The sequence below is a fragment of the Denticeps clupeoides genome, chromosome 15 (genome assembly GCF_900700375.1).
Source record: "Denticeps clupeoides chromosome 15, fDenClu1.1, whole genome shotgun sequence".
Lineage (NCBI taxonomy): Eukaryota > Metazoa > Chordata > Actinopteri > Clupeiformes > Denticipitidae > Denticeps > Denticeps clupeoides.
In genome coordinates this window covers 8923246-8995334 of record NC_041721.1, presented here as the reverse complement: position 1 = coordinate 8995334, position 72089 = coordinate 8923246, and the positions used below count along the sequence as shown (strand labels likewise).

The 72089-nt window shown below is 42.3% G+C and overlaps 1 protein-coding gene and 1 pseudogene across 1 annotated transcript; both read left to right on the top strand.

Annotated features, from left to right (window-relative positions):
• The first annotated feature begins 19770 nt into the window (after nt 1-19770).
• Nucleotides 19771-67643, top strand: LOC114764687 (plexin-B2-like). The gene is made up of 36 exons (XM_028954508.1): nt 19771-19878; nt 34325-35448; nt 36125-36322; nt 36396-36521; nt 36996-37096; nt 37597-37723; nt 38780-38933; nt 39131-39242; nt 39414-39525; nt 40002-40103; nt 40594-40686; nt 41584-41671; nt 43423-43586; nt 43888-44036; nt 45022-45157; nt 46201-46337; nt 46575-46760; nt 46884-46992; nt 47706-47915; nt 49171-49350; nt 50061-50197; nt 50303-50403; nt 52020-52249; nt 53835-54016; nt 54290-54356; nt 57305-57451; nt 58697-58853; nt 59621-59721; nt 59880-59964; nt 61412-61563; nt 61875-62035; nt 63646-63793; nt 63973-64037; nt 64540-64615; nt 64965-65039; nt 65131-67643. The coding sequence occupies exons 1-36, from the start codon at nt 19818-19820 to the stop codon at nt 65233-65235; spliced, it is 5658 nt and encodes a 1885-aa protein (XP_028810341.1). The 5' UTR covers nt 19771-19817; the 3' UTR covers nt 65236-67643.
• Nucleotides 60951-61129, top strand: LOC114765428 (uncharacterized; annotated as a pseudogene).
• Nucleotides 67644-72089: the final 4446 nt, after the last annotated feature.

Here is a 72089-nt window from a genome sequence, read left to right as displayed (position 1 = left end):
AAGGCATGAGTTCACTACCGGCCAGAACCTGACAGGAAAACCACCGGAGGTCACTTCCGGCCTCTCCACCTCTGCTAGGTAAGACCGTTTTCTTCTGGGTACATTTGGAATAACAGTGGGAGTTGTTACCGTTGCACGGTGCCAGAGAATAGCGCCGTGTTCTCATTGGTCAATAAGCTAAAAGTGTATGTGTGTACGGTCGACTCCGCCCAGCAGCTTGTACAAATGTTGAAGCTCTTATTCCGGCCAGAATGGTTGCTGGGTGTTTCAGCACATCATTCTGGTTGTCTCCTCGGTGACCAGGCCTATCATCCTCCCATTTTGCTCTCACACGCATTGCTCAGAAGATTCTCAACCAAGTTATATCTGTTTATAACCGTCCTTCCTGTTGAGGTGAGCTGCTCTGTATTCTATGAAAGCTGAACATAAGCAGCTCCAAACTGAGGTTCAGGAATGTTTTTCTACTCTCCGCCTTTTTGTTTGCTTTTCTCCTCTTTTGACACCTTGACCCTGTGCATGGGGAAAAACTCCATTAGTCCAGCGGCATTCCTGTTGGGTTGAGGCTTAGAGAAAATGCAGCAGGAGGTTCACTTCTCCCGAGGTGAAGACCTCTTAACTCGTAATTGTGTAAGTGTTCCAGTGTGGTTAGAAATTGTGATGACCTGCTTTTGCTTTGCTGTGGTCTGGCGGTTCAATGGAATCTTCCTTCTCAGGGTCGGGGAAAGTTTCTGACACTTTTATCCTACGGACTCAAAAACAATAATACTAGAAAGGACCACATAACAGCATCAATAAAAAAAATCCTCATGGCTGCAAAAATGGCCCCAGGAGCTAGCAGGAGCACTTGGGGAAGATCAGTTTACTCACCTCCTACTCGAGTGAGCACTGCACAGTTGGGATGCTCATTTAACCTTTTACTTTGTTAAGATGACAATCAGTCTCTGGAGGATGTATATGAAGTGGAATGAGCAGTCCGATTCAAAAATATCACTCTGGTTACGAGGCTTTAGCGGTGTTCTTTTTGAAGAGATTATAATCTAAGACTGTAATCTTCGTGCATTTTATTAACCAGTCAAGGGCTGCATGGTTCTACGATGAGCGCAGAACACAGATGGACTCTTCAAACTGATTGCCGCACTTTCGTTCAATTTTGTTCTCGTCTCTGCTCTTGGTTGAGTTTGAAGCTGGTCCAGCCCAGTGATTAATTATATCTAAAGGATTGGTGGTCACTGGTGGCTGATGCCGGGAGAAGTAATTGCATTGCAGGTGTTGGTGAAGCGATATGAAGAGCATAATGAGAGCTTTCTGTGATATCGGTGCCCTTCAGACAAGGCAGTCATCTCCTAATCAGGCATCCAGACAGTACACACACACACACATACCACACAAAACTTGCACTGCAGAGTTAAGAGCCATTGTTCATTTTCAGCCTCACATTCTTTACTCAAAAGCCAGGAAGCTATCAGACGAAAACTGTGACCCATTTTCAAGGAGATCCTTTTAGTTTTGTAACTGCAGATAGAAAATGTGCATTAATTAGAGCCATGAATATGCACGTTGAATCGGCTTGTGTCTTAGTCCCCTTTCATACACACAATACATTCCCACTCAGTTTAATGGATGCTGTTTGATCTGGCATGGGATACTACTAAGCATACCTGCCATGTAACTAAGATAGAGGATATTCTTAGACTGTGGTGTAACTGAGCACTGGGTGCTGGAACAGATGTAGGAGGAGGTCCACTTCATATGTTCATCAACTGAAGATAACATAGCGCCAGGCCATGGAAGAATTCTATGAATTATAAACCGGCCTCTATGGGGGAAGCCAGGAAATGAGCGTGATTCCTACCATCCAATACTGCCAGGGTACTCGTAATTCCAGTGACCAGTTAGCTGGCAGCTGAAAACATCCCACAAAAACGCAGCCAAGGAGTTTTAAAGAAGGGAAGGCGTGAATGAAGGCAGTAGATGTTTTACTGCATGCTGGAAAAAGGGACACATTAGAAGCCTAATTGTCTCAGCTGAGCAAAGCCAGGGGAAGTTGTTGAGATGTAAGAGGAAGCTGGTGTCAGCAAGACTGCCTGCATGTTAAAGACTTTGGCAGTGCACAGAATTTTTATTTATTTTTGTTAAGTCTTCATCGGCGTCAGTTTAATTCCGTTTGCTTCACCAAATTTACACATACGCTGCCAAAAGGCGATGCATGCTGTGTGGAATATATGAAATGAGACTGATCATACGGTGCCAGATGCACATCTGTGTCTGGCTGGCTGAGAACATCATCCTCAGACCAGCTGCTACTGGTGGTGTTGAACCACTGCCGGCCCGGAGGAGTTTCCCGAGAGACTGGCAAGGGATGGGTGAATAAATAAGCAGCGTCTGCAAATGGCAGCTCTTTGCCGATTGGGTGCAGGCTGTCACAAATGTGTTCTCAGACATGGTTTGATAGAAATTCTTTGGCCCAACGTGGACTAAAATTACACAAGCGCTTTCCGGAACTCAACATTAGTCGACATTTTAATCTGTACGGTGTACTCCGTACCACCAGGGGTCAGTGTCGAGGCCACAAACCAAATAAATGAATGAATACCTGTATCTTAAAATAGTCATCTGTTGAACGCATATCTTGCAACACTGAGTACATGCACAAAAACTGACGCAAAGAATGCAGGATACGGAACGCGGTTGTATGTACATATTGAACAACAAGGGTCTTACTGCCTGAAGAGCCTCTCCAGTCTGTTCCAGTTTGTTGTAAAACCACTAATATTGTAGGGTGGCCATTAGGATGGAAACCCTTCTTGCTCTGTAGACCTATTGAGATGGCTTTGGGGTTTGGAGGATGTGGTTCTTCAAGAAACAGTTGGCCTGTTCTATTGGAAAAAATGTTTGAGATCTTTGGAGACCTTCCCCCTCCCCATATGGGCTTTCACATCTGTGGCCGCTGCTGGGGAGGAACATTTTACACCCAGTGCTTAATGGAAGAGGGCAGGACTGAAAATGAGCTCATCAGAGAGAACTTTTCAGGAGAAGGCTGATGAGCGTCAGAACACCAAATTCCAAAAAGTGTTTCTTGAAAGTATGTTCTTGTTGTAGAGCCCACCTCGTTGGTCTCCGAATATTTGCTTGAGCTTTTTGCACACAGTGTTTTACTGGAGACCCTCAGGGTTTTGACAGCATGTCCCGGAGGTTCAGACGGAGTACGTGTCCCCTGCCAACTCTCTACAGCTGTGGCGGCTGCACATAAAGGATTGCTTACACCCACTGTGCTTGAGCGGAAGATATAGAGTGAGGGAAAGCCAGTAAAGAGCAGAGAATACATCCCTTTTGTTCCATCCCTGCTGTCTTCGCATTCAGGGTCTTACCAGGGAGGGGGCAGTTTTAAGATCCATTGAATTTGTGCTGTCACTTCGCACGCAAACAAATAGAACCTTTTTGCTATTGAGGGAGACATTCAGAGCATCGACACACAGAGACACTACACTCGGGCTAAATGAGTGGGTCTCAAAGATGATCTTATGGAGACATTTCGATTCACTCTGGGAATAATAAGAAATCTCTATTATAGAGCTGTGTGAATAGGAGGCTGCAGTTGACAGCTCGGGGTAATGACATCTCCATGTCTCCTTTGCCTAGACAGGTTCATTATGTTATGTCTTCTGCCCTGAAATGATTTTTGGCATACGTTGTGGCGATGAAGACAAATTTGGTCCTGGCATTTCTATCGTCTTGTGTGATTGACTGATAACACGGCAATATGATATTTGTGTGTGTGTGTTTGGGGTGTGTGATTGGGGTGTGTAGCTCCTGTGATGAGTTACAGACCCCGGTCTGGACACATTTTGTTATTTCCTTTATCAAGTTACTTTCTGCCAGTACTGGATTAATGCGTGAGGGGGGTACACCTGAACTTCCACAAGAGCTTGTTAGCATTAAAAACAAGTTAAAGGATCTTTCATGTTCTACTCATGTTCTACATGAACCAGTTCAACGAATCCTTCATTCCATATGATCAAACCATTTTTAAACATGTGCACACACTAAAAATATCTGCCATGAAGTGCCAGAAAGAGAATGGATTCTGCACTTGTGCTGGGGGGGTTTGGGTAACCGGTAGAAATTGTGCACTAACCAGTCTCGCGGTACAGAAGCATCTGCTAAAGCTGGTTTTTAATTTAATCATTCTAATCTTTTTAATGCACTCGGAACAAATAAAGGCCTGTTTATTTTAAAAGTATCAAATGAATGTGAGCTAGTTTCGTAATAATTTTTTGGGTTTTAAAACCAGTTGAGATGTTCAATATCAAAGCTATAATCTGCCTGTTACACATGCAAGTGTATTTTATTTGACTTTTTTTTTTTTTTAAAAGCTCTTTCCCACCCAATTTTTAACATTTATTTTATATATATTGTATTCTGTTTTGCACATTCTTTACAAAGTAATGTTTTTAATTATATTTTGTATGCACCCCATTCTGAAATTGTGAACCATACCGTAATACACTACTCAATCCTCTTCAACAAATGTATACTGCGTCTAGACTTAATCAAAGAGCCCGTCTACCCTAACCAATCTAGATCAATGCTGTACTTCTCAGATGCAGAGTAAAGGTTAGAAAAGTTTACTGTAGCACGTGGAGGGCAGGGTTAATAGTTGAAGAATAGGACGTCTCATTAGGACGGCTCAGTGGAAAATGCTCACCCCCGTGTCCTCCTTCAGCTCTGCGAGTGGTGGGGTGGGCTTTTGTGTGGTCCGGCTGGAGACTGTTGCCTGGCAAGGAATCTTGAACTGAACCAGATGGGGAACCTTCACCCTTTTTTTTTTTTTCTGCATCTGTTTTCAATCATAGTTTTCTTCACTGTTTGCGCCACCCTGTGCATTTCCCCCATTCCTTTCTTTTTTTTTTTTTTTTTTTTTTTTTCATCATCCAGGCTTTTTTCTTTCTGTTTTCTCTGTTTGAAGTAGGGCTGCAACTATCGAATATTTTTGGAATAGAGTATTCTGTCGATTTTCACCGATTAATCGAGTAATCGGATAACTCATAATTTTTGCATTTTTAAACAACTCTATTAATAGTTGTTATTCAACAAGCAATTGGCTGTTATTCCTCACAATTTTTTTTATTTTATTTATTTATTTATTTTAATTCAAACTCAATACTTTTATTAGATCAAAGCTTAAAACCTTTGGGTTACTGGCTCCAGAACTAAGCCCATTTAATCAATCTTTCTGTGAAACATTCATGATGTACATGAGTGAGTTATCATGCCTTGTCACTATCGACTCATAACACAAATAATATATGTTCTAAGAAGCGCTAATGTTAGTTAGCAATCATAAAAAATACGATGCCTTGTACAAGCACCAAGTCCGCTTGGAGATGATTTCGGTTAAGGTGCTGTAGTATTGACGAAGTACTTTTATGGTAAGCCAGGTCCGTTTTACAGTGTATACACTGCACTAGCATAAAATGGTCCCACACTTCAGACATTTTATGCCTTTTTATGCACACCGGTATCTTCATTTTCTGCCAATAAGTCGCGCCTCCTTAAATCTTTGAAATGCGCGTCAGTTAAAACAGTCCGTGTAGAACAATGATACCGGAGCTGCGCAGCTCCACACTGCATAGCTCCGCGAGAGCGATACGATAATAAATGGACTTTGGTGACTAATTAAACAAAGCCTCGAGGCAAAGAATTTTCCTTGAATATTTTTTGCAATCGAAACATTCGAGTTATTCGAATAATCGTTTCAGCCCTAGTTTGAAGTTATGTCAGAGCCTGGTAGACTCCAGATTAGTGGACACATTCCTCCCAGATAATCTGTATCACTTAACTCTCATAGCTTGCCTCAGACACTCGTTTCTGGTCGGGCCCGTTGCCACGCTCCCGTTTTAGACCCATTCCTTGCTGATATGGGCTATCAGCGAACACAGTCACATGTGCCCCAACTGAGCTGACCCCAGAACAGTCAGTCAGCAAAAAGTCTTGTTACCGTTGCCTTCCCTAACAAACCCTTCTTGCACTCTACCCACAAACCCCTTTACAATCCTGGCACTGGTAGCGGAATAATTTTTTTATTTTTATTTTTTCTCCCTCCTGTTGACTTTCTCTCTCTTTTTTTCCTCTGTCCCCCAGTCATGTCTCTCGTGATTGTAGTAAGTTGAGAAACACACGTACACATACTCTCATGTGTCAAATGTGTTACTGACAGGCCGTAAAAAAACAAACAAAAAAAAAAAACGATAAAGGAATGGTGTGTCTGGCAATGTGTTGGCCGATGGTTGAAAACAATAAATAAATTCATCTCTTGAGAGGCCAGAGGCGTTGGGTATCTGACGGAAAACAGAATCGGCTTGTTTGGATAAGCCAGAGGAACCGGAGATGACGGCGTGGGAGTTTTTTTTTTTTTTTCTCCCTTCTCTTCCCTCCCCTCTTCCCCTCTTCTTTTCTCTATGCTATCTGGACAGGAAATGGGGAAGCGGTTGATCTGAGGTCCCTCCAGAGTTGCTCGGCGTCGGTGAACAACCTTCCCACTCCCTCGTGACAGTGCGCTAGATTAAAGAAACGGGGCGGTAATTGAAAGTAAGCAACTAAAATCAGAGGAAGGGAGAATGATAGAGAGGCAGGAATAGCACGATAGACTGCATTGAAGATGATAAAGTGATTTTTGTTCTGTTCGATCCATTTTTTTTTTTTTTTTTTTTCCTCCCGCCCTTAACATTTTATCTTCCTCTGCCCCATCCTTCATTTCTACTCTCTGAAGTTCTTTCATGTTCTGTACATGAAAGCATCGCTGAAATTAATTGGGTTCCAGTTTAACTCCTGCGGCCGAGGCCACGCGTTAGAGCCGTGACTGACGGTGCTCCGTTCTGGTGTGCTCTGGAAAGTGACGCTTTTTTTTTCCCGGAGTCACGCTGTGACGTGCCTGTCAAATCAAGAGTTGTTTTTTGGGCAAAAGAGCTGGAAAAATGCTCTACAGCTTCCTCAATTTTAATAAAAGGTGGGGTTCCTTTGTTTTTGTAGATGTTTTTACCCCCCTGTTGTGTGAGTGTGTGAGTGTGTGAGTGAGGTGAGGTGAGGTGAGGTGAGGGAGCGAGCGAGAGTCAGAGATTTGAGTTTGGGGCACTACAACGACTCAAAAGCAGGATCTGTGCCTGCGGTACAGAAAGGGTGTAGGAACAGAGAGAAAGGCTGTAACGTCCCTCTTTTCCCACTAGTGATCATTGTCACGCTCTGTGTCATGCAGTGCCACTGGACATCAGAGACCGTATAGTCAGTAGTTCATGGGTCCCAACGCAAAGAGGTGGTGGGAGATGGTATAAAAGTTACTTTATTCGCATTTGCTGCATGCCGTAACATGTCAAAGCGGCGAGTGTTCTTTCTTCCCCTTTCAAAACATAGACACAGAAAGCGAGGATGGAGGTAAAGCTGACCTCATCAGTCTCTGAGTGTCCAGAAATCTACAACGTAACGTCATCATCTTTAGAGTTTAGAGAACCGCAACAACCGCCGCTCGTGTTGAGCGGCACTTTTTCTGAGAGGTAACGCAAACCTTGCGGTGAGTGCAGTGCATGCCGCATTCGGCCTGAAAGCTGCTTACCACAAAGATTACAGATCTACAATTTACTGTCTGAACATTGTTTAATCTGCGGCATGCCCCTTTGGGCGGACAAAGCGCCTACTTTTGCCTACATCCCCCCCAAAACCCAAGGGGGTCCAGTCTCTCTGACTGTCTCCAGCCAACCTAGCATGTATGCGCATGCCTCAGTAACTCTGACCTTAACTGATGGAGTATGGACTTGATTTCAATATAATTTTTTAACACCATCCACCCGTGCAGCTACACCTTGAGTGTACAAACTAGTGCTGCACAATTAATCTAATCGCAATGTCAGTCTGTGCGATTACATGAACGCAAAAAGCTGCGATTTAAATGATTAGTACATGGATTGGATCGGCGACATATTTGATCCATTCTCTCAAAGTTTGCGAGCTGACTGAAGTCTCACTTCAGGCGGATATGACATGTTTAGTCACATGACATATGGTTAGACGCCGCATGACGCGCCGCATCGTACATCAACGTCGCCGCCATATTGCGATAGGCTCTGCTGTGGCATGACGCATATACATGTCTATGGAGAGACGTTGATAAAAATGCCTCACTCTTGTGCTGCTTGGGGCCGTACAAACCGCTGTACGCTCCAGACCAGATCCCGGGCGATTACATTTCATAGGTAAGGCTGGACTATTGTTTTGAATATATTTGGCCAATATAAAAATTGTCATTCGACAGTAATGTAAAGAGTTTTTTGTGATTTTATTTAATTTTGTAGAATATTGTATTTTGAAAGCACTGGGCATTTCAGGTTATAGGTAGTTTGTACGTTTCACTTTGAAATTAAACATTTCACTATTAGTAATTTGTATGCGACTTTTCATTGATATACAAGCAGGTGTCCTTTATCATATCGCAATCACATATTGCAATATTGATCTCAATAATCGCAATATGTCTTTTTCCCCAAATCGTGCAGGGTTGTATCTGGACTTTCTTTTTTTTGGTGTTGGTCCGCTCTGTCAGTGATTTGTTTATCAGTAATTACCTCACACACACACACATTTTTGGTTAATCATTACAATTTAAGGGGATTTTTTTTTTTTTGGACTGGCGGCCTTCTGGTATCGTGTTCTGCAGTTTGTTTGTCTATATTGTGATTGGGTTTATTCTAGCATATCTATTTATTATTTTGGCATAAATATTTAATTATGCCATATTGTAATGCAAAGTTTGTGATCGTTATATCAGAGGCGGTTCCTATTAGCCCAATTATTTATTAAAACCTTTTTTAATCATATGCTGCTTTTTGCATTTTCTTTAGAAGTATCTGTGAGACTATTGCGATTTTAATCTCAAGTTGTACTCCAAAACTCCAGACCTGCCAGTGAAAAGCTTAGAAGGGGAAATATTTGCGGTCGGGTGCTGTTGATTGGCTGCTCAGCACCACCTGCTTCCCGGCGTGTCGCCACAGACGTTTGGGCACAGCTCCGTGCTGGAGGGAGATGAACATCGGGCCGCAATGGGAACTTGGACTCTGTGTCTGGGACTTGTTGACTTGGCAGGGTGGCGTAATCCCCCCCCCCCCCCCCCCCCCCCCCCCCCCCCCCCCCCCCCCCCCCCCCCCCCCCCCCCTTCCTACCCTGACTGTATCAGGCTCCCGCTTTCCTTTTTAGGGCATTTTTGCAGCGCATTTCTTATCAATACGTCAGTCAGTGAAATGCAGGCTAAAGAAGAAAGGCCATCAATTCACCAAGGCACCCCGAGGTCAGGGGGTCAGGGGTTAACTTCATTACCTATGAAGCCCAGCAAATTTTTTGCTTTCTTAATTCGGTTAGGAAAGCCACCCCCACTGAGAACGTTTTCTCCCTCAGCATGGGATTGATTATAATCTTTCTTCCTAAATGCTGCCCAGTCTCTAAATATCCCAATGCTTTCCCAGGGCCTCCAGCTCATATGCTGTTGATTCTGTTTATTCGGCAGCCGGAGCCCAGTAAGTTACTGGGCAAGTCCAGGCCCATTTAAGGGCTGAGGTTTCTGCGCGCTGGCAGCGAGCTGACCGCCTAAACAGCGGCGCGCTCGGGTTTCAGTCAACCGACTCCGAGCCGTATCCAGCCTGTGATGTGGAAGCTGGTCCAGCAACAAGTCCGTACGCCCATCGTCAGACATTTCACTTCCTCCCTCTATTTCGGCCATTTAATAACAAAAACCTGCGGCGTCTCCCCCATATTTTCCCTGTTTTATTGTTATTGGCCAAATTTGCGGCATGAATTTTTCGGTCCACCAGGTGAACGTTCCGTGTCTTCTTGGAGAATTCATGGCCGCTTGCTCAGAGACAAGGCTGGCTGCCGTCAGTTAAACAAACCCCGACACTTAAGACGGCCCGCTCCAAATCCTGCCAGCCGCCGTTTATGAGAAACGGCCAGTGAAATTGTTTTATACGCTGCCCCACCCCTCTCGCCACGCCGACTTCTCCCCAACGCGAAGATGGAATTGCTTTCTCGTCCGTTTAAGCATTTCCTCGCTGCTGTCTGGAAAATGTTTTGGTGATTACCTCTGAGCGAGAACCCCGGCACCCTCCCCACCCCCACGCCCCAATACTTTTCTTGGGAGGGAAAACAGAATTTGCATATGTGACCCTCCCCTGGGAACAGAACCTGCTGTGGCAGAGGGGCATGTTCGTGGTCTCGAAGGGTGCCCACTGCCTCCCAGTGAGGATGGGCGTGGCGCTCATGTACTGTTTGTATTGGATATATAAAACGTTCCCAATCCCACGTGCTGCTGTTTTTCTTCATGGGAGTTTGTTCTTGGTTGGTTTCTCACATGAAAAGGGAAGAAAGGGAAACACAAACCTGATTCAGGCCACTGGAGGCGCGCAGCGGAGCTTTGCTGGACCCTCGGTAGGGGGAAGGCTTTTATTCAGTTATTTATGATTTTTTTTTTTTATTTAGTTAGTTATTTATTTTGTTCCAGATGTAGGCCTTTAAATCCTGATACCCACAAATCCCCTGAGTCACGATGAAAGTCCTTTCACCTCGACCTGCCAAGCCACACTAGACTGACCTGAATGGCGCTCTCACCAGCAACCCACAGAGCACATGGTTTGTGTGCAACATTAAAAACTCCCTTCTGCACTTCCCACATTTCACACCGTTGTCACCAATACAAAATTCAGAATTTTTGTGTATGTGTATATACTTTGATAGCCCTCTTAGTCCTGAGACAAGTCTCTGATAAAGTTTCCTATAGAAAGGTGTCGTAACCCACTGCATTACAGGAGCGAGACTGGTCGCAGTGAAACCTTACATTTACATTGACAGCGTTTACCAGACGCCCTTATCCAGAGCGCCTTACAATCAGTAGTTACAGGGACAGTCCCCCCCTGGAGACACTCAGGATTCTTGCTCAGGGACACAATGGTAGTAAGTGGGATTTGAACCTGTGAGTTTGTGGTCTTCTGTGAGCTTCATGGCAGTGCCCTTTTTAAGCCAGGTAGTGTGTACAGCCGCTCTGTAAATCTGGATTGATGCTGGTTTTGAGTTTAGTTGGCATCCAAATTCTCCAGATCTCCATCTGATGTTGATCCACGGAGGCACCACCATTCAACTTTAAATCCTATAAGGATCTGTTCCCCGCTCCACTTCTCCATCCCTCCTCTCCGTGACTACTGCTGTGAGGCCGTAGCCCCAGGCCTCACATGAAGCCGGAAGCCCCTCCAGCTGATTCCCACAGAGAGCCACTGGGGCAGGAAACAGGTCTTGACCGTTTCCCCACTACGTCTACAGTGAAGCAGCAATGAATCGGACCGATTCAGTTTACTTGAGTTTCGAACTGCATAAAGCAGTTTCAGAGATGTGCGACCTGATCCAAACCCAGTCTTTAAGATTGAGATGTCAAAGTTGAGATGAGGAAAGGGGGTTAGTTTCCCTGGAATGTGAAGAATCCCCTGGTTTGTTCGCTAATGAAGCATAACTGTTCTCAGATGTCTTGTGAGCGATGGAGTGACTGCCGCTGAGGGACTTTTAACAACCCGTCCCTGCCCAGTCTGTTCCCTTTTTTCGATTTTGCCCAATTGCCTTTCACACTGTTCTGTAAATGGGGAGGATTCAACCTGCGTCATACCGTTTTAGTTCACTGAAAGCAAAGGAAAACATTTTGCCAAATAGGAAAATGTGTAAAGAGCAAATTGGTAAATTATTACACCAGGTTTATAGTTGTGTTTCTGTGGGGTCTTACTAGATGTTCCTAGAAGATATTTATCACAATTTTAGCAAGAGTAAGAAGTAGTAAGTATTTAAAAGGTCTTTCGGCAGATAATCAGTAAAGGTTTTTTAACTGGACGCCGTGGGCTGCACAGCATTGGTAAATATAATCCTGTTTTGTGTTACTGGAGATTGTCATTTCAGCTGGGGTTGCTGTAATGCGTTGGAATGTCCATTTAAGAGAATTTTATTAGGGCTCCTAGAGTGACTACTACACTCAAGTGATCATATTCGCTTCCACTTTTCTTAAAGGACCTTTTCAGTAGTGTATACAGTACCTGTTCAAAAACTCAGTCATATTTCCATCTTTGATGTAAGAGGTCAACCAGAAGAAGCACTATACATATACATGCAACATAGTGGGACAAGGACGTTCCTCTGATTTAAGTAACCTACTCTCAAGCTCTACCTGTGCATGGAAATGCTCTGACTGTGTTTCGACTTAAGTCTCTCTCCTGTATCTGCCTCAGGCTCAGTTTTGTCCCTTCTCCAGACATCTCGTCTGCTTCATGGTTTCATAGGTGAACCATGAAGATGATTGAGAGTGCGCTTACTGGCCGACCTTTGGACTTCAAATTCACTTTCAACTCCTACACAGTGCTACCACGGCCTCTTTGTGTTTGTGAGTGTGGGGAGGGTGGCGTTTTGAAGCTGCTGCCAGCTCTGTGTGTGTCGGGCTGTTTGGCCGTGATGGGGTTTTGTCTGGTTCAAACCGGATGAGAATTCAGGAAAGCAGCCATGTCTGAGACTCCAAAGTATCGTTTTTAAAGCGCCGCGGTCCGGAGCAAATCTATTCCATAATGCACACTACAGAAAATGGTACCTTGGGAAATTTGGGTGGGCGGGGCATTGCCTTTGCCAAACCTGACTAACTGGATTTTTAACTGGACACCCCAACTTAACTGTTCACCTCGAACTTCATCTGTACGTCTGAGCTAAATGAAGATGAAAAATAGTTGTCTTGGGGCTGTGTGTGTCGTGCTGAAGCACTCCGGTTTAATGAGTATGTCAATGAAAAACATTAGGGGTGTAAAAGCCTGCATGCATCAGTGCACAGAAACAGAGAAGGCTTCAGTTGTGTGTGTGTGTGAGAGTGATTGCACGCAAGTATGTGCCTTTGAGTGATTTTAGGGGAGGTCTCAGAGAAGAGAAAGGGGGGTGCGAGAGTGGGATTCAGTAACATGACTGTAGACATCTGGTTCTCATTGGCGGGAGGCAAAAAAAAAAGGGAACTGTTCTGGGAACTGGCAATGGATGGACGCAGAGAGAGAGCGAGACAGATGCACACGCAGACTATAAAGTTTAAAGTTTCAATCCACTAACACACTTTCTTACCCCCTCCCCATTAGTCATTCCCACCCTGGGACCTGGACTTGTCTGTGGCATGTGTCTCATGGTACCGTGTGCAGATGCACATAAGTATTAATCCAGACATGCTGGATTTTAACTGTCCTGAAAGCATAAATAAACATGGGAACACACACAGACGCATGGGCCTAATGGTCTAGAGGAGAAATTGTTAGTTCATCACATTACATCCACGAGTAGTCGCAGGAATGGATCTGGTGCAGCAAAGGCTTGTTATAAATGCAATTCCAGAGGTGTGAGTGCACACACGTCTCTCTCTCTCTCTCTCTCTCTCACACACACACACACACACACACACACACACACACACACAGACCAGCTCTCAGACAGGGAAGGAGTGGTGGAGCTGATAAATTCCATGAATGTTATTTCCGCGGTGGGCGTCTGTGCTTAATGTTGTGTGTGTGTTCTTCTGCATACCTCTCTCACACTCTCATACAGTGTGTGTGTTTGATTGACACGTGCTGTAATGAAGCCCGACACCTCAGTGGAAAGCAGTCAGTGATCCGTCTCATGGCCAAGGCTTCCCTTTGTGCTCCTGCGCATCGCTGTGCACCACAGGGACCCCCATCCAATAATCAGCATTTTTACGCCTCTAATCGCGTCTAAGCATTGGCGGTTTTAAAGCGTCGTAAACAATCAGGCAACGCAACCGCATCCAGCGTAATAGTGACAGTGTTTTAGAGGGGGGGGGGGGGGAGAATACGTGCTCCACAGGAGATTTAGTCTTCCAGTAAAGGCTCTGGAGAAAGCCTGATCTGGCAGCACAACTCTCTTCCATCCTCCATGGAACCTTCCCAGCCTTCTCGTGCTGCACGCCTCCACTTGTCTGCTTTAGCACCCGCTGTATTGCCTTTAATTGATTGGAGTTTATGAGGATAATGCTGCTTAATGGTGTTTGCACGAACCAGTCTGGGAATTGGCAGTGCGTAATTAGCTTGTTTTTCTTATGCTGGCACTACTGGGCACTATACAGTCAGTTCTATGGGGCTCATATCATAGACTGAACCACACAGAAAGGGTTTAAACAAACAAATAAATAAATAAATCTAATTCTGAGTGACCATCAATATGTAGTATAAATTAGGATTTTAAAATAGCTTGAGGTTTTTGTTCGTGAAAAATCTAATTTTCACATGCTTGTGTCCATATGAGTAACATCAAGTTGCCTGATAATTCCAATATGTTTTTATGTAGCGAGAATCACATATCCATCTTTATAGAACACGTTATAAAACATTTCACTATTCCAAAGACTACTTTTTTTGGTCAGTATTGTAAATTTGTCCACCAGATAGTTTTGCCATGTTTTCGTTAGTCTATAGGACGTGATGGACGTTTTGATGACGCAAGTTACTTTATTCCCCATAACTAGAGGTCAGAACTATGAACAAGTGTGACATGTACTTGTTGTGCTTTACTACTGGGTCATTCAATATATAGTTATGACAAAAGCCATACAAGCTGTTTGAAAACTTGCCATGTGCAGCACGGGACACAGAAAACTTGTCTCACTTGTTTACTTTACTTTGTTTAGCAGACGCTTTTATCCAAAGCGACATACAAGAGGAAGACACCCGCAGTTCTCGTTCGATTTCTATAGAATATTGAGTTTACAAACTAAGAGCCCTGATAAGGCTCAAACTTGTTTAAACCAACTTCCACAATAAACTCCACAAGCATTCAGAAAAAAACTAATGCACCAAATATTTCAATGTAAAATGTGTCAAAACTGTGCAACACTTCAATAAAATAATGTTTATGCAATACCAATATATGCAACTAAAATGCCCAAGGTGGTGTGATGCACGGGACGTGATGAAGGGGACAATAATGTCATTGGACTAAAAGCTACACGAGTGCTGTAAAGTTTAACACATGTTGGCCTGAGCTGTGAGCCTGAGGCCTCTGATGGAAATCCAACTGCCGCCTTTGATCATTATCTTACTTTACTCATTTGAAGTACAAACATCATATGCAGCGTTCGGTCCCCATGTTGTGACTTGCTGGCTTTGTCTCTCCCTCCTTTGTTAATGCTCTTGGGCCTAGACTGGGGTGTGACTGCCATGTAGGCAGGGCATTTTGTGTGTAGTGGTTAGTCTGGTGGATTAATTTGTCGACAGACCTGCAGAGTAGTAAGGGATGGACAGTGGGGTAATATAGTTATGTCCTCCATATTTAAAAAAAAAAAAAAATAATAATAGAAGAAAAAAAACTAGGGAGTTCTCCTGATCAAGTTGCTGACTTGAGTCACTTATTCATTACCCCACGTTCACGTTTTGTGTTTAATTTGGACAAGTTTTTATCACTTTGGTACCATGGGGTTTGACTGTGATGAATGAAGCAGAGAACACACTATCTATCTGAATCTATGCTGAAATTTCAAATTCACTGCACTGAATGTCAGAGAGACAAAATGTTCATGCAAATGAAGGGCTTTATTAAAAAAATAAAATAAAGATAGTAGGCCGTAAAACAGAGCGATCGATTGGTGGATCAGAATCATTTCCCTCATTCCCTCCACTGGGTCAGGGTCATGGCCATCAGCCTCTTGGTGGTATTTTCTGCACCGGCTCCATGTGAGAGAGGCGCTAATTATTGACAGGCAGGAAGCAGAGGCGTTCTCAGCAGGGCAGCGAGGCGTCGTAACCCGAGTCCCGGAGTTCGGCCTCAACTGGAGCCCCTTTGTGCTTCTCCTCATTCCGCTGAAGCCGGAGAGACGCGGATCAGGCAGATTACAGGAGGCTTGTGTTGCACGTGAGAGAGTGTGCGAGAGAACGTGAGAAAGGAGAAAGCAGGGCGAGCGCTGGCTGAGGAGAGAGTGCTACACACACACACACACACACACACACACACACACACACCGTGGAACACGGAGAGGGAAAGAATGTGAAACATCTCACCCCATTCAGAGGCCTATCACCGGCTTTTTTTATGTTGTTTTTGTATAAAGGCCGTGTCTCATGTTCACTCTTTGAAGAGGAAGGACGGTGAAAATGAGCTCTAAAAAAACCCACTTATACACACACGCACCTTCTGGATTTCTGAATTCTGGGTAGATTGATGCCATCCTTGACCAAAGCTGAGATGCTAAAGGAAATGATGAGATAAAAATGTCTCTGTTGAAAATATATAGGTTTTTTTTTATGTATGCTGGAGTCGTGCAGTGTAATGCCGCAATGTTTACGTGCTCCTTTAGAACCACGCCTGCTTTGCAGGCTTTGGTAAATAGAATATTTAGCTTTTTTACAGTCTGCCACCGCTGTCTGCCCCGCCCCATGAGGAAACGGGCATTTCAGACGTTGATGCATGGTCCATGCCACTCAGCCGTCACAGGGTGATTTAGGAGCGCGGCTCATTGTTATGAATTTGTCGGGGGGATGAAGACGCAGGCGTGGGCGGTAAACGCAGTCCTGAGTGATATCGAGCAGCGGGGGAGAACAGCCGGACCGCTAATGTACCCCACCCTGACCTGCTCCCTGCCGGAGGGAGAAATGCTACGCAGGCATGCCTTGTTGCTATGTTAATGGCACGAATATTATCTTGAAATTTGAAGTATGTATGTATTTATTTCTTCATTTGCATATGAGGACCAGAAAATGTTACGATAAAAAAAAAAAATTATCCATAGAAGATTTTGGAGTCTACTGCTTCTTCCAAATGGTGGTGGAGATCTTTTGTAAGACTTCGCTCCAAAATCTCGCCTTGCCACGCCTTTGAGATTGGCAGGCAGGTAAGAGGGTGAAACAGAGGAACCGGCCTGAATACTAAATACTGGATTTCCACCCCCTCCTCCATCTTTCCCTCCGATTCCCTTCCTTCACCGCATCCTCCACAGACGTGTTTGTGCAGCACCTCAGTGTTATTGGAGGAAGAACGTCAGGTTTGGAGTTGTGCTCCAATCCCAAACCATGAGTTTTGCCTTCAAAGAGAGTGCCGGTCCTGGCTATCTGGCACTTTAAAAAAGTCACAGTCGCGGTTGATAACCGAACAGCCTCCATAGTTCACCGCCACCTCCTCAGGGAAAGAAGCGCAGGAACAGATGGGGAAGAGAGTGATGGAGGGCAAAGGCACAGATGAAGAGCGAACGTCGGGCGCCTGCCCCAGGCTGGGAGGGCCGCTGCGGTTTAACCCGCGCTTCATTAGCATGAACTTCTGTTGTTTTTGGGGTTTGCTGGAGGCCCCGGAGCCGACTGATCAATTTGCATGACATTAGCAGAGCTGCCCAGGAGGACGCCTTACCCATAAGCCCCCTCTCTCTCTCACACAGATCCCGGTGCATCTTCAGTGCTAACCAATCGAGCGACTCTGACTTGACGGTCTGCTGTGTGATGTTGTGCCTCAAAGCACGGGACTTACACATGAACGTGTGAGCAGTTGTGTGCTTTGTGTATGTGTGTGTTTTGGTTGTGCGAGAGAGTCTAATAGAAAGCTGCTTATTTAATGTTTATGCATTTATTTCTTAAGGAAATTAAGGAATTAATTTGGGTAATAGTAGCCTATTGGGTAAAACCACCTGCCTATGATCCAGAAAGACCACAAAGCCACAGGTTCAAAACCCCACTTACTTCCATTGTGTCCCTTAACAAGATACTGTCCCTGTCACTACTGATTGTAAGTCGCTCTGGGTAAGGGCATCTGATAAATGCTGTAATTGTAGTTTTACATTGCTAACGAATTTCCACAAACATTCCCCAAAAACTGTTCAAAATCTGATAATAAACCAGATTTCTGATTTACTCAAAGCAAATCGCTTAATTAATAACTAATGCTGCTTGACTACTACAAAATGTGATGCCAAAATGTGCCAAGATGGACAGTTTAGGAGTCTGGCTAGATGGTTCTTTACTAATATCACTCTTTAAAATATTATTGGTGCAGGCTATGGCCTATTGATTGTGTTATGTTTTTAAGCTACCGAAGCTTAATTCAGATGGATAGTTTTTACTTCATTTCTGTAGAATAAATGGCAATGGAACTACTGAGCATTTATTGAATGTTAACAGTTAATTCCCTGCAATTGGTGGCACCAAAAAACAGAAAAATTACCCTTTACATTTTACGATAAATATACACACATAGCATAGAATAACGGTTTATTTGCCATGAGTCTGCACGACTGGGGGAATTTGAGGAGCGTGAGCCCTGTTCTCCTGGGAGCTTCCTAGGGTGGTCAGAATTCAATTACACTGGCTCAACGGGGGGAGGCTGCTGCTGGTGTGAGTTGATACATTTTTCTTTGTCACGAGTGGCCATCGGCGTGTGATTGATGTCTGATCGCTTCTATGGTAATGGTCCCCAGTGCAGCCGGGCTCTCCTCTGATCTATAACCTGCTGTCGGAGCCATTCGGGGGAGAGCCGGGTCAAGAGTGGCTGAGGTAGATGAGCATTGGATGAAATGATTCATGTTTCTGAAGGTGGATTGTTATCGACCCAAGCCTCTTTGTCGATTTCTGTTCCTGAACTAGAACAGCCGGTTTTAACTGATCGGCTTCTTATCGCTCTGCGCACAGAACTGCACGAGACCGTGACTGAGGCTTCTGGCTGGTGCCATTTTGGAAAAATTTCTAATAGCACAGAGCTTAGTCAGAATCATGATGTGTATGTGTTTATTTGGTTTGTGTAGACTTTTCATTTGAACTTCAATAAGTAAGTTTCGAAGAAGTGCACGATTACTCTTTATTTACCAAGCAGACTCAGCTTTTTTTTCAGATTTCATGTCCACTGGTTTACCAATCTTGAATTAAAACACTGATAATCTATCTGCATGTTTTGTTTGGTTAGATCACGTTTGATGCTACTCCCGGGCATGTGACTTATTGTAGGGGAGGTGGTGGCCTAGCGGTTAAGGATTTGAATCCCGAACCGCCAAGGTGCCACTGAGCAAAGTTCCCACACACTGGTCCCCAGACGCCCATCATGGCTCAACAAGGGTGATGGTTAAAAGCAGAGGACACATTTCAGTGCGCTTAACAATGACAATGACTTCACTTTCACTTATTGACAGTGGGGGGGTTTAAATAGTCGAAGAACGCCAGGGCTTTTATTAAAGGAAAAAAAATCAGCAATGTTTGACTACTCTGTGTCAGAAATAATTACATACCAACAAAACGGACACTGTACCCACTCACCGAGATACTGAAAAACCAGCCAGCAGTGCTTTTCTTATTTTTATTCACTTATTTTTGTAAATCTCGAAGACATGCACTCCCCCAACACTCCCGTGCTGCATCATGTATCATCACAATCTGGATTGAGATCTGAAGAACATCCCTGATGGACTTTCCTCAGGCTTTCTACAAATGTTCTCTTGGACTCACTTATAAAAACTAATTTGGTGATCTACTTTCAGAGTCAAAAGTACTGCCAATTCTGATGAATATAAAAGAATGTAAAATGATTTCAGAGTTTCTCTGTCCTCACCGTTGTGTGATCAGCAGTTGCTCCAGGGATCATCTTGACAAAAGCGTTATCTTAGTCTGCTTGTCTGCAGCAGACTTTTCTAAATGAGTGTGATTAAATATTTAACAATTTCACAGAATAAAATAATTTCTTTCTCCCTTCTAGAACCAGAGCCTCAGGTCAGACGCAGGTCGCCTCTTCCTGTTGAAGCGGTGTACCGCATGCCTCGTTTCACAGCTCACATGGGGTCATGGGGTACAACATCTGAGGTCACAGGTCACAGTGAGTATGACATTTCAAACACGATGTAACCGTTCAGAAATTCCTGTTCTGGTTTGCTTCTGCTGATTGAGAAGAAGTGTTGAACAGCAGTTTGAGTAACATCGATGGAAGCAGCAATGTCTGCTCTGCAGACGTGGAAAAGGGATTTGTATGGGGAGGGGTTTCACAGATGGAAGGGTGGTGGTGGTGGGGTTGGGGGGGAGACCTTCCCTTGTCTGAGATGCTATCAGCACCATGAGATGGAATCTGATCTTGGCAGGGCTGAGCAGAAGGAGGTGGTTGGGGCAAGAATGTGAATATTAGAGAGCGAGAGAGAGAGGAGGAGGGGGGAAAATGACGCGAGGGGAGACCTGGTATAGTGTTCCCCGCTGGGGGAGCCACCCTGAGCGGAGCGAGGACAGATGCTCCAGCACACAGAGGCGTGGTATGTCTGACACCCTTCTGTCTGCATCAGCAGCACATGCTAGCCAGTCCAGCTCTGGTTCACATCAGGGCCGCTTTTTTTCTTTTTGAAGGAGCCAGAGATATCATAATTGAGTAATGGCGTGGCATCCATCTCAGCCCTGAGCCCGGATTGGCCGCTGGTGTAAACACGACTCCCCGTCCGCCTGACACGGGTCATTCTGATTGAGCACTCGGGGTTTATGGGGTCAAGGGGGTCATGAGAATGGGCTCATAGAACACATCTAATATACACATCTGGGGCAAACAAACGCGCTGTCTGTGGAGGTTACGGTTAATCCAAAACAGGACACGCATTGTGAAACTTGACTTAATTACTTTTTGTAGCTGAAGTTTTGTTATACAAACGTATAATGTAACAAAATGCCATGCTAGACCGAAATCTCCTGATGGGGTTCCGGAACCACACACCTCCCCAACCTCATTAAGTCACAAATGCAACCAGACACATGTAAACCAGGAAGTTGTTATTAGACAACTACTACAACAATTTTGCACAAGATCACCCTCCCGATTATGAATTAGAGCACTGATAATCTATGATAAACTTTTTTGTGTGGCCGTGCTCCCAAGACTTTGTGATATCCCTTTGTTATGAGCCGGACTATGGGCTCTGGCCCATGACAAAAGAAAGGACAAAAACGTAAACCTACTAAGACAAAACGGAGAATATTATTAACAAATAAATAATAAAAAAAAAGAAACTAATTAATACGAACAACGACAAACAAAACGAAAAAACAGAGAAAAACAAACATCGAAGTAGGCATCCTAGGGGAAGCACAGGGGAAACCGGAAGTGATGCAAAAGGGAAATGGTAATGTCCTTTTATCCTGGCTGTCCCACAACTCAATTTGCCATCACCAGGCACCTGCAAACGCAACACAAACATAGAACAGAAACACACAAAAATGCCAGGACGTAACACCGTGACACCCCCATCTACCCGACGTATCTTATGCAAATCCAGCCAAAAAAATCATGTCTTATATATGTATATATCTCAATGAATAAGTTTTTTCATAATGTTGGACCGTAATGTCCTAAACTTTTTACTTCATTACAAATGTGTGAGGGATTTGTGTGATGGACGATGTGGCAATAATGCCGTCTCTACGTGTGTGTTTTACATGCACCTCTTGGGCGAATAGCTGTTAGTCACATGGTGGTCAGCGGAAGACGTAACTGATATTTTGACCTTGTGTCTGTTTTGGCGTTGCTCAGATAACGGTACGTCTGAACAACGGAGCCGTCGTCGTCTCTCGGTCTCTTCTCAGATGTGAAACAATTAACTGTCACCTCGCCTTGAGTGGCCCAGCTGGTGCTGTGTGATGTGTGTTGTCATGGCGATGACTCCGCAGTGATGGGCCATTGATTTTCCAGAGCTCGTTTTTTTTTTTTTCTCTCTCTCTCTCTTTCCCTCTCTTTCCCATCTTTCTTTCGCTCTCTGACATATTCTTACTTGGTCTGTCGTCTGCTCCCCACTGGCGCACTGTTCTTCGTCCCAAACATTTTTTTTTGTCCCTTTCACCTTCCCGTTTCTGTTACTTTCCTGTTTCTAGCAGCGGAAAGAACATCGAGAGACTATTTTGCTGAACCATACTGATAACGAACAAAGTGGAATGTGTGTGCAATCTTGTTTGTGTGTGTGTGAGTCCTCAGAAATGTGGGGTGTATTCCAATGCTAGAGGCCAGATTTGAGCTCACAACCTTGCAGGTGTGAGCTCACAACACTATCTGCCATGTCACCATGCGGCCCCACTTTTGGTGCTACTTATTCAAATTAATGAAAACATTTCAGTACAGTGAACATTTTAAATGGTTTTAGTTGCTTCACTTTAGCCTGTACTTGTACTATTAGCGTGCTAGTTCCGAACAAGCACTTGTGTGTGTGTGTGTGTGTGTGTGTGTGTGTGTGTGTGTTGTGTGTGTGTGTGTGTGTATGTGTGTGTGTGTGTGTGTTTGGGCGCACGTGCCTATGAGTGTGGCCCTGCATTGCTTGTCTGTGTGTGTGTTATCTGTCTACAGGACACTCTGCACACAGCACTGGTGTGGGGGTGATGGTGGGGGTGATAGTGGAGGTCTAGAGGAGGCGCAGGGAGCAGATTGGTGCGCTGGAGTGGAGAAATTGAGGTTTTATCAGGCAGCCCCAGAGCTGACTGCAGGACTGGGAAGGACCAGACCAGTACGGGAACAGACGGAGCGGACAGTCTGCCGATCCCAGACAGCGATGAGCTTAAGTCCAGTAAAGCCGTTCCATAGAATTAAAGAAATCACCATAAAAATGGCACCTTCCTGGGAAATGGCAATTTTACTTGAGGTCTTGTTGCTTCTGCTTCACATTTTGTTCTCAGGGGAAAATACAAATAGTCCAAAATACAACTTTCAGTCTTTTAAATATTTGTTGTGTCATTGTGCGGTTTATCATATATGCATTTTTTGCTTAGGTTGTCTTCATGGGAGACTGGGTTTTACATCCTTTTGTCCATCATATAGTTCATTGCGATTTCAATCTGATTTGCTGGGAAGAAGAGGTGGAGAAATTTTACTGTAGTATGCCATGAAACCAGTTGTCTAGCTGTGCTCCAGTGTGTCCAGCGTGGTCCTGCCTTTACCCGGCACCATTGTTTTATTGAACATTATTGTGAAGTGGATGGCAATACCTTGCATAGTGTGTCTGTGATTGAGTGTGTGTTGGTGTGTCTATCCTAACCATGCAAACTTGGATCGACTCAGACCCAAAGACATGCAGTCGCACACTATTTAATGAGGTACAGTGCAGCAGCAGCAGCAGCAGAGTCCACATGGTGCTGATCCTGCTGCGGGGGGTCATTACTTTGCTGGGACACCCCCATTGTATCAGACAGTCATTAGCTGAGAATCATGTGGGATTTTCACGACCGCTGGAATAAAAAAAATCTGCTCAACACACACACAGTGAAGCCCCCCTGCTGATCTGAGATCTCATGGGTATATATTGGCAATTTGATGAGAAAGTCCAGTCACTGTTTTTTAGTATGATTTAGTCTCCCAGAACGCTGTCCATTCATAGTAATGTGAGGGCTATAGGCGGCCGCCCCTGTTTATTTCAACTCCTCCCGGCAGAGAAAGGCTTTTCATCCCTCAATTTCCTGTGAGTAAAAGCATCCTGTAAACATTGCCATTGTGACGTTATCAGCTTATCGCGGCACGGGCCTAGCCGCCACCTCCCTCGCTCCCCGCTGCTGGGTTTATTCTGGGTGCCGTTGGGTTATTTGATTTAGTGAAATCTAAAACCCTGGGAATATGAGCCTACGCAGTGGTGTTTGGTCTCTGAATAAGACTGAATGGAATCAGGGTCACTGCGCCTGCCCACCCCCCACCTTCCGATGATATCAGCCACTTTCTCACTCATTTATGTGCACATTCAGCCCTCAAATAAAATGGGTGTATATTGTGACATTACAGGTACAGTACATGAGTGAAATTCTTTTATGCAAAGCATGCAATGTATTAGAGCTAGAGTGGGGTGAGAAGACTGACTTTTTAATGTGAACTATGATTCTTACTTTAGTTTAGGAACCTTTTGATCCATGCATGTCCATCGTTGTCTATCTGTCTGATGGAGCCATACATGCTCAAATAAGCAATTTCACTCATCTGACTAGGGAGATATCTCTCTCTCTCTCTCTCTCTCTCTCTCTCTCTCTCTCTCTCTCTCTCTCTCTCTCTCTGGTGAAATACAACATGGGCCTGACTTATAGACATTGTGGTGGGGGCAAGGGTTTCAATCAGTATCTGCATGACATAATGCAGAAATATACCTGCTGTGAGCTACGTATGCATATCTGTACACAGTTGTTAACGTTTGTGCTGATTCCTTACCATTAGGGGTCAGTGTCGAGACTGCAAACCAAATGAATGAATGAATACCTGTATCTTAAAAAGTGCAGACCTTGCAACACTGCCCCTATGAGTATATTTCTGCCTTAAGTATTCACTCCCTCTTTACCTAAAATCCACGTCACTGGGGGTGCTGCTATACTCCGGCTAAATCCATGAGGCGCCGCGCAGCTCAGGTGCACGGACTTTGTCAGAAAACAGCGACCGATTTCCGAGAGGCAATCAGAGATTAGGGTGCAGCGAGTGCAGCTTTAATAACGTTCCCCTAGGCCCGGCTTCATTTCCATAAGCTGCGTGCTGCACAGGGGTTACACGCCCTGTGTGTGTGTGTGTGTGTGTGTGTGTGAGCGATTGTCTGTTCGGTTTCTCCTTCCCTGTATGATGTAAGTCCAGTGTCATCGTTCTTTTGTGGGTGTGTTGATGGCCCCTCTGGAGAGCCTCGTTTTTCAATGCAGCGATTGTAGTTTGGAAGTGGGAGTGTGTGTGTGTGTGTGTGTGTGTGTGTGTGTGTGTGTGTGTGTGTGTGTGTGTGTGTGATAAAATGGTACCCTCCAGTGTTTGCCATACTAAGGTTCGTTAGGGACGAGTGTGCATGGCAGGGATGCGATTGTCTCCGATTTGTCTGCAGACACCACATGGAGTTTTAGATATTACCTTCTAAGGAGTGTTTGATTCAATGGCTGTACTCTTCATCTTCATTACCATCCATCATCTGACACAACACACACATACTCTACTCATTAAGTCCAAGTACGAGCAGCAGGCATATTTCCATGAAATTCAAACCCGCAATTTGGTTATTAAAAGTATAATGTGATTATCTTTTAAAGGGCTGTTTATGCCTCTCTTTCTGTGGCATTAATGTATTTTTGGGCAGTTGTGTCCTAATTACAAAACATAACCATCGCTGATCCATTGAGCTCCAGATGTTGTCTGGATAAATGGTTTAAAACATAAAAAAACAACCAAAAAAAAAAAAAAACAAAGGCTGGTTGCAGAGATTAAAATGGAATCCTGCAGACACCATGTTTCCTTTTTTTTTTTTTTTTTTTAAATAGGTGAAACTTCCGCACAATGTTCACGGCCTGTGGATGACATTTCTGCCAGCCATGTCTTAATAACAAGGATAGTGACATTTAACTTGCTGCATCTGATGTGGACTTCATCCCGATTGATCCTGATCTCAGGGCGAAACTCCGCCCACAGTGCTGTAGACCACTGTACAGGGGATTTGGTTGTCATTTCTGTAAATTCTGCACAATATTTATCACTGGATCCACTCTATCATGACATTTAAACTGGTTCTTTTGGTGTTATTGACAAGCACAATTGTTTTTAGGATAATTGAGGGAATTGACTAATGTAATGGTAAAGTAAATTGGACTGAAGCAGATTTGGAACAAAATAATGTAAACTGTGATATTTGGTTTTCAACATCAATATTTAAAGCTGTGTAGTACAAACTGTTTGAACAAAAAGGTTACATTTTGCTGAAGTTTTTCTGATTATGATGTAGTCATTTTATAAATATTTATGGATAATGTGACCTAATGATAAACTGCACAAACTGTATGTTCATACCTTCATAGGATTCGTTTCATAAAGGCAAGTACACATCATGTTCAGACTAATAGACATGAATGTTTATCAAGAAAAGTCATATTTCATCAAGAGATGACTGCACACCAGCCTTTAAAAAGGTCATTAAAATATCACCTCTAGAATACAAAATCCCCATAATGCAATTCTTCAGCGCCATTTTATAGAACAGAATGACCAGGGCTGTGCATTTTTTTCTTGGTTAGAAGATGAATGCCAGGGTTCAATAGGTAACAGTAATCCAGGCTTGGTCCAGTGTTGCGTATTACCAGGATTTACCCATTAAAGTCCCTCGCTTCTGAATGGGTCATGCCGTGAGCATTCGTGGATTTAGGAGGTGACCAGAAAGCATGATCCTGTAATTATGCCATTAAAAAATTAATAAAGATGGCGATTTGAGCTGGATTCCATTTTCTGGTAGGACTTATTGTTTTAAGTTGGCCGCTGCTGGGTTTAAGGATGGTGGCGTGTGAGCAGTTGTTGGACTCTGGCCAAAGATGCAATGGAAGTGAAAACAGAGGGTCACTTTACCCTTGAAGTATTTGCTAATCCCCCATAATCCTGGTGTTTTCAAGGTGGAGAACGGATGAATGAAAGTCACAGACAGGACATTTCCACCCCAGACAGGGCCAAATTGGGAAATACTTGAGTTTTTATGTTTTTATTTATTTTGCTACTATATTCAATATTCAGTGTGATAGATTTTGCACTATGAGATAAAAGAAGAGTAACATTTAACATTAATCGATAAATGCAGTTAATCAAGCTATATTGAAATGAGTAGAATCCCTTCTTGCTGGTCTACCACTATGTACCATCAGACCTCTGCAACTCATACAAAATGCAGCAGCACGACTGATCTTCAACCTTCCCAAATCCTCCCACACCACCTCTGCTACGTTCCCTCCACTGGCTCCCAGTAGCTGCACGCATCAGGTTCAAAATACTGATGCTGGCCTACAAAGCCAAACATGGAGCAGCACCATCCTACCTCACAGCCCTTATTACACCTCACACTGCACCTCGTATACTCCGAGCCTCCAGTACTGCTCACCTGGTCCCTCCATCTCTGAAGGAAAAAGGGAAACACTCATCTAGACTCTTCTCCGTCTTGGCCCCTCAGTGGTGGAATGAACTTCCCCTCGAGGTCAGAACAGCTCAGTCACTGAGCACCTTCAAACGACAGCTCAAGACCTTCCTCTTTAAAGAATATTTAGATTAAATTGTAATTTTCTTGTTGTCGAACTTGTGCACAGAATCTACAACAGAGTGAATAAAATAGATGTATTCATTGTTGGGGTCCCAGTGAACCGGAATTGCCAAATGCCGTAAATGTAAATGAAAATGTAGAATCTTGTTTCAGTTCTGGTTGGGGGAGTGAATAGATGGCATTGCTCCTCGCCTTCACCCTGTACCCCTGAAACTGAGGTGAAAAAAAAAAAATCTTTTTCTTTCTTTTTTTTTTTTTTTTTAATTTATCACATAGTGAATGACATTGAATATCTGCTCCACCCTACCTGTATTGCTTTGGGACGTCAGTATAGTAAATTAAATTGCAAATAATAATTGCTTTTAGGTATAATGCGCCATGGCTACACAAGTGGCCATGTTTTTGTTTTCTGACATAAAATACATCATCATAAATGTCAGCGTATTTTAAATCAGCCCATCGATTCATTTATATGTGTCCCCCTGCTAGCTCGTAGGTGACACTGGTGGAGACTCCTGTGTCACCCTCAGCGTTTAGTTTCTGTGCACTTTTTATATATTCAATTCACAGGGACAGTTTTGCATTTTAAAGCCATATGAACGAGTCAACACAAAGCCACTTTAACGTGAGTGTGTGTGTGTGTGTGTGTGTGTATGTGTATGTCTAGGAGATTAATAAGGTGTGCATTGGACCCCAGCTATCAGGGATGTGGCTAATTAGACCCCAGTGCAATTTATTAAAACAGTGAGCAGGGGCTGATACAGAGGGCTGTGTGTTTTTTAACTGAGACCAATTAAGGAATTTATCAAGTGAAAAAGATCCTTTATCTGTTCGTTAATCTTCTCGACCGACCAGGGCAGGATTGGTGGGGTGCGGGACTTTTCCATAGAGGTAGGGAGCACAGCAGGGAGGCGAGCGCTGTTCCGTCTCTCGGAACTTCATAGATCTGCCCCCTAGCCACACACACACACACCCTTGTCGTGTTCATTAGACAACCTATCCTCTCCATTACTCGTCTTTCCCCCCTTTTCTCTCTCCAACCTTCTCACTGCTCCCTTTTTCGGCCCCTTAGCTATATTTTAATGCACTCATTTTCTCTCTGCCCTTCATAAAATCTTTACACTCTACTCCTGGCACAAACGCACAGCTTTACTTCCGACTCTCTCTTACACACACACGCACACACACACAGACATCCTCTGTAGCTGTGGGATGAGATTCCATGAGAGTCCAGTCACTATCGCCACACGACACCAGTGTTTTTTTTTTTTTTTTTTTTTTTCTCACAAATATTATCATAATCATGTTCACAAAATTCTCACCCAGGAACGCGCGTCACTGGGCACTGACTATTTAAAACAACGTCTGTTAATGAGATAATGTGGAACGATTACTGTTCATTACATTCCCATTTCTATTCCGCAAGAGGAAAGTGGCTTTATGAAATATGAATTGGGTTGTGCAGATTTGGTTTTACAATTAGTTGATAATTAGCTGACATTGCCACAGCAATAATGGAATAAAACTGTCACCTTTTCTGTGCATGCCGACAGGTAGAGGAGGAGGAACTGAGAATGCGTTTGTCTAGATGTGGTTTCTGAGCCGCAGAGGGATGTAGGGAAGTTGTTTCATAAGTGCATGTTCTGGGTCATCTGATTTTGTGTGTGTGTGTGTGTGTGTGTGTGTGTGTGTGTTAGGTTTGCTGCCCTGCAGTGCACGTGCTGTAAACTGGTCACACACAGTTCCGGAAGAGGCGTTACGTTGGGAATTTGCATAACAGCCAGTAATCACTCACAACCGTGGGTGCCCACGCCTTTACGTTCACACTAACACACAAATGCGAATACCTCCCCAAAACAAGTGCACATATTAATATTTGTGACGTACATGGGCCACTTTAATTGTGCCACTGCACATCACATCATCAAAAAAAACAATTCAAATTGATTTTTTTTTTTTTTTTTTAAGCTTCCCAAAAAACATGAACGGAAACCTCAGTGTTTCCTGGGTTTGATCCCTGCTGAGCAGATGTTGCACGTGCTGCGCACACACACATGTAGTCTGGTTGTGAAATAAGCTGAGATCAGAGCGTGACTTGGGCCTGCCGCCCAGTTTGATGTTTTAAATAAGAACATCACTGCTTGGACCTGTCTGGCTTTATATTCCAGTTTGGATAAACGCTCAGTTTTGATTGGCTTGTCAGTGTCTGTTAAAACTGCAGTGCACGGCCCAGAATGAATGTGCTATACTTTAATCAGCTAATCGTTTAGGGTTGAAAAAGCACTTAAGCTGAGACTAAAATTGCAATTCAGATGTCAAAGTCTCATGTCTTGGTTCCAGAAGGCAGATTTGTGATTTACACAACAAAAACACACACCAAACGCATCATGCATCTCGTCACTATGTAACATGAAGCACACGTTTGCGAGTGTTGTCTACTAGATCACCCATCGGTGTTCTGGAATTAAAGCGCACGTTGGGTTTGGTAACATCCTGAAATACCTGTGAACGAGGAGGTGAGTGAAACACAGCACAGCAGACGGCGACCTCTGCTTTTAAAAACCATCACCCTTAGCGAGCAGTGGGCAGCCGTGACAGGCGCCTGGGGAGCAGTGTGTGGAGACGGTGGCACCTTGCCGGTTCAGGTGCCACCGTGGCACCTTGGCGGTTCAGGCTATATGTAGATGCAACCTACTGGACAACGGGTTCCTTCCCTGTCCAAGCTTTGAATAGAACCCATGTTTGTTGTGGTGGCACCAAGGCATGCTTTGCCTGTGGGGATGGACTAAAAGACCCTTCCACTTTAAACCAATCACTTTTCCGTTCCCACCAAACATTGTTCATTTATCACTGTGGTAATAAGAGAGGAAACATTGCCTATGTTGATATAAACTACATGTTTATAGGTATGTTACATTTTGGCAAACTGTTGCATAGGCAGCGATAATCCAGACTGAAGTTCATGTCTTTTTCCTGTCTCTTTCCTTTCCCTTCCCTCCCCCCCCTCCCCCCCTGTCAGCTCACACCTCAGACTGGAAGGTTATGAATCAAAGAAACTAAATTCTTCTGCAGAAATAAATGTGAAAGCATAACTTTTAAACAGAGCTTGGAAGCCGACCTTCAGATCCATCCTTGCTTCTGGGCTTTTGGCTCATTTGCCTGGTCTGAGGTCTTCACTCTACAGGTAAATGGGATAATTGGGAAAGCAGCAGCAGAAACCTTGAACATATGTGGATATGGTTATGATATTGAATCCGGTGGGGTCTTTGCAGGCTGACCCCCCCTCCCCGAACTGTTAATTGGCTGGTTGTGGCCTGGTGGGTAACACACTCCTATGAACCAGAATACCCAGATTCAAACCCCACTTACTACCATTGTGACCCTCAGCAAGACACTTAAACCTGAGTGTCTCCGGGGGATGGGACTGTCCATGTAACTACTGATTGTAAGTCGCTCTGGATAACATGGTGTGTTTTTTTTTTTTTCATAAATCACAAGATTATGTTGCGTATTTGTGTGGATGCTGTTTCAGACTGTAGTGTCTTCATTTTCTTGTGTGTGTGTGTCAGTGCTCGAGTTTCTGCTCTGGAATGGGATTGTCACAGCCATGTAGCATGTGCCCCCACATCAAATAGAGAGTGGGAGAAATTTCTCTCTCGCTCTTTCTTCAAGTCTCTCCCTTTTGCCATCTCCTGCTTTCACTACCTGTCTATCTCGCTCTCACCCCCAATCTTGGCATCTAATTCTCTCCGTTGTGATGGGTTTATTTAGTGCTTTGTAGCCCCTGGCTCACAGGTCTCATGACTGTCATCAATTCAGGCTCATTGACACAAAGTGAAGTTGTCATCAAAATTGATACGTTCGTCCTCTCCTGCTTTCCCTACCTGTCTTGAAAGGGAACGTAAAGGAATTGAGTGACAAAAAGAGATTGGTGTAGCGGGAAAGCGCTGAATTGTGAGAAATTGATAGAAATCAGAGTGCAGGTAGAGCTGGGATTGCTCTGTTCAGAGCTGATTGCTGTTTGTCATCATTTTCTTCTGTCCTCACGAGGCACGGAGAGACCGGACAGAACCAGATCCGTTTCAGGAACAGGGATCGTTTCGACCTTTGTCCACCTCTGTTGATTTGGGACCAGCTGAAACACATTCTGAAACACACTCTCACACACACACACACACACACACACACACCCACACACTAACAATAAACTGTACTTCAACTATCTGTACTTCAACCATCATCCAAAGATAAAAATATGAATAGAATGTAACATAATGCATTGACTTATGGTCACTGTGTCACATCTTTTCTATTCTTTTTGTCACTCGGAAGTCAAAAATTGCCCTTGCACGCAGTAAGTGTTCCAGGAAAGGCCGGCGCAGATCTCCCCTCCAATCTCCGCCTTAATTAACCCTGCCACTGGCCCGTCAATCAATCTCACCCCTCCAGCCGCTCAGCGGGGTCGACATCATCATTAACAGGCCGAGTCGGCGAAGGAGCAAAGCACTCTGGGAGGTCTGAACTCACCTCCTCTCTTCTCTAACTAAACACTCTCCCTGATTAATCTTTAATGAGGCGCTGTGAAGGAGTGAGTGACAGCTTTATTTAACCACTTATTCTACATAAGAAGGACATGTCTCCAATATGCCCGTCAATTTTATATGCTCTCTATAGTTTAGTGCAACGTATGTTCCAATTATGGTCCTATAATTTCTATGGTTAAAGTGAAAGAAGAAATCATTTTAAAAAAAAAATATATAAGAATATACAGAATGTTCAGCATGTTCACAGAAACGGTATGTTGAAGATGCTCTGGACCAATCAGAATGTGATTTTTCAACAGTTTTGTTATATATACACCACACACACCACACACACACACACACACACACACACACACACACACACACATATTTATTCAAGCAATGAATCACACAAAATGATAACTTCAATTGACCAGGAGTTTGTTTTTTCGTAATTTTTCGCGCAACCTCAACCTGACCAGACCAGACCTGACTAAAATGATAGAAAGTGAGGCCAAGGTTTACAGCGTTTATCATTTTCTTCATCCTATACGACTCCAGTCTGGAAGACCGTAGGAAACCATAACGGACTGAGTCAGCAGCCAGTCTCAATTTAGTTGGTAAATTTTGTGAGCTATAATATATTCTTGCTTTCATAATAAAAATTGCATCATTTTGTATTCATGTAATCATGTGCAGCTGTAGTTTGTTTAAATGTATAATGTACATGTTCATTTTTAAATGTTATTTCATGTGTATTGGCTCGCTTACGGCGTGATATAGGTCAAAATTTCGCCACAATATTTTCACGTTTTCTTAACCTCTGTGTAACAGTGTAATATAAGTACTTTTGGATTGCCGATGGAGCCACAACATGCATGTCACCTGATCTGAATCGCCTGGTGACAGCCGCTTTTGCAACATCAACATCTCTCACGGCCTCTAGCTCATGTTGGTAAATGTTGACTGTGGTGACTTCTGCTTGCCGACGATGATTTTGTACCGGAGCTGTGGTGGGCGGAGGGAGAGGTTCGGGGAAGAAAATGCTGCTGTTTTGTACATGATCGCCTTAGGCCTGCAACAGCCATCCATCCATCCCATCCTTCCTTCCTTCCTGTCTCCCTCTCTCTCTCACCCTTTTGCGTTGCTCTCCAGAGGGCGCGTTCTTCTGACTGCTGGAGCTCTGTAAGCGGTCAGGGTGCATAAAACATTGAGTCACATGACCGAATTCCTCCAAAAGGACCTCCTGTCTGTTAAAATCCATCCCTGTGTGTATGCCTGGAGAGGGTGTCGTTAGACAAACAGAGAGCATGCCTCAGTGTCACATGCCCTCTGTGGCGTCATTATCAGCACAAGTAGGCATTTTTGAGTCTATACTTAGAGCCCGTCTAATTACGGGTGCTATTAGTCATCAGTAAATGGGGGAAGTGTGCTAGGAGTGTTAATCTGTGTGTAGCGCAGTAGACGTTTTCTCTGTGGGTCAAATACACACATTGTTTCCGATGTACTCCAGAGAGATGTTTAGAGAGAACAGTTTTGAGGGGTTTTTTTTAATGTAATGTAAATGTACACATTACTGGATTTTAGTGTGTGTGGGGCTAGGGAGCTATTTACAAATGCTGTGAGTATGCACTGTGTAATCCCCTCTGAAGGGGATCGGCGGAGCTACAGGACTGGGCCAGATTGTAAAGGCCTTCATGGCTGGTTTGCGCCGGGGCCCTTGAGTCCAGTCATTAGGACCAATAAGAGCCTTTAGTATCCCAACTAAACCCCTCATGAATTCTTTATGGCGAGGCAGCGTGGAACGGCGTGTAAATGACTGCTCTCGTCTCACCGTAGGGAACGGGCTGTAGAGGGGGGATTCACGTCTGTCACTTGTTTTTTATTCACTGGGCTTTTGTTTCTAAGGAGGCATTTGATTTTTTTCACTTTGGTTTTACGTAGTTTAAAGAACATTATCTTTAATGGAACATTATCTTTAATGGGAGGAGCCAGACTCACACACACACACCTTTTTTTTTCTCGTTATTCCAGGTGATTTTAAACCCGCACATCACACACAAACCAAACTTCATTAAAGTTATGTAGTGTTTATGTTATCACCACTCACCAGCGAATTTAAATCTCCACCCATGACGATTTGACTGTTTTTGAAAGTTTTTTTTTTTTTGAGAATTTGGCTTTGACAGGATAATCACTGTGACCACAACGCCGGTTTCTGGGTTCATAACTGACTTTGCCTCCAAGCTGTTTGCTGAAAGGAGCCTGTAGCTCATTTAATGAGGACATTGAGATTTTTTTTTTTTTTTTTTAACTCGTGCGAGGAGCACCTTTGTTGTCATGGCAAAGTGCCATTGGCCCCCAAAGTCCTTTGATGGTTGCTTCACTGTGGCCCTCCACGCACCAAAAAACTCCTAAAGAATCGTGACTGGGATGGATTAAAGGAGAAGAATGGAGGTGAAGGCTTTGAAGGCACCTTTTTCTTTTTATCGCCCCTGTCAAACTTCGGAGAACATCTGAAGGAGATTTTTGGGGAGAAATGCAGAGATTGTTTTTTACCTCCGCTTTTGCTTTTAAAGCAAGAAAGCATGCGGTGAGCTTGAATAACAATGAAAGTAGGGGGGAGAGAACGAGGTCACGATTCTGCAAGATTCTGTACAACTTTGAGGAAGTTTATGGATTTTGTTTAAATAAAAAATGACAGGCTTGCTCAGTCTTTATTTTGTATTCCAAACTGTTGAAATAATTGATGATTATTCCCTTTTTTTAGAAATGGCGTCTTGGTTGGTGCTAGGGCTGCTGCTGTATTCCTGCGCCTGCGAATCAGTTGCTGAGAACCGCAGGACCTTCAGCTCCAAGACTGCCATCAACAACGTGGTCCAGGACCCCGAGACTGGTCGTCTGTATGTGGGCGCGGTCAATTTCATCTACCAGCTTGACCAAGCCTTAAATCAGGAGAGCTCCTTGGAGACTGGGCCCAGAAAAGACAACCCTCAGTGCACCCCTCCCATTACTCCTTCCTGTCCGGACCCCAAGAGCATGGACAATCACAACAAGCTGCTCCTGGTCCACTCCACTAATGGGAGCCTGGTGGTCTGCGGGAGCCTCTTCAGAGGCATATGTTTTCTGGTCAACCTCACCAACATAAACCAGGTCCTCTTCTACAGTGACAGCAAAGGTGAGAAGACCTACGTGGCCAGCACTGAGGAGAGCATGTCTGTGGTGGGCATCATGTCCACCTACACCTATGAGAGAGACAATCGGACGTTTGTCGTCTTTTTGGTGGCCAAGGGCTGCAACTCTTTTGATGGCTCCAAACTCATTAGCACCCGCGTGCTGCAGGACTACAAGGACTGGGTCGTGTTTGAGAACGTGGTGGAGACGTCCACCGTGCAGGCGGGGCCTTTCATGCAGCGATACTTGCACAATTTTCGCTATGTCTTCAAGGACAGTAGCTTCGTCTACTTCCTGTTTTCACGCACTACGGGGATGGGCGACAAGGTCAACTTCACCTTTGTGGCTCGCATGTGCGAGAAGGACAGTCACTATTATTCCTACACGGAACTGCAGCTCAACTGCAGTGCCAGCAACAAGTACAACAAGATCCAGGCAGCGTATGTCGAAGCTGTGGGCCAGGAACTGGCCCAGAACATGAGTGCCTCAGGCCAGTATGGCCTCGTCATGCCTTCAGAAAAAGTTGTGTTTGCTGTTTTCAGCTCTGATGATGACAGTTCGTCCTCGGCGCTCTGTCTCTACCCTCTCCGCCTCATTGACAGCAAACTGAAAAAAGTCATCAGTGCCTGCTACAACAACAAGGGCAAAAGCACGAGTGGAGAAGTGGCAGTCTACACTCCGTACACTGGCAGGGAGGACAACCCATGTACTAAAAATGAGGTTTGTCGCCAGTTTTTTTTTTTTTTTTTTTTTTTTTTTGTTGTTCTTACTCTTTCACTTCAACATGACATTTGCACCATTTTTTTTCAGACTATATTTACATTACACACACATTGCATAAAAATTAAGAAAACCATATCTGGAATTTTTGGCATCAGCTCTGCTGTTGAAAGAACTTTCCTCAGTTTTAAATGACACACAACACAAAAAACAACCAACTTCCTACTCGCCATCATGCACCGCACTAAACATCAAACAAACGTCACAGTCGAAATGAAATATTTATATTGATCTTTATATTATATCCATTCAGGCTTAACATGAATTAATTGCACAGTATTTCTTTTAGTTTACATTTTAGTCTTAATTCTGGGACTAATTGAATCATTATAAGGATAATCTGTCACTAGATAAAACTTTAATTTTAGCTTTCAAATGGGTGTGTTAGCTTTTGTAGTGATTTATTGATTATTCACTTGACAGCCTCGTATTAGAGTACTTAGGGTGGAAAGTTTAATTGAAAGTTTCTGCCTGGTCAAATTGAGCACTGAATGTGATTTTTTTCCTGCTTTGTTACTTTGCTCGAATTTGGAGTGGTGTTGCAGACATTGTAGGATCAGAAAAAAATCCATGACAAATCAACAAAAAAGTTCATCTGTTACTGTGTGCTTCACAGTATAACCAGAAAGACATGGCGGAGAACTTTAAATGCGGCGATGAGTTCCTGCCCTCCCCACTCGCTGGTAAAGCAGAGTTTGGGCTCAGTACCAAAGAGGTGTACACCAGGACCGGCCTCCTCACCGCCATCGCCGTCTCTGTGGAGAACCAGCACACCGTAGCGTTCCTGGGCACCAAAGGTGGCGAGGTCTTTAAGGTGAGGCTGTCATTGCAGGACGGGTTGACAGCAACACTTAACTCACTTTGAACTTTCCACTTTGGCCTTGCAGGTGCATATGACTGGCAGTCCTTATCACTATGGCAAGGTTTCCGGGGACAACGCAGGGGAGCGGATTAATAAAAACCTTCTCTTTGACAAGGACCAGAGTCACCTCTATATCACCTCAAAGAACACGGTAAGGACAACAAGGACACTGATTATCTTATAGATCCTGCTTCCAGTTCACACAACAACACCAGTGAATCCAGTAAATGCCTAAATGGTCTAGATGCAATAACAATAATCAAGCATGTAACAAGAAAAGGCCGCATGCTAATTATATGTATCTTTGTGAAGGAGAGAGAACTATCCACCAGACCATTTTTGGTGGTTATTTATTTCTTACACTCAGAACATGAACATGAAGTGTTTTTATAAACAAAGATTCCAATTGGAGGTGCCTGTAGTGCTTATTCTTCTTCTGGATGTTTTAAGTCCACAACCAAATCAGACGTAAAGAGAGATGTAATTTAAGCATTTTAATTGGCAAACTGTGTCTTTCACATTCAAACTACGCCCCTGAATTTTCTCAATTATGCGGCAGAAATTATGAAAAGATGCATCCTGCATTTGTCAGTATTTATCCTTGGCTAACCCCTGTGTGTGGTAGATTACAAAGGTACCGGTGCAGATGTGCCACTTAAAGACCGATTGCCAGTCTTGCATGTCACTGAGAGACCCCTACTGTGGCTGGTGTGTGCTGGAGGGCAAGTGAGTGGTTTTTCTTTTATGTGTTCATCCATTCAAAATGCAAATTGATTAAACCTAAGTGAACATTTTAGAAACGTCCAGGAACTATACAGCTTTAACAAAGAACATGTAATGTTGCACAAAAAGAAGTAATTTAGCTGGTCTACAGGCCTGTCACTGTAGGGATTTTTAGATCTTTTTAACTGAGGATGCCAGATATGTCCTCAGGGGAAGCAGCCAAACAAGATAGCCCTCATCTTAGGAAAGCAGACCACCTTAGGCCCATCAGGCCGTCTGTCTATCCATCTGTTCCTTCTAGTTGGACTGGATGTGCAGTGTAACCAAGTAGTATTGCAAAGTTAGTATTTAGGTTGGACTTGGCTCAGTTAAGGATTGAGATGAATTATTACTGGAGGTTATCCAGTCACCTAAGGTCATTTTAATTAATCAAAAGGAGTGTCTATTCAAAGATTTATTAAACCTCCAGGACCACTGGCTGATGGGAATGCTTTCTCATCCAGGTGCTCCCGGAAGTCAGAATGTAAGAGAGGTGAGGAGACAAATGTCTGGCTGTGGAGTCCAAAGCAGCAGTGTGTGACCATCCATGCTTTCCAGCCACCCAACCTCAGCTGCAAAATGACAGGGGAGGTAATCTCACTTTCTCTCTCTCTCACTCTCTCTCTCACACACACACACACACACACACACACACACACAACCACCCTCCTTCACTCCCTCCCTCCATCCCCTGTCTCTCACAGAGAAACACACACTCGGAGAGGAAACTGTAATCTGTTCATTGTGCTGACTTCATCGCTTTAGTAATGCTTTGATCCCTTTCAACACGAGGGGAGAAATTTTGGAGAGAGTTTTCTGTGATTCATCCGGAAATATATACGCTATACCATGCATACTCACACACACTCTTATATAGTACACTTACACAAAAGTTGGTTGATGCAGCTTTCTTTGGATGACATAATTCTTGTATTATTTTCTTTCCATGTGTAAATGCTTTTTAACAAGAACATGTATTGCAAGTTTGCATTTAATTTGTCTTGTCTGCATCATTAATTAATTATGTATTTTAGTATTATTATGTATTTAGTATATAGTATATTTGATAGCAAAAAATTGACAATCAAATTTTAGTTCACTTCAGACTGAATGAAAATCAGCCAATGATTGACTAATTTGTCAAAATGGCATTTACTTTGCTTAGTTCATTGACTGACCACTTTTGTGCCAGACTATTTTGACTGACACATACAGATTTGCACAAATAAAGACACAAAAATGTCCACATCGCCTAATAAACATATGCATCCTTGTCTGAAGCGGTCGTCTGCGTATGCAGCGCTGTCATGACTGCAGACTTTTAAGCATTAGTCTAATTATCGAGCGTCCATTTAACGCTTCATGCCACAGCCCTCTGCAAACCTTAAATTAACTTTCTGGGTCACTTCTGATTAATGAGGGGATCTTATTTAAGCATCCCTGCTGCAAAGCAGGTAGTCTGATTACGGAGCCGCAGGTCCCCATGGGCGTCTGTTTACTTCCCACTAGTTTTCATGCTATTATCTCTGAGCTTTTTATTAATGGGGACGGTTAAACACAGGTTTTTAGATTTTAGGAAGGCTTTGCCTGCTGATTAATGGCCGCTAATGCACCCTGGACCAACTTGTATGTCCAATGTCTGTCCAGGTGAACATGGACATTCCAGCCCTGCCTAAGCTGAATGGGCTTGAGCTTGCTTGTGATTTTGGGCAAAGCAGAGAAATTGCACAAGTGAGAAACACACGTGTCACATGCAAGCTGCCGCAACCTTACTTAATCCCACCCACTCCTGTGGATCAAGGTGAGGGACTCGCCACGAGCCGTGTGCTGTTCAGTATGCATTAAATAATATATATCATTGAATAATTACTTTATTGTTTACATGTGATCATTATACATTTTTAGTATGTGCTCTCTGAATAAAAATGGTTTTGCAGATTTGTATTACATGCACTCATATTCCCACATTTAAGCAGTTGGTGTCTCTCTCTCTGGCAGATTTCGTGGCCATAGAAATTAAAATCCTGGTGGGGGATGGGATAGAGGTGACCTCCAGTGAGTTTCACTTCTACGACTGTGCCGCAGTGGTGAAGAGCTCTGAGAACGCTCCGTGAGTAGTGGCCCCAGCAACATTTCAAAAGTGAAAGTGATTCAAATCACTCTGTGTAATGAAATTAAACCCCCCCTGCTTACACACATCACCTATTGTGAGCAGTCCACCCTAACTACCTTTTAAAATGGAAAGTTTTTACCTTCTGTCCTGTGATTGGCTGTGTTTCAGGTGTATAACGTGTGTCACCAGTAAGTGGGGCTGTCAATGGAACACTCAGGACCACATCTGCAGTGACAGTGACAAGTCTGTGTCTGGAAGTCACATCATCAGAAACCAGCAGGTGAAAGCAAGCTGAACGCTAGTACACTTCAAAAGCCAAAAGTTTGCACACACCAACTGTATAGAAGTTATGGCGACAACAATGGAGGCCATTTTGACGAATATGGTACTGTATACAGATTTTTTTTTTTTTTTTTTTTTGGTTGAGAGAAAACAGAGTGAAATTCTGTTGTCACAGCAAAAGTGCACGGCATTGTCAAAATAGTCAAAGTAAGAGTTATTTGTGTTGTGCGGAGTCAAGTTCTGCAGTGACAATCAGCAGTGAGTAATCAGCAGAAAAATACTTTTACTCATTTTTTCTAAAAGGAGAATAAAGTTTTAGTAAACAATTTGGGGAGTGCCGTATTGTTACTTCCTTTCCAATTTTCAGACAATATAGCTTCTTTTTTTTCTTCCCCTTTTCCATTTAACATTTTGCCACGGTCGTATACTCTGTATGGCTTTGATAGTATTTTTTTTTTTTTTTTTTCCCCACAGGGGGAGAGTTGCCCTCAGTTTGAGAACCCGAATCCGCTTCTCATTCCAGTGGGCCACAAAACACCAATCTCTTTTCAGGGGAAAAACCTGGACGTCTACACGGTAAATGCTCCTTGAGGTGTGCTGTGGTTTTGCACTGTGTTCACTGCGGTTTATTTTCCAGTCAGAAGACTGAACGCAATCGCTTGAGATTAAATAGTCACACAGTTCAGCAGGCAGATTAGACCAACGGGGGAAGCAAAAACAAGAAATTCTCCAAATAGGCTGAAGGTCAGCATACAATTACAAGAATGTGCGGTGCATCCATGGCGCACACTTGTTTTTCCAGCACAATCCAAAATGGATTGAGATCAGGGGAATTTAGAGGTCAAGTCAGCATCTTCAACTCTGTCATTTCACAGTGCAACACCTTTTTGACCTGTAGTCATCTTCACTCCCCACACATGCCAGTAAACAATCAAATTCAAGAATTAAAAAAAAAATTCTTATCTTCTTTTTTTTCTTCTTTTTGTGGATTGACTGCCCCAACTTGACAGACAGTGATCCCTGTTTTGGACTTCACTTTGATAATGATCTTTGTTACTCCACACAGGACAGGAACTTTAAAATCGGAACCAGCCTCATGAAGCAGGAGGAAGAGATGCTTTCAGGCACTGGGTCAGAATACAGTTTTAAAGGATATGAGGTCAGTTTTAAACAATACATTTTTGCTGAACAGCTACTCCTCTTGGGCTTTAAAACCATGTCTTAATATATATGCCAAAATGAACAACATTTAAATGCATTTTTTTAATTAAATAAAACATTATTTGCATCTTTTTATTTAGATTACTTTATTAGAGGTATCAAAAGAGCTATTTAGAGTTTTTTTTACATGGTGTTTTACCCCCTTTCTACACTTCTAAACAGCTTGACCCCCAACCTGGCAATATCTGAATGTTGTCAAATTCTCAATGTCACTTTTTTGTGATTTAAATGCAAAGTTAAATCATGTTTGTGTTCATGTAAAATCCGTAAAATAGTTTTGTTGTTGACATGTTGCTTGCAGAATGCTCCATTATTAGTAGCTTTATTGGCAGTTTTAAAATATATCTTTATATAACTCTTTTAAGTGGTAGTCAAAAAAAAAATATATTGGTTTTGATCATGTGGCTGAGTGCATTTGAGAGTCCTGATCCTTGAATACCAGGTAAATGCATTCAGTGTTTGTACCTTATAGCCTTTTCGCTGCAAAATTCTACTACCTAAAATGTAAACATTCAGTATTATGCTTCTTCTTCCTGTACTTTATCATCTTTGTCACCAATCGATCTATTTTTTACACACTGAGACAGTCACTGACTGTGTGATGTTCAAGGCTATTGAGCCTCTTTTCGTTGCACCACCCCTGGCAGCACTATTCTCCACAGGTACAGAAAATAATTGGGCCCTGATCAAATGCACATCGCATTGTGAGTCTGCACCACGCTTCCAGAGTGCCTAGGGTGTGCCGCACAGTCCGTCAGCATACCTTGCCCAGTCTCATAGTCCTCTTGCCTGCGTGCATGTGTGTCATTTGTGTGCTGTCTCTCTATCTCCTCAGTTTGCCTTTGATAAAACTCAAGAGGTGAACGTGTCGTTCCATATAAAGGACACCGAGACGGATAAGAAGATTGACAGCACTCTCAAAGGTGAGAGTGAAGGAAGGAAGCCACTGCCCCACCCCTTCACGCTACACTTCATCTTTTTGACACTGATATTTTAGGAACTGCTTGTCAGGATTGTGACTGCGGTAAATGACAAGTCAAGACAGCCATAACAGGGAAAATAGGAACTGTCATGCAATTAACGTGTCCTGTATCAATTAGAAAAAAATGAAACTTCACTTCAAATTTTTTAATCAAAGCCATTTTCTCCCTCAGAATTTAGGTCAGTCTCATATATATAAAAAAAAAAAAAAAAAATTTCCCAGTGTGTTGTGATTCTTTTGATTACCAGAGGAGGTCCTGGGGGTTTTTGGTTTTTACCCAGTTCTTCTTTGCATTAGAGCTCATCTCAGGCAGACTGTGTAGGGAGTTTCCTGTGCACAGACCTCATTATCAGAGTGTGATTAAGCGAGACCTACTTTGGAAAAGCAGAGGGTTCATGACTGAGTACGTTTCATATAAATATTGGCAGGTTGCCATTTATTAGTCAATACCTAGACTGTTCTTGTTGAAAATGGGTCAGTAGAACCGGCTTCCGTATCCAGTTTCTCTCATGAAAATAACCAGTCTAAAGCAGGTTTCTTATAGAAAATGGGACTCTAAAAGAATGAGTTTAAACACTTATTACGTCTTACCCATAAAACCAGTTCATGAAACATGATGCATCAATTCAAACCTATTATCAATTTGACCTTTCCTAATCTGAGGAGCAAGCTTATCATTGGTCATTAGTTGAGATTTTGGTACATTGTTATTAGAATGTGAACCATTTGTATTTCATGGCGTGTTGATTGAATCCAGTCTCGTACCTCATTTATGGGGGGTTAGCATGATCTCCCCATTTTAATACAGGTTTTATTCTGGATTCTGTGATTTCCTACTGCTGTCCAAAGGCATGTGAATTGATTAATTTATAGGCGTGAGTGAATGTGTGTGTGTGTGTGTGCTCTGAGTAGGACTAAGCGCTTATGGTATTTTGATTTTTACACATTAAAGTTTAAAAAAAAAAGCCACTATCAGGGATCAGCATGTAATTAGCAGCAATGTCTACATTTCCTGTTAAAAAACTGCTGTGCCTTATTCCAGGCAGGGCTGCTTGCAGTTTTGTTGAGGTTTCATATTGCTAATGTTCCCCCACTCACCTTTTCCACAAACGGGTCAGACCAACAGCTTGTTCTTTGTCTTGTTCACTTTTTTTTTTTTTTTCGCATTAGGCTAAATTTCTGTAGAAAATCCAGAATTTGTCCTTGTCCTGGTAACTGATATGGAAAACAAAATCCAACCCTGACAGTCTCCACGTTTGTTCCTGAAGCAGAGGGTTTGATGAGGTGCGAACACCACTCATGTTGTGTAGTCGTTTCGAACAGGTTGTGTAATAGGGTAAGGTGTAGTTTGGCGAATTTGTGACTGACTCGTAACGTGGGGAGTCTTGTTTTTATGGCATGTTTTCATTGCGTAGGCTGGCGAGGGTTGTTTGACGGTGGGCTGAAGTCTGGGGATTCCTTTGTAGAGTACTTTGATGGGCTGGACTTGTGAATGTGAATGTTTTTCTGCTTGTTTAGTGCTTTGTTTTAGGCTTTATGGTGGGGAGTTTTACGGTTTAGACTGTTGTGATGGACTAGTTTTGTGAGTGTTGCTTTTTGCTATTAGTAAATGTTGTATTTTTTGTATTTTGATGCTTTAGTATGTTGAAAGTTGCCATTATTTGTTGTGACTCTTTTTCTCTTCTGTTCCAGTGGTGCTGTACAACTGCTCTGTGGGCCGTGAAGACTGCAGCTTGTGTAAAAATGCTGATGTCAAGTACAGTTGCGTGTGGTGTGCCACAACCAGCTCCTGCGTCTACCAAGAGCTCTGCACACTGGACGAGGCGAAGCAGTGCCCTGCGCCCAAAATTACTGATGTGAGAAACGCACACACACACTCGCACACAAATACAATCTCACTATGAATACTCTCTTTCTCCGCCTCATGCTCCATCGGTCCCCTCTACCCATCCCCGATGGGAGATCAGGTATCTCATTTTTCTGTCCTTCAGAAGGCTGCTGAATGCTCCAGGGAGTCCCTAGATTTGGAAATCCGAGTCCATGTGTTTATGGAATACAGACACACACAGAAATCTGCCCCTAAATCCCTGTGGATATGCCGTGAGCTACTCAAAACATGTCTAACGCTGCTTATCTTCTTGCACCCCTCACTCCCAGATCACCCCTCGCTTCGGCCCGATGAACGGGAACATCGCAGTCACCATACGAGGCTCCAACCTGGGTATTAAAAAGGAGGATATTAATCGAATCGAGGTGGCAGGGGAGCCTTGTGTTCACCAGGAGGAAAAGTACTCAGTCTCCACCAGGTGAATAACGCATGAGGTTTATATGGGATTTCAGAGGTTATTAACAAAGAGTATTTCTTTAAACAAAAATATTTCAATAGTTTTTCATGCTGGTTGGTAGACTGTAACACTTTAAATTAATCACTGAAATACTAATATAAAACATATCAGTTCAGTCTTTTGCACTACTAATGTTGTGAAGATTACTTTGGAAATGTAATGTTATTACAAGTTAACATATTTAAAGTGTAATTGGAGTGTAATTATTTCAATTACTATTAAGGTAAGGTAATTATATTTGATTACTTTTTGATTACTTTTGTAAAATATATTTTTTCTTTTTTCAAATTGCTTGTTGGTAGACTACCACTTTAAATTAGTCACTGAAAAACTAATATAGCATACAGCAGTTCATTCTTTTTCACCACCAATGTTGGGAACATAACTTTAGAAATCTAATGTTATTAATTCAGTTACTATTAAAGTATCTAATTTCTTGTTTTTGAACCTTGTCAATGTTTACCTTATATAGCAACACTAAACAATGACTACTACCAAACACCTTTCAATATATAACTAAACATTATTATAGATCAGTTTAATGAAGATACTATAACAGCCACCACAAGGTCAGACATCAGGCCTCATTTTACTGCAAGATCATAGTTATAAACCATTGCTAAATCAAAACCGTAACATTCAAGAGCATTGAATAACATAAGGAACTTTATGGTACCTCTGCCAATCTTACCTCCATCCCGGTAAACCAGCACCCCTTTTCTGTCAAATCTGGCAGGTGATAATTACACCTTTTCCACCAGTAACTAATTGCAGATTAAAAAAATAAATGACATAATTACATGATGTAACGTCTTACTCCCAAATGTTGCTGTTATGTTTTGTCACATATTTTAATTTTTACTTTTAAGGTTTTCCACGTTTCTGCACAATCCAGTTTGTTTTTGTTTGCAATATTACTAACACATTAATTTATGTCTGTGTTTAGTGTGGTATGCAAGATTGGTCCTGTGCGCAGGCCTCTTGCATTGGAAATGCCAGTGGAAGATTCCAAGGAGGGCGAGGTGAAGGTTGAGTTGAAGGATGGACGAGTGGGCACATCTAACTTCTTCTTCAAATACCAGGTAGTCACGTACTTCACTCACATGGCCATAGGAGATCAAATCCAATTTACTTTGATTTGCCCCTCTCAGTTCATAAAATTGTATTGGATCAATATCAGTAATGTGTACCACCATATATGATATTGTATAAAATATTATTTATGTTAACAAATGCTAGACTGGACACTTGAGATATAGACATATTATGACAGATTAGGTGGAAGGTGCCCAAGACTTCAGGGAACCACACAGCACAATGTCCAGTTCACATTTCCGATGTGAATAGACTATGAGTAGAAGCTTTGTACCTGCCTTCTCGTTTCCTCCTGCAGCACAGAGCACAGAGCACTGAGACAAGGCTCTTGCTGTGGTGACTGGGGTCTTTCCTTGCCATAGCTTCCTTGAAGATTTGTCTGGTTGGGCAGTTTATGGCCTTGTAATGTACCAATACCATACAATGCCATTAAACATTGTGATATTATTTCTGATATCTTCTGATTGCAGAAAGAAGTTCTTTAGTAAGAGCAGTAGGACACACATCAATGTTTCACACACATGGTCACACCTGATGTGCCAAATCTCTGTGCAGATGGGGGACAGATGGAGTGTGAGAATGAGCCCTGTGCCCCTGAGAGCCCCAGTCTCAGCTCTTGTCCCCCTCACTTCTCAACACTGCCCCCTAGAGGAGTCACTGAAACCCATTATGTTTATCGCCTACTTAACCACTAGACCTTGGGGGATTTCTAAAGCATTCTGATCAAAGCTTGACATGTGGGAGATGTGGGGACACAAGAACATGTTGTCTCTTCTCCAGTTTTTCCCTTGTGAGGACTGTTTCCATGTTCTGAGCTGTGCTTTGCTTCCAATACTGCTGTAGCTTTGTAGATCGCGAAGTCTGATTTTTAAATATTTTTTTGCATTACAAATAGTGTCTCAGTGGAGATGCCAGCACTGGAGTAGGAATGTGTGCCTGTGTGTTACACTCATGCATCATTAGAAACAGAGACTTGAGTGTTGGCAGTGTAATCTCATGTGTCATGTACACTGTTCTGTTGCCTCTCCAGAATCCCAAGCCAAAGAGTGTCACCCCAGGCAAAGGCCCTGCAGCGGGAGGAACAGTCATCACCATTTCCGGCACCCACCTGGACACAGCCAGCAAGGAAGACATCAGCATCAGTATAGGAGGCGTCCCGTGCACAGTGTGAGTACCTGCATAACTTTCTTAAGGGTGTGTGTGCTCATGTTGCCAAATTTAAAATCAGTTAGAGTGGTTATTCACATTTTCAAACATTAAACATAATGAAACTTAACACTCTCTGAACTGTCAAGACCTTTGCCAGAGTGCAGATGTGGGAGGAGTGTTGGTGTTTGTGGGGATTATATCTCACTGCAACCTGTTGTGACCTAAGGAAGGTGGTGGTGGTGTGTTTCTTTTTAGTTTATCATTCGGTACAGAACTCACCTGCAAAACAGGAGCCTATAAAGGCCAGCGAATTCCATCGGAATTGCTGATTGTCACACTGAAGTACGGGAAGAACACCTCCATAGATGTCTCGGACAACACCTTCCAGTATTCTGAGAACCCCAAAATGCAGGAGTACAGTCCCAGAGACAGCTTTGTGTGGTGAGGGGTGCCATGAACCATAGACACGTTTACTAGAACCATTTATATTGACTTAGTATTTTTTATCACATAGTAAGTTTGGTTATAGTACTCTGCAACTGACATGCTTGTTTTCTGGTGCAGCGGAGGCCGTAGGATCACCGTGTCTGGAGCTGGATTTGACCTCATTCAGGAAGTGTCAATGGTGGTGGCCAGTACTGAGGACTCACCCACTCAGTCTGATTCAGTCAAGGTCTGGTCCCTATACAGCCGTAACTACTCACTAGAATTCCACACTCTAAAGAACGCATAATGAGTGGAGATAAGACTAAGTGAGGTTTGCTTTCAGTCTAATTCAAATAAGCTGTAGTGGCATCTAAACGGAAGAGTTGGCACAGAGTGGAGCCAGTGGTGAGAACAGAAGCCAAAAATGCAAATAACAGTGTAAACAGGCATAAATATCTATTCAAAAGTGCTAACATTTTCATAAAAAGTAAATCAATATTCTCAGAATTTTTTTTTTTTTTTTTTTTTTTTTTTTTTCTCCCCGCTTACTTTATAATAACCATGCAAAGGTCAGAATATATGACTGTTTATTTTATTTAAATATGGAGGCCTCACCACATGTTCCAACAGGACATACATGATCAAATTATGTCCCTTTTTTAGTCACTGATTTGACTTTAAACAAAAGCAATACACAAATCATTGCCAGAGAATGCATTTGAAATTGAAGACCAGTTGATCTTATTGGTCAAAAGTGGTGTTGCCGTTTTTTTGGCAGAAGTGAGGGTACAAAATTAAACTGGAATATGCAGCTTGCAAATAAAATAAAAGCAGAATCAAATGTTAAAAGGCTGGAAGGGTTTTTCTGTTATGTACCGTATTGTTGTGGTATGGGTTAATAAGGTCTGGTTATTTTTAAGAAGAGATCCAATTTTTCCCCCCTCTCTCTCTCTCTTGCAGTTTGTTGAGAGAGCCACCTTTAAGAACGACTCCATGCTCGTCTTCCCCTCTCCACGTGTGAACGATTACCTTGATGTCCAGTCCCTGAAGACCACCCTCTACCTGGACAACCTAGCACTGGAGCTCCCAGCATTCTGCTACCACTCAGACCCCTTATTCAACAACCTCAGCAGCACACTCATCTCTGAGACGAGCATCATAAGTGTCACGGTGAGTCCTTTTCAGCTGACCATGATTTCCATTTCTTCTTTTTGCCGATCAAATATTAATGAAGCAGAACTGGAACAAGTTGTGTAACTCTTGCCTTTAATTGCAGTAAAAGGAGAGAGACCGAGAGAGTCATGCAGAAGTGTTTTACTATTAAATAAAATGGCTGCAACTGGGAGACAGGCGATGATCAGGAACACATTGCACACTACAGAAACAGCATCTCGTAACTATGATGATTGGAAAACAACCGGTACTAATCATTAGGCAAATGTGATATCGTGCAATCAGAGGGTAATACGCATTGAGGTCATTTTCTTCCATGCAGGAAGCATTAAATCAGCCTTTCAGTTGTGCTGAAATCGTTGAGTGATTTGAAATTGTCACTTCACAGTTTATCAGTGACTCTGAGAGATAAATCCTATTGTTCGTGTCTTTATATTTTGGAATCTATTCTCAGAATGGAAGACACCACCACATTCATTAAACGCCCTTATCCGGAGTGATCCTACAATCAGTAGTTACAGGGACAGTCGCCCTGGAGACATTGTCTTTCTCAGGGACACAATGGTAGTAAGTGGGGTTTGAACCCGTGGCGAGCGTCTAACCCACTAGCCTACAACCACCCGGCAGGCTTGCACCCCAGGCTTCAACTTCACCTGCAGGAATGTGTGATGTTTCAGTGGTTGAATGTGTTCCTTCCTCAAGTCTTGATGTGTTAGAACTGCTCTGTGAGATGTATCCTGTTGGAGACGTTTGATGGTCAGATTCAGTAGTTTAAAATACTGTACCTGATTCTACCACAGTTGATGTACAGCTCAGAATTTTCCGTTCATGAGCAATTACACTTATGAGTTACGTTTATGAAAAGGTTGTGATCAGACGAAATTTCTACATCATGCAGAATGCATAGCAGTTTTTTATTTTGAAATGCGTTCATTTCAAAGTGTGCATGACAGCTGTCAGTCCTTGCTATGGACTCCTCCCACTTTTAAAGTTAAAGTTAAGTCTTCTTGATGTCGGGAATAATTATACACCAACAGCATTTGCTAAGCTGGTTTAAAACATGGTAGCTCTTCACATTTATTTCTGTTGATGTTATATCAGCAAACTACTGCAACTGTAAAACACGTGGGACAAAACTGGTTACATTTGTCAAAATATATTTGAATTTTATTTGCTTTGATCTAGGACCAGATTGTACGAATTCATTAATAACAAGTGATTAATGAATGATTGGATGGGATCTTGCCCTCAGGGTCGAGGATTCTCGAAAGCCATGACGGCCAGCGAGGCTGAGGCATTTGTGGGCGACAGTCGCTGCAACGTTACCATCCTGAACGATGATTACCTCTTCCTGGAGGCTCCGCTGGTCCGACCCACATCCCGAAGCAGGCGACAGCGAAGAGACACCACCGCCGACATGCTGGACCTCGTGGTGAGAGCCTAATGAATGAACCTAATGAATGACTCATTGCACCGGGGATATGATCTTTGCAGTGACAGGGTCACAATGGGGCTCATTATGGGTGGTAACTAGATCAGTAACTAGACCTCAGTTACCTGATTACTAGATTCGTAAAGCAAATGAATTGCAAATCTAATGAATATTTCATTATGTTTTAATAAAAAAACATGAGAAACACTTTTTAAAAACCACCGAAACAAATTTGTAAGCAGTGAAATATACGAAAGGAATAAGTACTATAGACATGAAATTTTTGTTTGCTGACCGATCATTTACTGCACAAGCTTGATCCGACCTGACCCTGATTAAAATGAAAGAAATTGAGTACAAACCTGACCTGGGCCAAGATTTAACCTCAGCATAGATACAATTCTGCGCTCCCCCCTCGGGCGGGCGTGGACCCCAGGTTGGGAACCACTGGTTTAATGGAACATCTGCTGTCGGGGATTCCTGATGCACCGAGGACTTTACAATAAATTGCCTTCAGCTAAAGCCATCTAAATGACACTCACTGATGGAGTCACAATACAAACTGAAAAATGATTGTGTTTTGTTTCCAGCTGTGAAGCAATTTGTCTAGTTCTGAACCAATTTATTTATGGTCTGACCCTAAAGTGACGCCAGGCTACCTACAGATTTATGGATGTCAGCCGGTGTTTCTGTGTGGTCTCTTTTTCCAGATTAAGTTTGGGAACGGTGAGTGGAAGGTTGGCTCAGTGGAATATTTGAAGCCTTATGAGGTCCCGCTCGCCATCATCATTCCCTCGGTCATCATTCCAATGTTGCTCTTCATCCTCGTGTCAGTCTACTGCTACAGGTATTCTACTAGCAGGTTCTCCTCAAGGTGCTGAGTGGAATGGCGGGGTATCAATGGTGTTTTTTTTTTTTTTTTTTCGTGTTGTGTGTGTGTGTCCTTTGTCAGGAGGAAGAGTCAGCAGGCGGAGAGAGAGTATGAAAAAGTCAAGAGGCAGCTGGGCAATTTGGAGGAGAGCGTACGTGAGCGCTGCAAGAAGGAGTTCACAGGTGTGTGTGTGTGTGTGTGTGTTTGCTGAAATGTTCAAAAGATTTTTTTTAAACAGCAAGCAGAGCGTTTGCATCTCATTAACAATACAATATGTTTGTTAATGACTAGAATTATGTCTATGTAGGATGTCTTGTGTATCTTGATATTGTACAGTAATTGTTAATTTGTCTAGAATAGAATATCTTAATATAGATGAAGTTTTCTTTCTGTGAGGAGAGCAATCAGTCCTGGATCATCAGTTAATTAAACATGCAACTTGATTGACAAGCTTGTCAGTCTAATCTGAATGTGGTATTTGTTGAAAAAGGTGAACATCTGTGAACATTTTAGCCCAGCAACAATCTACAGTGACAGCAAAGTGTACTGATACACTCCCCATAGCCTCTGTTTAGCCTTCTCAGAATCCATTTTCACGATCTCTCTCAAGATAATTAAAATGAATAATCTGACGGTGAGAATTGCAAATCAAAGTAAATTTCATTAATTAAATTAACGTTTATCAACAGCACTAATAACCTAAACTATTTTTTAAGCAGCAAATCATATAGAAAGGATAGGTACTATAGACTGAAGTCTGGCTCGGGCCGATAATTACAGCTCTAGTCTGATGTAGTGACTGCTTCTGGCAGTGTAAATCCCTGCCATGGTGTCCCAAAATTTTGCCAGAATGTTGGTGTAGCAGCTCTGAATGAACATGTCTTAAATGCATTAATAGTTATGGTTATACAATTAAAGATGTAGAGTCGCTAAATGTAATTACTTACTCTTTAGGTACAAATGAACAGCATCACAGTGTGCATTAAGGCCATGTAATGAGTGAGTGAATAGTTAAAGGTCCCCTATTATAGAAAACTCACAAAGTGAAATTTAACATTAACACTAGTTCCCCCAGCCTGTCTATGCTATGCAGTGGTCAAAATGGTGATATGTATAAAGAGTGCCTGGTTTTCTAAACTCTCGGTAAGACAATGATGTGTTTGTTAATTCTTGACACTCAGATGAGCTTTTCCTCCATTCCTGCTTCGTGTTTCGTGGCAGAAAGAACAGCTACTGGGCATGCGAGAATACGTGCCATGCCGCACAGCGTGAAACTCCTACTCAGAGCAGTGCTGTACTCAGATAAGGCAGCCACAGTCACTACTTTTTAACAAGAATTTTTATGCTGCCACCAGATATCACCAATCAATGTCATTATGATGTAATCAATTATGCTCTGCACTGCATTGATGCAGAATAGTCCACGTCTGCATTGTGATGCATCAATCATATGATTAATTTAATCACCCCTAACAGACAGTCATGACTTTCAAATGTGCAAAGCATTGCAGTTGCTCAGTGATTTAGATGTAAAAATGAGCACAAATGTATATACACAACAAATGGTTGTGTAACCAAAGCTGAACTTCAGAAAGAACTTCAGTTCTAGTATTGGGGGACCACTAAGACCTATATAAAAGCAAGAAAAAAAATTCATAATACGGGACCTTAAATAATTTTCCATATGTAACTATGAAGTAGGTTGTTAAATGTATTTGTAAAAAGGGGCTTTTTGTGTATCTGCAAATAATACAATTTCTTGACTATTGGACTTGATATCTGACTCCTGCTTTGACAGATTTAATGATAGAGATGGAAGACCATACTAGTGACTTGAGTGAAGCCCGGATCCCCTTCCTGGACTATAAGACCTATACAGACCGTGTCTTCTTCCTACCCTCTAAGGATGGTGCTAATGATGTCATGATCACTGGCAAGCTAGATATCCCAGAATCCCGCAGGACCATTGTGGCTCAAGCTCTCAACCAGTTCTCCAACCTGCTTAACAGCAAGACTTTCCTCATAAATGTAGGTCCTCACACACACACACACACACACACACACACACACACACACACACACACTCACGCACACACACAAACACACCTTTTTGTGTTCTTTTCCCAGAAAATAGAAGGAAAGACGGTTTCAATGTGAAAGATGAACCCTTTGTCCTTTAAACACATTAGTTAATGTGTTTTAACATATATTGTACCTTGCGATTAAGGATGTACTCTTTTTCCCACCTTGCTTGTAAAACAACAAAACAATCCAACAATCGCATACACAGTGCTATAAAATGAATAATAAATTAAGGTTCCCAAAATGTTCAACAATTACAGCACTATATAAATTTTTCACAGTAGAGCAGTACCAGCAAAACCCTGACTATATCTTCATGTGGTTTTTCAAAGGCACTATAAACATAAAAGGGTACCTTTTTGAATCTTCTCTTCTTATATCGTACATCTGCCATTCTTAATTGGTAGTGATCATAGAAAAGGCTTCTTTGAGTGGAGCTAAGAACCGTTCCTCCTCTTTATGGCCCTAAAAGTAGTTGTATAAAAGCATGGAAGTTTTATCTGCTGCTGTTTCATTCTGACAAGAACATGACAGGACTGCAGATTTTTTTTAGCCATATATCCACAGCGGTTGGGCTTTTTCATGCAGAGAATGTGCATTGTGCTTAAACACATGTGCACTACTCAAAATAGGTTAGGGATATTGTTATTTGCATGAGTGCTTTTCCTATTTGCTTTGAATTTTAATGAAATAAGTAGAAATTCCCTTTGATATTACTAATAATGTATTGGAAGAAACACAATTTTTATTAGTTTAATATTCAGTGGCCAAAAAATTTGACTTGTAATGCCTGCTCATACCTCCTCCACCAAAGCAAACCCTGGGGACCATGTTGACCTCAGCATATTGCTCACCTCGCCTTCTTCAGCAATGCTGATGTGACGCTCATCAGTGAACAGGACGGTAGACTACTGCTGCATTGTCTGGGTCACATGGTCTTGTGCCCACTGCAAACTTTCACGGTGGTGTCTTGGTGTCAGTGGAGTCACCTGCATCGGTCGTCTGGCATTGCCCCTCGCATCTCGTAAACAGGCCTGCAGCCTTGTGGCAGTTGCATAACGATGTCTGAGTGCATAGGTCTCTAGGTACTTGTCATCATTGCGGTCTGTCATGAACTCTGCCTGTAGTTCTGTGTCTTGATGCAAGTCTGCTGATGACCCTTTGAGACACCAAGTTCATAAGCAACATCTGACTTCTGGCCACTGACCAGAAGCCGCACCATGGCCAGGTGACGCTGCTTGTCCATTAAGTGACGTGTCTTCCTGTCTTCCTGGCTGTTTGAATGACGTACTGATCAAACCAGCGTTTTATATTCACAGAATGTTGAAATTGATGCCACATTGAGAAAGGTTGTCTCTTGGTATTGGCCCCAATATAAGGCACACCTGTAGACAATAAGACCATTTACATGTGTCTTTCACCCCAAAACAATTGCCTCCCTACCCCAAAAATGTCTGATATACTTGTATATATATTTGTGTATATTTGTATATACATATGTGTTTTTTGCTCTGTCTCTCCTGTTCTACAGTTTATCCGCACACTAGAAGGTCGTCCTGACTTTAATGCACGGGCCAGGGTGTATTTTGCCTCCCTCCTGACGGTGGCGCTGCACGGGAAGTTGGAATACTACACAGACATCATGAGAACTCTGCTGCTGGAGCTGATGGAGGAGCATGTTCACAGCAAGAACCCCAAACTCATGCTGAGAAGGTGTGTGTGTGTGTGTGTGTGTGTGTGTGTGTGTGTGTGTGTGTAGAGAGAGAATGATGGACCCCATACTGATTTCAGCCTTGTCATCATAGTTTTTACTGAAGGCGGTGAAACATTGGCAACAACATCAGTCACACATTTTAAAAACATGAGCTGCAGTCTGAAAAGTTTAAAGAGTAATAAGACGTCCTGCGGTATGTCTGCAGGAGGTGTGCACACTTATGTGTGTGTTTAATTTGTTTCCTTTTTCCCCCCTCTGGTTTCTGTGGACAGGTCAGAGACTGTAGTTGAGAGGATGCTGTGCAACTGGATGTCCATCTGTCTGTACCAGTTTCTTAAGGTACGTTCAATCTTTAACAGCAGCCAGTAGACAGATCTTACCATTGTCCATCCATGCATTCTATTGTTATTATTAATATTATTATTAATGTCCTAGATGAAGAGCTACCACTTCCGTTGTGATGACCTTGTCCTTTGCAGAAACTTCTTTCTACGACTGTAGTATGGTCATGGATTTCACATGTATATTTTGGACGTGGTCATATAATTATCACAATATTTGAAGTAAATTTGCAGCAAAGATATTTATGATTGTCAAAATCCTTCTGTTCCCAATGAGCAGCGGTCATTTACAGGCTGCCTATTTGAAAGTGGGAATCATTAAATTACAGTAGTAGAGGCACAGTGAAAGTCAAAGCACAAAGGAAATCTCACAAATACCATACCTGCCGAACACTTTCATTTCATAAAAGTGATAACAAAAGTGACAGTCTGAGACCTGTGTTAAGGTTACATATCACCAGCCGTCCCCTCCCAATCACATGATTAATATTGAGCTTGACTTCCTGTGGGAATCCCACAGGAATCCTGTGACTCATGAAAAATTGTCAGCCTCTAATTTTCATCAGATGCTGACACCAAAAAACTGACACGTTTGGGCTTGTGTAGTTGCTCTGTGCGCTCGGGAACGCATGGCTAGGGAAATCATTAATAGTACACTTTAAAATTAAACCAAAACAATACATTTTACAAAAAACTAAACTGATTTTATTGTACACCTTGTCATTGTCATTTTTTTAGAAGACGTAAATAGCCTGCAGTGTTTAATAAGCCCTTATCCATAGCAGTTTTGGGCTTTTGTCTTGCTGTTTCAGCTCAGAGGTTTCAGGCAACATGATTTCAGCCATTTCTGTTTTCTGACTCTTGTTGCTGACCCAAAATGTCTGTTATTTCTCAACGTCAGAAATTCCAAGCATCAGGGTTGGCCATTGCTGGCCGGTCAGACCTGTTGTACCTGTAATGTGAACCCATCACGCTGGGATATATAGTTCACAAAGTCAGATTAAGGAAGGAACTTGTCTCTGTTGTGACTGTACAGCTTTTTATGAACATTTTACAAGCACACAGTCAGATTAAGGAAGGAACTTGTCTCTGTTGTGACTGTACAGCTTTTTATGAACATTTTACAAGCATTTGTTCATGTTATGATCCGTCAGGTATTGCTACAGTATCGTATCTGGTCCTCTGTAGCTGGAAATGTCTTTTTTTGCTAATTGACTTGCTTAAGGCTGGGATTAGTGTTGCTGTTGCTGCTGAAGTAGAAGCGGATTTAAATTGTAAAGCGAGCTGAGCTCAACAGAATGAATCCAGAACCTACCTTATCCAGAAAAGAAATTCTCTACACCAGTGGTTCCTAAAGCGGAGCGGGTGCATGGGGTTGTGGGTAAATTTGTTGAAAGCAATGAAAGCTGTTGGGGGCGATTAGCATTGTCCTTTTATTTTGAAACGTGACAATCCTCAATCAAATAAAACAATTTCAATTTTTTCTGAGCCTCAAACATCTGTTCCACATGCTTTGGAGCAACCAGTCAAAGTAAACTGTCAGCTTAGATATATTGTCCAGTATATAGAAAGACAAGATGACGAGGCTCCAGTTATAAAAAATAATATACAGTACAGGCCAAACGTTTGGACACACCTTCTCATTCAATGTGTTTTTCTTTATTTTCATGACCATTTACATTGATTCTCAATGAAGGCATCAAAACTATGAATGTGAAGTAATGTACTTCACAAAAATTGGAGACCTGGCCTCCACAGTCACCGGACCTGAACCCAATCGAGATGGTTTGGGGTGCTAAACACCTCTGGGAACTCCTTCAAGACTGTTGGAAAACCATTTCAGGTGACGACCTCTTGAAGCTCATCGAGAGAATGCCAAGAGTGTGCAAAGCAGTAACCAGAGCAAATTTTGAAGAAACTAGAATATAAAACATGTTTTCAGTTATTTCACATTTTTTTCTTAAGTACATAACTCCACATGTGTTCATTCATAGTTTTGATGCCTTCAGTGAGAATCTATCAATGTAAATGGTCATGAAAATAAAGAAAACACATTGAATGAGAAGGTGTCCAAACTTTTGGCCTGTACTGTATATCCATATACTTTAGGCTAGAAGTAGGATACATATATGTAATTTTAATTCCTGAGAATGAGGTTGTTGTCCATAAAGCAGCATATTCATCACAGTGACAGTGATAGTGTAAAGTGCAGTTCAGTCAGTTAACAGTCCATGTTTGTGTGTGGAGGAGGGAGTGAATTCAGCAGTCTGAGGGCTGGTAGGAAAGTCTGGTGGATTGGGTGCCAATGCGGCGATGGCGTCAGCCAGATGGAAGGCATGAGAAGGGTCCCTCTTGGAGAAGCGCTTGTGGAAGATGCCCTGTGGTGGAGGGAGAGATGCTTTGACAGTCCATTTTAGCTGGTTTAGATCAATGACTCGACAGTTGCCAAAGCACACAGATATATATGCTCTTATGTTACACTAAATATGCTCTTATGTTACACTTTTTCTAGATGTTGGATCACTTCAAGTGAGAGGTTTGTGGCGGTCAGCTACAGTAAAGAATCTTGTAACTTTAGTAGGACGGAAGCATCATGAACAAGATTTCAGAGCGCTTTATATCTTATAGTCAATGCGGAGTAGAGAGTGGTTCACACCCCAAAAATATTCAGCCTGCAGTTTTCCTGTGGTCCAAAATGGATTAAAGCAACAATTCCACCTATATGGTACAGCTCTGCAGGCTATGCATTTCTAATGAGGTTGCCGGCAAGTGAATTTCTCAGATGTTAATGCAGTGTCAACGGTTTTAAGTCAGAAGAAATTTGGATTCCCCAGAAATCTAGCACTTCTTTTGCAAAACCAGAAAGCTTACGGAGAGCTATTTAGTGGCTTTATATTATGTAGTGTGTGTGTGTGTGTTTGTAATACTTTGTATGGGTTCATTCAGGACACGGCTGGGGAACCCCTCTATAAACTCTTCAAGGCCATCAAGCACCAGGTTGAAAAGGGCCCAGTTGATGCTAAACTGAAGAAAGCCAAGTATACCCTGAATGACACTGGGCTTCTGGGAGACGACGTGGAGTACTTTGTGTTGGTGAGTATCCCGCAATACTATTGGTACATTTACGGTGTTTGTCAGATGCCCTTATTCAGAGCAACTTACAGAGACTCTTGGGGTTAAGTGTCAGGGACACAATGGTAGTAAGTGGACTTTCAACCTTCATAGGCGAGTGTTCTTCCGCTACATCCATGCATACAATGATGCTCTTTGAAGCCCTACCTGCACCCATCAGAGCTACTGCCACAGTGGTGCTTTCCTCATTCATTGTATTAAGTTTTGTTTTGACCAGACCACTTGAGGGGACTGAGACCAAATGTTGGTTGGTCTTTTAATTTTAATGTCAGATGTGCTGACCAGAGAGCCAGAGTCTATAAAGCAACTAAAGAATCCATCACTGGCATGATAAAAACCTCTCCTAGACCGATTCCATGCCCTATAATCACATTCCCCACAGTAATTGACTTCTCCAAGAGAAGGATAGCCATCTCTGGGTTAACTGATTAAACCTTAAAGAATGCAGAATTTATCGACTCACACATGCAAACCGATGCCAGCCTCTTCAGTGCATTTTCAAATTTGGTAATTAGGCTGGTCTGGATGGTTTAGGCGAGGCAGAGAAATTCTTCTTTTTGTGCAAAGAAGCTAACTTATTTGTTACCATGAAGCATTTTAAAAATCCAGTCTGTACCCAGTCCAACATGAGAGGGTGAAAACATATGACGTCCAATTATGAGTATTTATAGAAAGCTGTTTTCATGGTGGTTTCACACCATTCACACAGTGGGGCAGAGGTGGCCTAGCGTGTAAGGAAATGAACCCATAATCGGAAGGTTGCCGGTTCGAGTCCCGGACTGCCATGGTGCCACTGAGAACCTTGTACCGTCCCCACACGCCTTTCATGGCTGCCCACTACTCACCAAAGTTGATGGTTAAATGCAGAGGACACATTTTGTTGTGTGTGTTATACAATGACAATCACTTGTGACAGGTTTTCAGTGATTAGTAGTTTGCAATAACATTATTTGGCCAAAAGGGCTAAATAAATAATAACTATGGGTTGCAACAAGATATTTCTGTTCAACATTTCATTCACTTTTCATTCTTGAAATGGTGCTTTGAGGGTTCAGACACAAAAATGATGGGAAATTATTGGAAAACCAGTCACTTATATTGGTTTGAAGTATTTTAACAGTTTCTTGTCTGGCCTAATGAATCAAGTGAACAGTGAGTAAGTCTTTTCTGTATAGGGGTAATTGACTGGTGTCTACCTGTCCTAAGACTCTGCAGGTGCTGGTGCATGGGGAGGGGCCAGATGTGACTCCTGTGAAGGTCCTGAACTGTGACACAATCTCTCAAGTCAAGGAGAAGATTATTGAGCAGGTCTACAGGAACTTGCCATACTCACAGCGGCCCAAAGTGGAGAGCGTGGCTCTGGGTAAGAGAGAACCCATCATCGCAGCGTCTTTAAGCATCCAGTTACAAACGAACAGTTCAGCCATTAATGGTAATACTGCAGCAGTAGATTACACAATGGGAGCCAAGCGGATTTACAGAACATCAGGCATGAAAACAATGATCATGTTGAACCTAATAACATCAAATGCCATTCAGATAGTACGGGCAAGAGATAAGAGATCCAATGCGCAAAGTCTCAGAGTTTGAGTCCATGAGTTCGTTACCTAATTTTACTTTCCCATTTTTAGAGGCATCTGTTGGAATGCTATAGAACAATGGATAATAACGTTTCTGCATTTATAGTCGTTTCAGAAACTTAATTAATTTAACTTTTTTTGTTTCATTTTATTTTAGGTTTTTTATATTGAACAGTTCATTGGATCATTTCTAATCCTTGTTTCATGGTTGCTCCACCATTATACAAATTTTATGAATAATTCTACAAATTCAACTGCACCTGATTTTCAGTATCTTAAATTCAGAAAGTTTAGGAATCTAATCAATTTAGACTGTTGACATTTCCATAAATCTGTTCAGAATTATTGCTATTTTTAAGATAGTTTTCAAAAGTCTGAGTAAGTCTGTAAGTCTTATTGACCATTAAATTGTGAATAATTTCACTTGAGTTACATGTCTCTGTGCAGCTCGTTGTTTAAGCAGCTGCTCAGTATCTTGCAGGCTACATTTCTTTCTGGGTGTGTACATATGCTTATGTTTCATATTGCACTGCCTGCCTCTGCCCCACAGAGTGGCGCCCTGGCTCCACAGGGCAGATCCTGTCAGACCTTGACCTGACCTCACAGAAGGAAGGACGCTGGAGGAGACTCAACACGCTAGCGCATTACAATGTGAGCTCCAGCTCTGCAGCCTGAGAACACTATTTTAACTGTTTATGAATTTCTCATGTGTTAAAAAAAGAGAAATTTAAGCAAGCATGTAAATCAGTCAAAACACATTAAATGGCTTAAATGGGTCTGGATTGAAGTAGTCTTTGTACTGAATTCAGGTACGAGACAACGCCACCCTTGTCCTGTCCAGAGTGCTTCACACACAACAGTCAATTGATCAGAACCAGGACGCTCATGAGGAGAGTGAGTGTGCTTTTATTCTTCCTGCTGTATTACACTAGTGGTCTTCCACTCTTTCGTTTTCTTATCAGATATTTTTGTGTTTTGTGTGTGTACATACGTCAACATACATATTGGCTGGTGTTTTAAATAAATGATTGAAACTAAGAATGCTTTAAAAAATCTAAATACTTTCTTAACAATTTTCAAGATGCAAAGGGAGCAAACAAAGCAGAATCCAAATCAAATAATTATTTGGTGTTGCTTGCCTTTGCCTTCAAACAAGCAGCATTTAATATTTCAGGTACACTGACACAAAGTCAGGGATTTTGTAGGATTATATCTATATGAGATTTTTTACTGAAACGGAAAAAACACATTTTTAAAACTGTTAAAAATGGATTCATGACTGGTCATGTGGCAACAAGACACAAGGTAGTTGCATCAGCAAGTGCATTCGAGATTCTTGGATTCATGATTTAAGTTTTTTAGCAGTCATGTGTATAGCTATAACAGTAAAACATTCATCCTGTTTTTGCTGTTGACAGTTTGCTGAATAAAGGAAAAGAAAATTATAAAGTGAAGAGATTGTCATTGTGATGCACAGCACATGGTGCACACAGAGAAATGTGTCGTCTGCATTTAACCCATCACCCTTGGTGAGTGTGGGGACTGTGCTTTGCTCAGTGGCACCTTGGTGGATTGGGATTCGAACAACCTTCGGCAACCTTCTGAATACGGGTCCACTTCCTTAACCGCTAGGCCACCACTGCCCCTAAATATATAAATATAATAAAAGAGGGATTTAGATAGTATGGAGGACATAAGACACAGAGACATAATCACTAAGAAAACATTTTAGCGTTTGGAACAGGCTGTTGCTTGGATGTGATTTGTCCTTAATAACCTTGATTGCCTTGGTCCTACATTTCTTGTTTTACTTCTAGGTTGTTCATAATTCTCACCAAACTTTTCCACTCGTATGTTTGGATGGATGGATGGATGGATGGATGGATGGCCAAGATCAAGTGTAGTATTTGTTCTTATCAGTTTAATATCTGATACGTCCCCCAGCGGTGGACTACATATTAAGCACATTTTTAGAACAGGGAGTTGGCAAAGGGGCTTCCTCATTCCGCTCCACGCATCAACCAGGTATTGCAGTGCCTCTGGGAGCGGTGCACTTTCTATTAGGGCAGTGGTGGCCTAGCGGTTAAGGAAGCGGCCCTGTAATCAGAAATTTGCAGGTTTGAGTCCCAATCCGCCAAGGTGCCATTGAGCAAAGCACCGTCCCCACATACTGCTCCCCGGGCGCCTGTCATGGCTGTCAACTGCTCACTCAGGGCAATTGGTTAAATGCAGAGGACAAATTTCACTGTGTGCACCCTGTGCTGTGCTGCTGTGTATCACAAGTGACAATCACTTCACTTTATGTATGTATATTAAATATACAACTGTGTTTCTTGTTCAGGAAATGCCCTGCTGGAGGACGATAAGGTTTTCCATCTGGTGCGGTCAGCTGATGACATGGAGGAGGTGAAGTCAAAGAGAGGCAGCATAAAGGACAAGGCCACAACTAAAGCAATCACTGAGATCTACCTGACCAGACTGCTGTCCGTGAAGGTATAAATTGACCATCACACACTCACACGTGCATTATAGACATAGAAAGGTCTCAGTTGTGAGACACACACACATTACATTCTGTCCCACACCTAAGTGTATGAGAACAGACAATGAATAATTCAGGTATCTGAATAAAACAGCCATGATAGCAGCGCTGCAGCACTGAATTTTAATGCAGCACAAATTCGAACGCAAATCTCATTAGATCAGGAGAGACCCAAATTCATGACAGTGTGAGAAGGTTCAGCACATGATGCTCAGCATGAGAATGAGTTTGAACTCACCATTTGTGTTTGCACGTCTCACAGGGTACGCTTCAGCAGTTTGTGGATGATTTCTTCCGAAGTGTGTTGTGTTCGGGCGCGGTGGTCCCGCCTGCTGTGAAGTATTTCTTCGACTTCCTAGACGAGCAGGCACAGAAACATGACATCGTTGACGAGGAGACCATCCATATCTGGAAGACTAACAGGTACATACATACATACATACATACATGTGTACATACGCACACCAGCTGTGTGTATATTAGGGGTGTGTAATTGATTTTATAGTTATAGCTCTGATGTCACCATGCAGGACCCTCTTGTATTAGCCTAGTTGGTTCGGAATTCAACAGCAAGATAATGAGCCAAATCCAAGCTATGCCAGAACATTGACTAAAGTTCCCATTTGCCTGGAATGCAAAGCATGATTATTATATATAAAATACTTCAAATACTTAGATATAAAATACTTCAGTTGTTGTTGTTTTCAGTTTTCAGTGTACAGTGAGACATTAAACTGCTAGAATTTTAGCAAAAAAAAGGGAAAGATTTGAATCTTTGACCAATTGTGTATACTTTCAAAAGGTTTCCCTTTAACTCATCTTTTGAAATGCACTTTTTAAGTAAAATTTCTTGCCATAAATTTTTATTCTTTATAAATATAGTATTAAATAGAGAAATACAGAAAGCTTACACAAGCTTACACAAGCTACACAATCTTTTATTTATTTTTTATTACCTGACCGCATCTCTCACTTGTGATTGATGCATGCTCCTTCACTCTCTCTCCTTTACACTCACTCACATTTTCTGAGCGTGATGAGATATTTACATGTCTTAGGTAACACCTGCGAGTCTCAGGAGGGCCCTCACTCTCACTTCCTCTCCGGTAAATTATTTATTCTCTGCCAGGCAAGAGAAACGTGAGGTTTGTTCTAAAGCCAAAGCGAACAGGTGAAAACTGGAGCAGATTAGAGATGTTCAAGAAATCAGGAAAAACCAAATTACTTCTGTCTCACACACACCGTGAGAGAGAGACACGCACACACACAAATCCTTACATAGAGAGAGAGAGAGAGAGACCCCTATACAGACACTACAGAATAACTGCCCATTTACAACCAACACGACCTGCTGTTGGTTTCTGAAAACTCAGTGATGGGTGGAGGGTGGGTGATGGGTGATATAAACAGCATTTAATCAGTTTTATGAGGTTGAAACTGGTCAAATGAATATATTTATCTCTGCACAATTAAATGTCCATTATTTATTGATGGGGAAGGGAATATGATGATTTTTACATCATTCATGTTGTAAAATTTTACTTACCACCTACCTAAACATTGTTACTGCCCATGTAGACCCATTCCCTCATGGCAGCACCCTCTTTCAGCATGATAATGGTTCATGAATGGAATATTGCAATCTGATCAGACTACTCCTGATTCAGTTTCTTTCTAGTGTAAAATTAAAGATGTCCTCGGGATCTACTCAAGAAAGACACTCATGGTAGTTATCTGTACCTTGAAGAAGAGAAACTATCAGTTATGAACATGGTCTTAATATGTTTAAAAAAAAAAAAAAAAAAAAAAAAAGAAGTAAAGTTCATAATCTGAGGAGCCCTGTGACTGGCAGCTCCCATGCTCACTACTTGGTCATTGTGGGAATCAAATTCAGAACAGTGTTTTCACTTGACCATTGACTGGCCAACAAGTCCCACACATCCATTGAGAAAGGCCTAAGCAAGATTGATTTTTTTTTTTTTTTTGTATTTGTCTCTGAATCATAATTGTGTGTACCTTCTTTCTCTCTTCAGTCTCCCGCTGCGGTTCTGGGTGAACATTCTGAAGAATCCTCACTTCATCTTTGATGTGCATGTGACCGAGGTGGTGGACGCCTCACTTTCTGTAATTGCTCAGACCTTCATGGACGCCTGCACCAAGACCGAGCACAAGCTCAGCAGGGTGAGCTTTCTTTCTCCTCCTCACACCCCCTTATTGGTAGTTCTTAACCAACCTGAGGCTAGGAAATGTTGTTAACTACTCCACACTGACCTCTGATGTCCTCTGAATGTCCTGGCAGCCTGACGTCATGGAATGATTTTAATATCAATTTATATTAAAACTGCATTTCTCAACCACAGGAATCGCCCAGCAACAAGTTACTCTATGCAAAAGAGATCCCCACATATAAGAAGATGGTGGAAGAGTGAGTGATGTTTTTTTTTTCCATATGCAGAATAGGACAAGACAAAGCAATTTCAACTTATCTATGTGTAACCTTGCAATTTTGTCCAAATTTTTGTGCAAGATGCATCAATAAGCATGCACACAGGAAGGGAGCTTAATGTGATTCCCCATTACACCTAGTTTTTTTTTTTTTTTTTTTTTTTTATTCAACAAGGCTGTTGAATCATTATGAATTCCATAGTATTTAATCATGCAATTCTAAACTAGGTTTAAAACATTTGTTTGTATTAACATATATTAATAATTGTACATACAAATATAGTTCATGTTATGGATAGGGTACATGGCAATCTAACAAAAGCTATTTCCATTTGTATTAGTTTGGCAAGATACAGTATAAGTGTGATAATCCTCTCAGCTGATTATCTCCTGCCTGGTTGTGCTGAATGTAGATGTTGTGTTTTGTTTTTTTTGTGGGTTTTTTTTTTTTCATAAAAATTCTGCTCTTCTCTCCTCTGTAGTTATTACAAGGGCATCAGACAGATGGTACAAGTTAGCGACCAGGACATGAACACACATCTTGCTGAAATATCACGTGTAAGTGTGTGGGGATGTGAGAGATGCATATGGATATTTGCACTGAACGTGGGGCTTATTTGCAAGTGTAAAGGTCAAAGTCATTCTCAGGATTTACATAAACAGATAAATCAGGAAAAAAAGAAACTTAATTACCATTTTTTGGTCTAATATAATTCTTTGTCACCCAGAACATGATTATTTAATGATGTGTTTAGAAACAGTTTATAATTGAGAGGAGCCTGATGATTGACTGAATAATTTAGGCCCTCATCAATAAATCGCATATGCAAACATCATTAAAGCTACTAGCTAACAACATCATGAAAAGTCTTCTGTTTTAATGTTAATACCTTGTTTCCTGCTTCAGTCTCATACAGACAAGTTGAACACTCAAGTGGCTCTGCACCAGCTGTACCAGTACGCCAGTAAATACTACGATGGGGTATGTTTCTCTCTCTCTCATATATATATATCAGTTTCTAACCCTTCTCTGCAAGCCAAGTTCATCTGCATGCGCCGTCTGTCGTTCACAGATCATATCGTCTCTGGATGAAGACCCGGCGGCACAAAGTAGACAGCTGACACTGCGTTTGCAGCAGATAGCTGCAGCGCTAGAGAACAAAGTCACCGACCTTTAACGCGCTGGGAAAGGAGTGAGGGTCATGGTCGGGAAGAGCAAGAAAAGGCGGAGCAGACTGACAAACTTGCTGTAGGAGACTTCCCCCTCCTCGAGAAACAGGAAGATGTTCTGACTGACAGGCCCACCCATCTTCTCCTTTTCTGGTGCCAAGTGGCACTGTGACCTTTAATGAACCTGCAGAGACTCTTTAAAGAGCAACGGGACTCCTGAAGATGGACTCCAGCCGAATCCTTGCTTCATTCCAGTCTCAGCCAGGCGTCAGGTGTTTAATTCCTTTGTTCCTGTGTAGATCGTGAGACATGATAGTGTTGTATGTAAATATATATTTTTACAAGGTGTATGCAAGAATATGTACGCGAAAAAGCACACGACCTGTAGCACCAATGACCAGCCCCGCCCATCTGTTTCGCAGCTCATCTCTACACAGGGGAATTAGGACTGCAGAAATATGATGTGAAATAGGTCACACAAGTTTTTTTATTTTAATTTTTTTAATTCATTTTTTTTTATTTGATTTTTTTTTTTTTTTTTTAAGATTCATGCAGTGGTATGGTTGTGGAAAGGACTGGCCTCAGCAGTGTTGGGGGCCAGCTCTCTCCTGGGTCTGTTATTCATGTTAGTCAAGGCGGTTTCTGGACCAAGAGCTAAATTCCAGCCTGGAGGTTTTGTGGCTAAATTAGCACTAGATGCTATTTTGCAACAGAACGAACCAATTGGACAAAGCTCCAGATTACACAGCTGTGGCCCTCCTCTGCTTTGTGTCTATAGTGCTGATATTACATCAACTGTACTGCATTTATATTGTTGTCTTATTAAAATATATATATATATTTTTTTTGGCCTGTCCACACACTGGCTGCAGGTCATCTGCCTTATTTTAGCATACAGCCAATGTGGGCGTGTTTACAGACTCATTAAAAAAAAAAAAAAATCACTCAAGTACCCAATGCCTGCTTTTAATTTTGGATTATGAAACCTGCCAGTTTGATTTTGGGCACTTTGGACAGGTTACCACTTTTAATGTGTCACACTGTTTAATTGAGATGCTGACATTTATCTGTAATAGTTATTTTATTGCCAAAAGTTGGTGGTAATTTTTTTTTTTTTTTCATGTATGGTACGCCAAAAATTGTAAGTTTAACACTCAAAACGCAAGAAATCATGCTGTTTTTGAATCATATGGTACTTTGTGGTGTTTTATGCCTTTTATGAGCAGCCAGCTCATTTTTTATTTTTTTGGTCTATGTGAGTCTCTCACCAAAGTTTCTGTTCACTATTTTTGTCTTGTTGAATAGTTACTGAAGCTTTGGCACATTCCAGTGAATAAAAGAAAATGCTTAAATCCATTAAAATTAAAAACAAAAGGTGCAGCGAAAAGTTAGTTGATGTCAATGATGCCAATGTGCGGTTTTCTCTTCCCTCTTGCTCTCCGAGTGGTTGATCTTGTAGTTTATGAAAGTGTAGTTATTGCCATTGTGAAGCACAGCACACGGTGACTCAACGAAATGTGTGCCCTGCATTTAACAATCACCCTTTGTGAGCAGTGGGCAGTCATGACAGGCGCCCAGGGAGCAGTGTGTGGCGACAGTGCTTTGCTCAGTGGCACCAATCCCGAACCGGCAACCTTCCGATTATGGTCTCATTTCCTTACCCACTCACTCGGCCAACCACAGCCCACCAGTATTTTATGTGTACTGGTGGGTAGACCTGGGAACTATGGAGATGTTTTAACATGCACAGTGTTTCTAAACATGATAATTAAGCTGGTATGGTAATGATCATTTCATGGGCATGTGTTCATGTGAATGGGCGCTATTTTCAAACTGGCCCAATAAGGTGAAAGGCAGCATCAGGATTTTCATAAATAACAAGTGGTTCAAAATGTAATCAATTTTATAAAAATCTTAGCCAGCAAGCCCCATGTTTAGTGTGCAGTGCTGCTTTTAGTCCCAGTTTGAAAATAGTGCCTAATGTAATCTAGTTAATATCCCAACATCTCAAAAAGTAGATTGGAAAATGGAATTCTGTGTAATTCAGAGCACCAGTGTGTTGAATGTTCAGAGGCTGGAGCTGCCAGGCCTCGGTTTAACTGGCGCAGCAGTGGATGCCTTCGAATGCCTCAATTTTCACTCTCGCACAACAGCGCCACGGCTCGTCTGTTACCAGCTTTTGTTTTTTTGCCTCTAGTCACCAAGTGCCTCCTGGAATATGTAGTAATAATGAGCGTAAGCACGATGGCAGGGCAAGGCAGGAGAAAAGTGATGAAAACTGAGTATAAAATACTGGTGAGTCAGCTTTGATCTTGTACAGTAATCTGATATTCATGAGTGTGCCAATTTTGTGAATTCTGGGCCAAACCTATAAATATTTCCATCAGGTCTTTTTTTTCCCCTACATCCTTATTAGGGCCAAGAAAGACTTGAGTCGATTTTTTTTTTTTTTTTTTTTTTTTTTTTTGTGGAACATCTCATTTAAGAGATTAAAATAACGGCAATATAGCAATTTCTTGAGTCAACAATTCTCCCAATTTTATATAATTTATAATTGGTTTGGTGATTAAAAAAATTGGCACATTATTATATCGGACTTTTGGTCAGTGGAGTCAGAAGAATCTATTTTTAAAAAGAATTAAATCTGATTGTTTTATTTGAAAAGAACATTGACCGGCTCTGACATTACACATTCCCGATATATCAGAGGTAATTATGTGTGAAATTTGAATAAGGCTGCGTAAGTGTACCGTCATGCCCCCAACTTCTGCCACTTTTGGCGTGTCACGGACTTGTGTCTGTCTGACCTGGTGTGGTTTGGAGATACTGTAGGATCTCAATCAAACGAAAATGGATTCGTTTTTATCCAGACTTGACTGTGATGTTATCAGACATCTTTGCCCCAAATGTGAGAGATTTGTACGTCTGTGGTCCGATTTGCCCCCGAGTGAAGTCTGGTGTGGGTGTGTGTCCATGCTGGTTTGTAATGCAGTGTTTTGAACATCCAGCTCCAGACGCTTTGAGTGTTTTTACATGAACATTAATATGAAATTGAAGCGCCCTGCCAGCGGCTTGTAAAGCTTGTATGGACCTGTTAACATTATACCACGAAATGCTTCTGAGATCAAAATAAAGAAACAGAAAAACAGATGAAAGAGGGATCAGTTCTTGTCTTGTTTTCCACCAGAGGCAGGGAAGGAGGAGATCAGAAATCTCCTTTAACCGAGTCTCTGTGTGATAAGCTGTGAGTGTGGGAGCTTATCTGCTGCAGTCCATTTATACACTGGTTCAAATGCACCAACTGGTGCTTTAGGGTGTGAACACCAACCGGTTGGTGACAGGTCACATGACTGGACCGACTGCTGACTGAACACCATGCCAGTGGGACCAGAGATGGAGTCAAGCAAATGATTGGATCAAACTAAAATAATAAATCTTGTTTAATCTGAAACTGGCTTGTCTTTTTTTTTGTTTTTGTTCCACACCCATTCCTGCATTTGTTTGAGGCCCTGAAATGAACAAATTAACAATGTCTGGAAGCCATAAATGCTTGCATTGCAGCCACCTGCAGGCCAGCAGGTGCATTTACATCTGGAGACCAAGATTCAGTGTGGAGAGCAGTGGGATTGTCCGACATATGTCTGTGTCGAAAGAGGACGGGCAGAGATGTGTGTCAGTTGCTTTTAGTCTCTCCCCGCTCACTCTCTTAATTTTACAGGATGGGCAAACTTAAGAGTCGCTCTCCGATCAGCACAGACATAGTTAGTAATAACAGGCACAAGTATATGTTAAGTTCAGCATTATATTGTAATGTTTACATTTGCAGCCCTTTTCAGACGTGCTCATCTAGAGCGATTTACAATATAGTTACAGGGACAGTTCCACTGGAGAGACACTGGTGTCTTTGGCCTTATTTAAGTATTTCATTTCCACTGCGACACTCACTCATCAGTCTTATGTGGCACAGATCTTTAGATCACCGTGATAATAAAATGGAAGGGGGTGACCTAAAACTATGGCTGTTAGACAAAGATGCGTTAATCTTCTGAACACACCGAGTTATGAATGAAAGAAGTTCCACATCTTTTTTTACAATGGTGCCTCCTGCTGTACGGAGAAATCACTGCAGATTCAGCTGCATTCCAAAGACATCGCAGCTGCAGCATTTTACATTTTCAGCATTTATCAGACACCCTTATCTAGACCCCTATCCATACTATCAGTAGTTACAGAGACAGTCCCCCTGGAGACGCTTGGTGATACAATGGTAGTAAGCGGGGTTTGAACCTGTGACTTTTTAGCTCTTCTGGTTCAGAGGCTGTGTTACTACCGGCTCGCATGACAAACAAAGGAAAATGGCATTATGTCAATAACAAGAACAATAACAGATGTACAAACTAACAAAGTCTTTTTCCCAGTTACATGTTCCAAACCCATGTTCTAACCTGCCACCGTTCCACTATAAGTTACTTTTCAGCAGTGGTTGGAATGGAGCAGGCTTGGTAACCCTTGGTACAGGACAAATATTCATGCATTCATTCACAAACACGCATAACAATTTTCTTTACTTGAGTAAAATTCAAACCTATGACAAAAGTGCACTCCAGTCAGATTTTAGACCACACCACAGCATGGAAACAACCCTTGTCAGAGTTAGAAATGATCTGCTTATGTTATTAGACAATGCCTGTATTTCAATACTCATTCTACTTGATCTCAGTGCAGCTTTTGATACTTTTGACCACCGCATTCTACTTTACAGGTTGGAAAATCTTGGGGGAATCAGAGGTCATGAACTCAAATGGTTTCCTTCATATCTAATAGATCGATACGCCTTTGTCAAGATCAATGGTGAATGTTCAAAAAAGGCACTGGAGTACACCACGGATCCATACTCGGACCAGTACTGTTCTCTCTGTATATGCTTCCACTTGGAAATAAAATTCAGAAACATAGTATCAACTACCACTATTATGCAGATGACACACAACTGTACATGTCAACCAGACGTGGAGAAGATTGAGTGAAAAATTGAGAACTTTTTACAAGACATTAAAGACTTTTGAGAATCACATAAGCAATATCTGCATTCTTTTACCTCCGTAATATTTCAAAGCTAAGACGAACACTCACCAAGCATGATGCCTGGTGTAAACTCCATAGAGTGCCTCCTGCATGAATTCTAACTGTAATGAGAAGATTTGAACACATCGCACCGATTCTGTCCTCACTGCACTGGCTACCGATCGAAGCCCACTGTATGTGACACACTGTATGTGATTTTGGGCTATATAAAAAATAAATGTTGTTGTTCTAGGAGTGAAACCAACAATCATTTAAAAATGAATATACAGAATAGGAAATCCTAACTGCAAGATCATTGGAACTGAATTTAAAGTGTTAAAATGTACACATGCACAATGTAGTAAAGTTCATATCCTCACTTGCAGTGTGTTTGACACACATTTTGTCAATGCAGTTCTTTTCATATATGCTGCAGCTAGAAACAGAGCATAAATCTTGAATTGTATGTGAAAAAATTCTGGATGCAACATGTAAGGATCCTGATGCCTCTCTGTCAGTGAACCTTTTTCTGAAAAGGTTCCCCATGGTAAATCAGTGGTGTTGCTTCACGAAATTCCACAGTAGGGTCACTCAATAATTAAAGGAGAAAACGGGATAATAGAATACACCATGAAGTGAAGCAAGTCGAGAAGCTGATGGGAACATGCTGGACTATGTGGGTGGCTGCAGTATTTTTACCTTCAGCAACTGTGAAGAACATAAACCGTAAAAAAAAAAACGACAAAAAAAAGAGAGTGTAAACACAAGATGGCATCAATAATCTAAAATGCAACATGGCTGTGATATACAGTATCTCACAAAAATAAGTACACCCCTCACATTTTTGTAAATATTTTATTATAGCTTTTGTTGGGGCAGCTGTACACTGACCACACCTACATTTACATTTTACATTTTATCAAAGTGTCATATCTTCTATGTTGTCCAAAGAAAGATATAATAAAATGTTGTCTTCTTTCAGCTTCTCCCATTAGTGGTCACCACAGACTAATCCATTCTGAAACACTGCAGCACAGCACATGGTGGCACAACGAAATGTGTCCTCTGCATTTAAACCATCACCCTTGGTGAGCAGTGTCAGCCATGACAGGTGGGAACGGTACTTTGTTCAAGGGGATTTCAATGGCACCTTGGCGGTTCAGGATTTTATTTGGCAACCTTCTGATGACGGGTCCACTTCCTTACCTTCTAGGCCACCATTGCCCCATAGATTTGGCAACAGTTTTACACAGGATGACCTTCCTGACGGAAGCCTCCCCATTTACTCAGGCTTGGGACTGGTACCAAGAAACACATGGTCACATGTGTCCCCAGTTTCTGGCTTTGAAATGTATAATAAAATATTTACAAAATATTTTAAGTGAAATGATTGTCATTGTAATACACAGCACAGCACACGGTGACACAACAAAATGTGTCCTCTGCTTTAAACCCATCACCCTTGGTGAGCCGTGGGCAGCCATGACAGGCGCCCGAAAAGCAGTGTGTGGGGACGGTGCTTTGCTCAGTGGCACCTCAGTGTTACCTTGGTGGATCGGGATTTGAACCGGCAACTTCTACTTACAGGGCCGCTTCTTTAACCGCTTCTAGGCCACCACAGCCCCGTAAAAACACCAGAGCATTGCCTCCCTGTTGGGGAATTGAACCCCAGTCTCCTGCGTGACAGGCGGGGGTTACTCACCACTATTCTAACAAGGAAATATTGTACATAATGTGAGATATTGTACATTTTCTGTTCCTGTGATCCACCTTGTGCCGCCATGATTCTTATGCAACA

Bases quoted from the DNA above. Each gene is read 5' to 3' on its own strand.
- LOC114764687 (XM_028954508.1), top strand. From the start codon at position 19,818: ATGCCTCGTTTCACAGCTCACATGGGGTCATGGGGTACAACATCTGAG. The intron at 43,587-43,887 runs GTGAGAAACGCA...CCTCACTCCCAG, and splicing joins CTGCGCCCAAAATTACTGAT to ATCACCCCTCGCTTCGGCCC. The intron at 65,040-65,130 runs GTATGTTTCTCT...TGTCGTTCACAG, and splicing joins CCAGTAAATACTACGATGGG to ATCATATCGTCTCTGGATGA.